Consider the following 72089-nt stretch of genomic DNA (forward strand, 5'->3'; position numbering starts at 1 on the left):
TAATTTTTTATTAGACACCCACCGAATATCTATCTGTATGTAACCGTAAATGATATAAAAGACAAAATAGTTATAAATGTATCTCATCCTCACTGCAAACGAGATATATATATATATATGAAAACAATGATAATTATGAATAATGTGAACAATGAATTAAAAAAGAAAGGTAAAATTGAAATTAAAAATCAGATTTTTAATTAATTATTTAATTTTAAATTTTAAAATTTGAAAAATTAGGATTAACAATTAAATACATTCACGTTATGTATGATTATTTTTAATCTCACCATAATCTTCCAAGTTCTGTGCACACCGCTGCAATCTTACTCCCCACCGCTGCACCCCGCAGCCGTACGACGCCGTCACTGTCTCCCGCCGACACTGCTAAAGCTTTACCTCGTGCCGCTATCCCGCTGTAGCAAAGACAGATTCCATAATAGCCTTACCCGTGCATTCTCTATAGTACTAGTCCATGCATGTATATGTATCTATCTTCTTTAATTAATTCATACCCAACTAACTCATTCTCCATATATGTGTTACTGTAAATCTCTTCAAACACGCACGCATGGCTTGGCTTAGTTCCTCGAATTGTTCGCGCAAATGATACTTGTTCATACCCTGGGTCGAGATATGCGATCCGGGTTGGACGAAGATTAGAACGACCGACCTCTTGAAAGGTTGGTCCATTACCGACCTCTTCACAAAGAGTTCGGCCAAATCACCATAAGAAGCCCAAGCAGGCCCAAACGAAGGGATACAGCCCAATCTAAAGGCAGCCAAAGCCTAGAAAGATAAAGGCGGTTCCCCTTAAAGATAAGATGACTTCACTCAAAGATAAGATAAGATAACTAACTTATCTCAAAGGGAGGTCACCCCACACTACTATAAATACAGTGGAGCACTCAGGTATAACTCATACTCTGATTCTACACAAAAACCTGCTTAAAGCCCATGCTAACTTAAGCATCGGAGTCTCTTGCAGGTACCACCACCCTCCGGTGATCGAGGATCAGCAGCTCTACCAAGTCAAACAAGTCGGACATGACAGCTCCGGCCACCACAGCAGATCTCATCCGGAATTGACCTTCAGTTTCAGGTAACCCTCGGAACATTAGCACCGTTGCCGGGGAACCTGGAATTCATCCCATCATCATGCGGACAACGATCACAACTCCGGTTTAGAAGAAAGAACCCCGCTTAAAAATACGGAGGCCACATCAAAAGATGCACCTCAAAACAAGGGGGATAAACAACCATCAAACGTAGAAATCTTGGAAGCTATCTGAGAACAACATGATCGACTCAAACAGCTCGAACAGGAGGCTGAACATCAGCGGGAGGCTGAAAGAGACCTCCGAAGAGAAGCTAGACGTCGCCGAGAGCTAGAGGACAAGCTCGCAAAACTCGAAACAGATCTGAAGACCAAAACTGCTCATTCCAACCATGAAGATAACTCCCGCAAAGATCAAGACCCATTCACCAAAGAGATCATGAAAGCTAAAGTTCCAAAGGACTTCAAAGCTCCTGATATGACCCCATATGATGGCACATCAGATCCGAGCCATCATCTCAGCAATTTCAGAAGCAGAATGTATCTCACTGATGCCTCAGACGCCGTTCGATGCAAAGCCTTCCCGACTACCCTGACAAAGACCGCAATAAAGTGGTTCGACAGTTTACCTCTTAGATCCATCACAAGTTTTGACAACTTAGCCAAAAAATTCCATGCCAGATTCTCCATCCAGAAGGACAAAGCCAAACACGCCCCGAGCCTACTTGGAATCAAGCAAGGAGATCGAGAAAGTATTTGCAACTACATGGAAAGATTCAACAAAGCATGTATGGACAGACAAAGTCTGCCCACAGAAGCAGCCATTATGGGTCTCATCAATGGTCTGAGAGAAGGACCTTTTAGTCACTCCATATCAAAAAAGCATCCAACATCTCTAAACGAGGTACAAGAGTGGGCAGAAAAATATATTAACATGGAGGAGAATTTTCGATTAGGAGAAACCTCAAAACTTGGATTCTCCTACCCCTCTAGGGATAAGCATAAAGAGTCCAAGAAAAAAGAGGATCAACCCAGTGAGAAGCCTAGAAAATACCATAATTATACCCTTCTTCGGGTGTCTCTTATAGATGTTTACTGAGAAATATGCAACACTGAGAAGATCCTGCCACCCCGCCCAATCAAAAGCAAAAAAGGAGGAAGAAGTCGGACAGAGTACTGCGAATTTCACCGAATCTATGGACATTCCACCAACGAATGCTACGACCTAAAAAATGTCATAGAAAAGCTAGCCCGGGATGGAAGACTAGACAGGTTCTTGGTCAACAAAACTGACGAACCGAGGAAGAGAAGACGGGACGAAGAGATCGGACGGGTTGAACGACCACCCCACACTCCTGAGAGACATGTTCATATGATAAATGGAGGATTCGCAGGAGGAAGGATCTCTAAATCATCTCGCAAAAGACACCTTAAAGAGGTATATCATATCGGGGAAGGAGAGAGGTCATCCGACCTCCCCACAATTACCTTTACCCAAGAAGACGCAACAGGCGTCATCCCGGGACATTATGATCCCATGGTCATTACTATCATATTGGCCAACGCTAATCTTCATAGAACACTGGTAGACCAAGGAAGCTCTGTAGATATCTTGTTTAAATCCACCTTTGACAAACTCGGCTTGCAAGAAAAAGAGCTCAGAGCATATCCGAACAGCTTGTTCGGACTGGGAGACACTCCAATCCAACCACTTGGATATATCTCACTACACACAACCTTTGGAAAGGGAACCCAGTCAAGGACACTCAACATAGACTACATCGTAGTCGACGTGAGCTCAGCTTACAACGCCCTAATAGGTCGGACAATGCTGAACCAGCTCACCGCAGTAGTTTCGATCCCACATCTGTGCATGAAGTTTCCAACTCCGGAAGGGATCGCCACCATAAAAGGAGACCAAAAAATTACACGACGCTGTTACAATGAAAGTCTGAACCTTAAAGGCAACCCCAAAGGAGAGGAAGTCAACACTATTGAACTTGGGAGAGTTCGAGCTCGCGAAGAACTTTGTCCACAACCCGAAGGCGAGATTGAAGAAGTCCAAATCGGGGATGCCCGGGATAAAACGACAAATGTTGGGGCAACCTTAAAGGGTGACCTAAAGGAATCCCTAATACAGTTCCTGAAGGATAACGCCGACCTCTTTGCATGGAAGGCCGCAGATATGCCAGGTATAGATCCCAAACTAATGTGTCACAAACTGGCGGTATATCCAAGATCTCGGCTAGTACAGCAAAGGCGAAGGAAGCTCGGACCAGAAAAGTCCCAAGCTGTGAAAGAACAGGTACAAGCCTTACTGGAGGCAGGATTCATAAGAGAGGTCAAATACCCACTATGGCTAGCCAACGTCGTCTTGGTAAAGAAGTCAAACGGGAAGTGGCGGATGTGTACTGACTACACCGATCTCAATAAAGTCTGTCCAAAAGATCCCTACCCACTTCCAAGTATAGACACTTTAGTGGATGCCTCTTCCGGATACAAGTACCTTTCCTTCATGGATGCTTATTCAGGATACAATCAAATCCCGATGTATCCACCCGACCAAGAAAAGACCTCGTTCCTAACCCCAAAAGCCAATTACTGCTATATCGTCATGCCATTCGGGCTCAAAAATGCAGGAGCTACCTACCAAAGATTGATGAACAAAGTCTTTGCAGACCACATTGGGAAATTAATGGAGGTTTACATAGATGATATGCTGGTAAAAACACAAAGTGAGGAATCCTTGTTGCCCAACCTAACCAAAGTGTTCGACACCATCAGAAACTATGGAATGCGACTTAATCCCGCAAAATGCACCTTTGCGGTAGAAGCTAGCAAATTCTTGGGCTTCATGCTTACGTAAAGAGGAATCGAGGCAAACCCAGATAAATGTCAGGCTATACTCGACATGAATAGCCTGACCTGCGTCAAAGAAGTACAAAAACTCAACGGAAGACTTGCAGCCCTGTCCAGGTTTCTAGCCGGCTCAGCCATCAGATCTCTTCCCTTTTACGCCACATTAAGGAAAGGAAAGAGGTTTGAGGGAACAATAGAGTGTGAGCAAGCCTTCCAAGATTTCAAAAAATTCTTAGGGCAACCACCAGTTCTTACCCGACCACGGAAAGGAAAAGTACTCATATTATACCTCGCAGTGGAAAATCGGGCAATCGCCTCAGCACTTGTCAGAGAAAACAAGGGTGAGCAGCAACCCATCTACTTCATCAGCAAAGCTTTATAAGGGGCCGAACTGATCAAAGATAGAATAATTTACCTACGCACTCATACTCACTTCTCGACGACTTCGCCCGTACTTTCAAGCGCACACTATCAAGGTTCGGACTAACCAGCCCATAAAAGGCATCCTACAGAAGACAGACTTAGCGGAAAGAATCTTGTAATGGGAGATCGAGTTGTCCGAATTCGATCTTCAATATGAAATCCGGACAGCCATCAAATCACAATACCTGGCGGACTTCATTGCTGAGTACACTAATACCCCGGGAACTCCCACAAGATGGAATCTTTACGTGGACGACTCTTCAAACAAAACCGGGAGTGGCACAGGTGTGATAATAGAAAGTGATCAGGGAACCCAAATCAAACTCTCACTAAAGTTCGAATTCCCTGCTTCAAATAATCAAGCTGAATATGAGGCATTGCTGGCTGGTTTGAGGTTGGCTAAGGAGGTAGGAGTTCAAAAGCTCACCATCTTCAGTGATTCACAAATAGTTACCTCACAAATAGAAGGGAGCTACCAAGCTAAGGATCCTACCATGAAGAAATATCTCCACAAAACTAGAGAACAGCTCGGACAGATCGGAGAATATGAGGTCCAACATATACTTCGAGAACAGAATGCTCGGACGGATGCACTCTCAAAACTAGCCAGCACCAAACTAGGGGAAATAACAAAAGCCTCATCCAGAAAACATTGTAAAGCCCATCAATCGCAGAGGAAGAAAAGGTCCTAACCATATCTGGTCAGGATCAAGGGTGGATGACCATCATTATCAACTACCTCAAGACAGAGACACTCCCCACAGATAAGAAGGAGGCAAAGAGGTTGATACGAGAAGCACAGTACTACACTATGGTGGGCGACATCTTATATAGGAGAGGGATCTCAACACCCCTCTTAAAAAGCGTACCGACTTCCAATACAAGGGAAGTCTTGGAAGAAATACACAGTGGCATGTGTGGCAACCATTTGGGGGCACGAGCTCTTTCCAAAAAGGTATTCCGAGCTGGATTCTTCTGGCTAACCTTACACAAAGAAGCGACAGAGTTCATCAAGACATGCCCACCATGTCAGAAGCATGCTAACTTCCAAATCGCTCCACCAGAAGAGCTCATAAGTGTAACGTCACCTTGGCCGTTTGCAAAATGGGGGCTAGACCTCTTCGGACCCTTTCCCCAAGGATCGGGACAAGTCAAGTTCCTCATTGTAGGGGTAGACTATTTCACAAAATGGATTGAGGTAGAGCCCCTAGCCAACGCCACCGCTCAAAGAAGTCAGAAATTTTTATACAGGAACATTATTACAAGGTTTGGGGTCCCTTACTCCATCACCACAGATAATGGCACTCAATTTACTGATACAGGTTTCAGAAACTTGGTAGCTGTCTTGAAAATAAAGTACCAATTCACATCCGTAGAACACCCACAAGCTAACGGACAGGCAGAAACTACCAACAAAGTCATACTAGCCGGGTTAAAACGGAGATTACAGGGTGCAAAGGGAGCTTGGGCCGAAGAGCTCCCACAAGTCCTATGGGCATATCGAACATATCCGCACTCCACCATAGGAGAATCACCCTTCCGACTTGCTTACGGAATGGATGCAATGATCCCATTGGAGATAGAGGAAGGATCCCCCAGAATGATCCTCTACAACGAAGAGACCAACTCCCAAAATCAAAGGGAAGAGCTCGACCTACTTCCAGAAGTCCGAGAAAGAGATCGGATTAGAGAGGAAGTGTTAAAGAGTCAAATGACTTCAAGGTATAATCAGAGGGTAATTCGGCGAAGCTTCGCCAATGACGATCTCATCCTAATCCGAAATGACATCGGAGCAGGTCAATCAGGAGAAGGGAAGCTAGCAGCTAACTGGAAAGGACCTTACCGAGTTGTAGAGGTACTGGGAAAAGGCTACTACAAGGTGTCCGACCTCGAGGGACGAGAGTTACCAAGGTCATGGCATGTTTGTAACCTAGGAAGGTACTATAATTAAAAAGTAATAAAGATCTTAGGTCAAAGTGCACTCTTTTTCCTGAAAAGGCTTTTTAATGAGGCGCCTAGCCAAGATCTACAAAATTGCCCAATTTAGAAGAGTAAGCACTCATATGTATACATTCTTGTCTATATGCCTATTTTCTACTTGAATAAAATTTTTCAGATTCCCTAAAAAGTTTTCTACCAAGACGCATTAATCTGAGCGCAAAAATTTATCACCCGATTACGACAAGGTCGGCAAGGTGAAAACCAAATTTATCGCCCGATTACAACAAGGTCGGCAAGGTGAAAGCGATAAAAACAGATTAATGCAAGAAGTTATAAAAAGTAATCCATAAAAAGCGGCCTGACGAGGTCTGACTAAAAATGGAATACTAAAAATAACTTAGCTCGGACCGACAAGAGAAGTCGGACCAACGAAAAGCGTACGCTAAAAGGGACATAGCTTTGCCCAAAAAGCCACGGCTCCACGACAAGGCTATCAAAACTGTTCAGACTAACTAAAAAGGTTCTACCAGAACACTAAAAAGTTGTCGGACAAGTTAGCCCCAAGGGTCATCTCGCTCGAACAGATGACAGACAAAACAGAATCTGATCAAAAAGAGGTCAGACAGCAGAGTACCAACACTCTATAAAGATCTACAAAGCTGCACAGTATATCAGAGAAATATACCCATCAAAATAAAAATATCTAAAGACTCAAAAGGCCACCTAAGAGGCAGCCTCAAGAGTTTAAAAGTGTTTTGTTCTCAAAATAAAGTTGCATAGAAGCAATTGAAAGTCAAGAAAAGTCTACCATATCAAAAGTTACAAAAAATAGAGTTTAAAAAACCCACAAGTCAGGCTATACAAATAAACAAGAAATCATAAGGGGTCCAAAGTCTCCCCAGTAGTAGCATCCGTGGCTGAAGGAGGAGGAATGATCTTCATGGGGGTGGCGTCCACAATCCCATCCTCCCGATTAAGAATTTGACAATCAGGATCAGGTTCGGGATGGTCGACCTCAGCAGAAGGAGTTGAAGAAGTCGTGGCTACAGAAGCTTTGGCTGGCGGTGCAGGAGGAGGCCCGTCATCTTTATCATCAGGGGCAGGCACTATCTTGCCATCCTCTACCACATTGTCCAAGCTGAAAAGAGTCAGGTCGAGTTCAGGAGCTAGAACTTGGACCTGTGCCTTTAAATTGTTATAAGCACCTGTCACAGCATCTACCAGATGACCCTGGAGATCGGTGTAATCCGCATGGGCAGAAACAAGTCTCTCCTTCAACTCCAACAGCTCGGCATAAGTACGGGTATAACTTTCCTTGTGTTTCTTCGCCATCTTCTCCGCCAAGTTTGCAGCCGCCTCAGCCCTGGTAGCTCAGGACTTTTCCTTCTCTAAATCCAGCTCCAACTTAATTACCCTGGCATCAAGCTCATCCTCCACCCCCTTTATTCTATCGAAATCCAATTTAGCGTCCTCCAGAAAAGCCTTAGTCGCATGGACTAGGGAACCCTGAATAGTACGGAATAGGGCTGCACCCATATGGGTCATCTGAATACTGTTACTGGTGATGAAATTCAAGTGATGAAGGATGGACACATCATCCATGGGAAGTCGACCATAAGGAGCAATTTGATTATCAACAAACCCCACGGCATCAAAATCAGGGGCATCCAAGTCATAAGGGTCCACAGTCTTCTGTTTTTTAGGAGGAGGACCAGCAATAAGAGAAGAGGCAGCACCAGAGGTTGACTGGAGAGGAGCAGAAGGAACTACACGAACCTGAGGAGTCGGGATGATTTTCCTCGGTCCAGAAGTGTCCAAGGTTGGATTCCTCGGAGGAACTTGAGTAGATCCTTCTTTAGAAGACTTCGCCAAGATATTTTGAGCAGCAGTCGCCTTCTTAGGCCGACGATAGGCCTTCATGGAATCTGTAGACTTCACCATTTCTGAAAAAGGAAAACAGCAAAATCAAGTCACAAGTAAAAAAGGGATAGATTGGCAAACAAACAAACAAATAAAGAAAAGCTAAAAAAGAAGTCGGCAACTACCCAATTCAGCCTGAAGAAGGGAAGGATCTCTTAGAAACTTCTTCGTGTTGAGATGGGGAGGCTCTCCCCAATTTTCCTCCAACACATGCACAAAGGCCTGCTCGACCTCATCCAGACTTTCCCAAGAATACCTAGCTACTACCACATTCTTTTGCCAGCACAAACGGAAGGTAGGTTCATTATTTTCATCCAAAAAGAAGGGTCGAGCTCCCTCAACAGCTCGAACCTTGAAATAGTAATTCTTAAAATCCCTAAAAGACTCATCATACATGGAGAACACTTTCTTTCCTTGGGTAGCCTGGAAAGAAATCCAGGAAGCTTTCTTCTTAGCTACCCCAGGCTTCGTCAACACAAAAAGATAAAGAAAGAGAGTTTGGGTAGGTCGGAGATCCAGTTCCTGACACAACAATTGAAAGATTTTTATGAAACCCCATGAATTTGGATGGAGCTGAGAAGGAGCTACATTGCAGGATCACAATAGCTCGGTCTCGAAAGGGGTAAAAGGAATGGTAATATTCAATTGACTGAAGAAGTAGTCATAAGCATAGAAAAAAGGACGTTCCCCTTGAGTCAATGGAGGAAAACTAACCCTCTCCTCAGGGTCAGGTGACACCAACTCATAATTTTTCTCCTGGTCCCGATTACTACAAATCCTATGGTGCCTCCTAAGTCGCACACAGTACTCAGGGTCAGCTACAATAACACACATCAAAACGATGGACTCCAGCCAGTCAGACATGCCATCCGGAATCTTAGTAGACATCTCAACAATATTTTTGCGGGAAGACATGGGTCAACTATTCCTACAGTAAGAAAAAGAAAAAATGGGGTTACTACCAAGCAACTCGGGCAAATAAGGAAACAACTTGGACAATAACATATGAACATCAAGAGTCAGATACGGTAGTAAAAGGGAAACTCCAGGACTCACACTAAAGTCCAGGAGCACCCTTTTGAGGCAGTAACAAGGTAAGAACCCGAAAAGAAAAAAATCGACAGTCTATCCCCTAACATCTCTCAACAAGAAAACACAATCCTTCTCTGGCAACGACACTCCACACAAAACAGCAAGAAAGTCATCATCACCAACAAAAAAAAAATTAAAGTTACAACCTTTCCTACTGACAGATTATTATCAAAGCTACAAAAAGTTTCTCAAAGCTATAACCTCAATCTACCAACAAATCCGCAAAAGTCAAGACTTTGATCAGGGGGATACAACCACGAAAAGAAACAGAAATTGTGACAAACAATAAAATCCTAAGGAAGCGAAAATCACCAGGCGTACGTCACAGCAAAAGAATGCAGGGATCACCACAAAGATGCAAGCTTTTTTTAGAAAATCGTGAAAATAAAATGTCGAAAAGAAAGACACAATCTTTTTTCGAAGGGGTCAAGATTTTCAGAGACAAAATCAGTAAAAATCACCTGCAACAGTGGAGACATACAAGAAGGCGACTAACGAAAAAGGGAAAGAAAGTACCAACCTGTAGAGGAAGAAAAAGCAAGCGCGAGGGAAGGATCAGGAAGAACCAGCAACGAATCCACACCAAACAATCGCTTTCGAAGCAAGAAAAAGGGGAAGCACGAAGACGCGAAAATAGAGGGAGTAGAGGAACAAAGCACTACAGCGAGCAAAAGCAAGGAGAAAGAGGAGAAACTGAAAGACGAGGCTTAAAAAATCAAAATAAAATGAAAAAGAGGGAAAGAAGGAAACGGCAAAAAAGGAGTTAATGAGCATTTAACCCTCGCACATTCCCAAGGAAGCGCAACGCGTGCCGTAATTAACAAGGAAAAAAGAAAAACGCTTCGCATTCAAAGGAGTACAATAGGAATTATACAAAGATCGACTAAAAGGCAAAATGCTCGAGCTCGACTTCTCCAAAAGGGTTGAAGTCTGAAGACACGACCCTAAAAGTAAAGGTCGAGCTCAAGCAAGGGCACTGTTCATACCCTTGGTCGAGCTATGCGATCCGAGTTAGACGAAGATCAGAATGACCGACCTCTTGAAAGGTTGGTCCATTACCGACCTCTTGAAAAGGTTGGTCCATTACCGACCTCTTCACAAAGAGCTCGACCAAATCGCCATAAGAAGCCTAAGCAGGCCCAAACGAAGGGACACAGCCCAATCTAAAGGCAGCCAAAGCCTAGAAAGATAAAGGTGGTTCCCCTTAAAGATAAGATGACTTCACTCAAAGATAAGATAAGATAAATAACTTATCTCAAAGGGAGGTCACCCACACTACTATAAATACACTGGAGCACCCAAGTATAACTCATACTCTGATTCTACACAAAAACCTGCTTAAAACCCATGCTAACTTAAGTATCGGAGTGTCTTGCAGGTACCACCATTCTCTGTGATCGAGGATCAGCAGCTCCACCAAGTCAAACAAGTCGGACACGACAGCTCCGACCACCACAGCAGATCTCATCCAAGATCGACCTTCAGTTTCAGGTAACCCTCAGAACAGTGCTAAAATTATTTTATAAATTACTCATCGAATTATTAATTATTATTGTCATCAAGTTTCTTATAATTAAAAAATAAAAAATAAAAATGGAGAAGAGCATTTCATTTTCCTGCAATGTCCATCGAGGAGGTCACTAACTCCCCCTCTCTTCCACCTGCTTTAGTTATTCATTCATCTTCTTCTCTTTCTATTGCAATGGCAAATTTAAGATGATTATTTTAATAAATATAGGAATGATTATTTTAATTTTTATGTGAATGATTATTTTGATTATATTAGATTTAGTTATGTATAATTAAAATATATTGGATGCTCAATTTATTAGGTATGCGGATGATTATTTTTATCCCCTTTATTTTTTTTAATATATTTTATAATATAAGGATAAAATTGTCTTTTTATCACTTTTTTTCCTTCTTATTTTTCTTCCATCCAAACACATCTAAGAAAAATAAAAATCCACTTAATTTCTTTTTTTTTCTTTTCTTTCTTTTCTATTTCCTTCCTCTCTATTTCTTTCCTTCCAACCAAATATAGCCTAAAGTGGATGGTTATTTTTACCAAAGGTGAGCGACGCCGATGATGACATGTGGTAAGCCAAACAGCGACAGTAAAGTGGGATGATTATTGGACTAAATCTGCAGTCCATTGTCCACATTGTTTAGATTCTCTATTGTTTCTCTAGTGGATCGGAATTGTTTTAAATACTCTAATATTTTTTAGATCCCATATTAACAAAATTAATAATATCTAAAATTCTAAGTTTAAGATTGTATATAAATGTAATCAAGGAGTGTATTATAATTTCAAATGTCATGAGGATCCGATTTAGCAGATCTTCATTTTCGTTTGTGTGACAAGTAATTCCCAGGATATCCATCTTAGTAGATTTCTTTTGCCGTCCATAAGAATTATCAATCCTAGTTTAATTTATAAAATCGATTTTTAATAAGTTTCTCGATTTTTTTTTAAAACTTCTTAATAATATTAAATAACCATTAACCAGTAAGTCTTTTAGTTAGTTGAAGGATTCATTAAAACAAGATTTGATTATTTGAGATGCAAAATAGGAGCGGGAAGAGCTAGGGGAGGCAAATACCAAAGATAAAGCACTCATAATTATACAATTAATTGGATTAGATTGGGAACTACTATCTATAAGATTTAAGTGGCTCTGGTGAAGTCACCAAAAAAAAAAAAGTGGCTCTGGTGATGAGATGACAAATCTTAAGGGATACGGATTTAAATTGTCAAACCAATTTAAATTTATTATTTAATTTTTTTTTCACTTAATTTAAAACATTTTTTACTTTACAAATAAAATTAGTTTTATTCTTAACAATATTTTAAAGTGTAATAAAACTAATTCTTAGACTTTTTTCTTTTTTTTTTTCTTTTTTTGTAAACGATGTAATTTGTTCAATATATGCTCATATTTTGGAGCCGAAACACGTTAGTTTGAATGTTTTCTTTTTTTTTTTGTCCCCAGTATTTCCCAATTCGACAGATTAAGGATTAATTCGTCACAGATCTGAGTTCTATTTAAGGGTTTGTTGCTGACCAATGAGATGCTGCATGCACAAGGCGGGATTCGAACCCCTATACTTACTTAAGCAGATAAGTGAACTGACCACTCGACCAACATAAGTTAGTTAGTTTGAATGTTTTCTCTTGAGATCGGTGTATTGTGTTTCTTAGGTGCATGAATCAAGCCTTGGTGACTTTTGAGCTGGATTGGGAACCCATAATCACATTCTGAGGTGTATACACATTGAATACACGTACACTTCTCAGATTTTATACATTTTTAGTTTGTAATAAATTACTTAGAGAAATATTGTCCATTACTTTAAAATTGCGCAAACCGTTAAAATAAATTAATAATTTTTTAAAATTATATTTATTATTTATTAATTCAAAATTAACAAATATTTGTTACTAACAACATACATTTCAAGTCAATATATGCAACATCATGGAAGTAGTCTCGATCTAATTGGATAGTTGTGATTGAATGAAAACTGAGAGGTCTGATTGAGAGTTAAGAAGAAGCGTGTGATGTATCTTTTTTTAAATCAAGAATTAACGTCTATATAAAATTTATAATCAAAATAAAAATCTCACAAATTCTAGTATCACCATCTGAAGAAGTTGAAATCGTGTAGCTCCCAGTGCAATAAGTAGAAAATTAAATGACATAAATTTGGGGATGATCATGACGACGACATACTTAAGTTGACATTTTGATGAGTCGTCTAAGTAAAAGTAACTTGTAATCTATTTAAAATTTATGTTAGGTTAAATTTATCCATTACAAATTTTATTTTATGTATATGTCATATTAAGTTGTCGTTGATATTTAGTTCTATCTTATTTTGGTGTGAGATACATGGCATGAGATAGTGGTAATACAGTGGGGGGCATCCCACGAAAAATATCGGTGTGCCACTATAAAAGTTTAATCTGAAGTTTGAGCTTGTTTGGTTTGTGTTTTTATATTTTAATTTTATTTTTTTTATTTAGAATTTTGTGATAAAAAAATAAAAAATAAAAATGAAACATAGATTTTATTATTTTAATAATTTTTTGGGTAAAGTATTAAATTGGTCTTTTATGTTTGGACATAATTCTATTTTGCGTCCTTAAGGTTTAAAGTGTCCTATTTGAATTCAAAAAAAAATTTCATTTACCTTCAATGTATTTCCATTGTAAAGTCAAAGTTAAATAATTAACGGAATGTCTTATATGACAGCAGTACAAAAACAAGATTGATAATATAGAAAATAAATACAAGTTCCAATGGCACAAGATTAACCATAAATGCATCAATATATTTATTTATTATTCTTCTTAGTTTTATAGAAAATATTTTATTTAAATGGTAAGAAAAATAATAAATAAATGTATTGATATACGGTTAATTTTGTGCCTCTAAAATTTGTACTTATTTTTTAGATTATTGACTCTATTTTTATACTACTGTCATATAAGATATTTTACTAATTATTTAACTTTAATTTTATGGTGAGATTATATTAAAATTAAATAAATTTTTTTAAATTTAAATAAGATATTTTAAACTTTAAAAATCAAAATAAAATTAAAATATATACGAATCCTAAATGTTGTGTGGCAAAAATCTTTTTATAATGTATTATACCTTCAATTTCCACTAATAACGTAAGCAGAAGTCTACTTTAAGGCAGTTTTTCAGACGTTCTCCTTTTATATTTTTACACTTCTTTTAATTTGATTACATTTTTTTTTATTTTTAAATTAAAAATATTTTTAAATAATAAACCTTAATTTTAATTATTTTTTTTAATAAATATTGTGAAAATTTAGAGCCATCATAATCACCATAATAATGACTATCGCCATTACCTGTTCACTGTTAGAGTAGCACACGTGGGTTTGAAGTTTGAATAAAGGAGTAGGAGTATATAGAAATATAAATATAAATTAAAGTTATTAAAAGATATATATTAATTAATTAATATATATAAATTAGAATAAACAATAATTAGATTCTTAATTTTTTATCTCGTAGACAAATAAATTATCGACCAATTAAAAATACAAAAAGGTTCTTCATTTTTAAAACGCAAGACATTTAATTAAGTCGTTTCAAATAATGAATTTATCTTTATATATTTTAAACAAAAAAATTTAAATATCTCGTATTTTAAAAGATAAATTTTTTTATATTTTAAAATAGTAAAAAAATTATATATCTTAAAATTTAAAAATTAAAAATTTATTTATTTTTTTTCTCTAAAAATTAAAGCAATTAGAAGTTAGGTCTGCGCTGCCTCTTTCGGTCTTTCATTCCCCTCGTAATAAGTTTTGAAAACCAAAATGCCTCCAAACACCATATTATTGTCATTATTCAAACTTATTTTGAAGCGTCAAATGCATGATCACGTGCAATATTATTATTATTATTATTATTATTATTATTATTATTATTATTAACAAATATAAATTTAATAAAAAATATTAACTATTTTACACTTAATAATTAAAAGATGTTGAATTTTAGAAAAAAATATCATTTATTATTATTATTATTCTCTATATATATATATAAATGATATTTTAAAAAAATAAAAGTTGTATACCAAACTCTTTCTATTGGCCTTATATACAGTCTATGATGTTGTTGTTCAATTCTAGTTTGATTTGCATTGGTGATAACCCAATTAAATTCCATGATTCCAAACACCCCATCAAATCCATTCCTCATTAATTTCAAAACATCAACATCAACTTTCACCAAACTGGGATAGAACTTACGTAAGAGTATAGAAAATTATTCGAAGCACCAAACTTATTATAATGAGATCGATTATTTTCGTTGCATTTGCTTCGCACACTCTTTATTGGTCATAAAATTATCCGTTTTAAAAATTTAAACTAATAAAAAAAATAACATATAAAAATAATTATATCTTTAACACTATCCACACGTTTTATATATGCTATCATTCAACAGGGTGAAATTTGTGTGATGGAGCCAGCTTCACATTCACAACTTTTTTTATCTTTTCTTGGACCCAAAGTATCATTTTTCATCTTTTATTTTTAATTTCTTTTTCTAATATGAATACGCAGCCACTTTTAAAATCTAGCAGAACTTTTTTTTGTTTTGTTTTTTTAATTGTTATTTATCAATGTCTTAATTAAAATTTCATTTTTTTATTGGTGTATCTAATATTAGTATCAGTACGTATTAGTAGGGTATTTCAAATTTTTACTAGGATATAGCCATGAATATTTTCTATGGAAGTATAAGGATATCATCATATATAGTTCTTTTTTTTTTTTAAATATCAAGATATGAGTAGTATAAGAAATATGAAAAAAATCTTCTAAGTAAGGAGAATTATAAACTGATAAAATAAAATATTAATTATCATTGAAATTTTAATTTTTATCATGTATAAATTTTATTATCTTAATTTAATGATAATTAGACTCTCATTATTTTATAAACTTCTTTATTTTGGAGTTGTTTGATACAAGAAAATATATATATATATATATATATATATATATATATTGAATTTAATTAATTTTCACACTAACAATATAAACGAGTTATATATATATATATATATATATATATATATATATATATATATATATATATAAAATCATATATTGTCACATAAAAGTAATTAATCTTTCAAACACACTACTTAAAAATTAATCTAATAATTACATAAATTTAATTGAATAACTATGTAAAAATTTTGCACTATCAATACACTAAAATTAATATTGTAAAATATATATAACATATAATATTTACAGGAAAATAATAAAATTATATAAATTGAGTAAATTTTTTTCTTATAAAAAGATACAAGTAATTAAATCTATCAATATCTTAATTAGGGGATAAAAGTGGGTCAAACCATCTAACGGAGGCTTGCGGCTCGATTCGTTTTAGGCTCAACTCAATTTGTTTTATTAAATACGATAGGTTTAAATTTTTTGTAAAACCTATTAGTTAAAAAAGTTAGACTATAGGCTTTTAAAAGCCTATGAAACTCGTTCACTGCAAGAAAAATGCTGAGTATCGTCGGATTTACTATTGGATTTAGTGTCGCAGAATAACGATAGATTTATCGTCGAATTTACCAGTGGTAACCACGTCAAATTCATAAGGTTTTTTTAATTACAGGAGGATTCTGTTTTCTGACGGTAAATCCGCCGGTAATTTTTGGAGGAAAAATAAATTAAATTGGCGCATCCTTTACCATAAAGTATAATCTGACAGTAGCTCAATTTAGTGAAACGATGCGTTTTGGTAACCACAATGGTTTACTGTCAAAATTTTCTGACGGTAAATCCGACGGTAAAAGTAGTGTAAATTCAAATCACGAACCCCTTCTCCCCCTCCATTTGAACCTTCACCACCATCGCCACCATCTCTCTCTCTCTCTCTCTCTCTCTCTCTCTCTCTCTCTCTCGCATTCCAGCCGCCACCATCACCAAGACCTCCATCGCCATCAACCCCACTGCCGGCGCCACCTTCTTTTCCTTCTTCCCCTCCCTCTCAGCGTCGCCACGGTCCTTTCCTCCTTCTCTTTTTGCCCTTCTTAGCCCATAGCCTGCATCTCCTTGCTCTGGCGGCTCACGACTGCCACCTCTAGTGCCGGCAACAACACGGTGTCGTCGCCTTCCTCCCTCCTTCTTCGTTATTTTCTGCACCCTGCATTCAAGGTTCTTTGTTTGAACATTTTTTCTTCAAATCATGTTAGTTAGTTTTAGTTCATTAGATTGGTTTAATTAGTTTAGTTAGTTTAATTTTTTTGGTTTAGTGGATTTAGATGGTTAGAATAGTTTAGTTTAGATTTATAGGTTCTGAATTATTGCTGAAAGTGTCTGGAACTATTCTGAATTTGCTGATTGAATTAATGAAAAAATTCCTGCTAAGTTTATTTGGTTAATTGTTTGATTGTGCTCATTCACTGTGTTAATTGCTGTTTGTTGTTTTGCTATTTTGAATTAATTAGACTGCTGTCTAATGAATTTATGATCAACACTGCTGACTTTTTTTTTTGGTGTCATTGATGTTTAATTTTATGAATTGGTGTTGCACATATTACTTGTTAATGCTAAGTTATGTTGTTTATGATTTTGGATACTAAATGTTTATAAATATACCTCAAAAAGCTTTTTATTAAAAATTTTGGTCAATCTCTTGAAATCATTATTTGTTCTCCTCTTGTTTTGACTATTTGCATTAATGGAATTTGATTTGTTTTTCCGTTGACCGACGGTTTTGAATTTTGAATGTTTGAGGTTTTTTTACCTAATATTGCAAGTTTGATATACTTTACCCTATGGAATTTGATTTGTTTAATTTTAGTTTAATTTAGTTTCGATTTGATTAGAGTTTCAATTTTAATTTTTAATCAGTTTCAAAGTTAGTTCAGTTTAGTCTTCTAATCTTAGTAAATTTAAGTTGATTAAGTTAGGTTAGATTCAATACACAATAGGTTTTGAATTGTTGAAGTGTTTGGAATTGTCTAATTGTATTAATTGCTACGTTGATGACTATTTTGTTGAGAAATTGTTGCTGATAATATTTAATAATTTGATATTTGCAGACATGTCGAGTGGTAGAGGTGCTGCGGATTAGGCTGCTGGTCATGGTCATAGCCGTGGTAGGGATAAAGGGAGGGTTTCTTCCGGTACCATGAGACTTCTGGCTCCTCTCCCTCTATTTCGACCATTCCGATGATGCCACAGGTTGCGGGTTTAGCGGACTAGCCATTAATCATGGTCCCTAACCCCAACTACGTGCCTCCGTCTACAGCGACGACGATGCCTCTTACCGCTCAGCAGCTCGCATGCATGTCGACGCTACCTCTAGCAACGGATGCCGCAGACCCGGAGTCCAGCCATGGCAATGAGCCAGCAGCTGATGCCCCACCACCACCTCCTATCGTACAGTTAAAGATTTGGCCTGATGGCAACACGAGGTAAGTATCAAGTTGAATCTCATGTATTTCTTATTTATGGTTATCGCTGAAAGTTCCTGAAAATTGATTCTAGTTTAGCATATTTAGATTTGAATGATGGTTAGTGTTTTTAAGTTTCAATGATTATGGTTAACTTTGTTGCTGAAAGTTCCTGATAATTGATTCCTATTTAGTAGATTTAGGTTGATTTAGTTTCCTATTTAGTGTTTTTTGTTTCAATGATTATGGTTATTGCTGAAAGTTCTTGAAAATTGGTTCCTATTTAGTCGATTTAGATTGATTTGGTTGGCTAGCTTGTGTTTTTAAGTTTTAATAATTATGCTTAACTTTATTGTTGAAAGTTCTTGAAAATTGATTCCTGTCTAGTGGATTTAGGTTGATTTGGTTAACTGGTTACTATTTTTAAGTTTTAATGATTATGTTTAACTTTGTTGCTGAAAGTTCCTGCTAATTGATTCCTGTCTAGTGGATTTAGGTTGATTCTTGTTTGTGGGTTGTTAGATTTGCGCCGAACAACAACGCGTGTACTCAGGAGATGACCAATGTCATCAAGCTGATGTACGACCATCCCTGACCCAGCTACCCGGAGATCCCCGTTGAAACCAGAGAGCGGTGGTTTCAGAAATAGGCGGTAATTAATATTTTTTATGCTAAAACTTTTTTAGCTAGTTTATATATTCTATCGCTTAATTAATTTTAAAGTTTCTTTGTTGCAACTGCACTTTAGATGGGACGCTGAGCCCGATCTTACCATCAGGAAGATATTCAACCATAGAATGGATTGGTGGCTCCAGCAGATGCTGGATGATGTTCGTCGGGGGTGGGACCACCAGACGCAGTGGCTCCTACCGGACATAAAGAAGGCTCTGTTTATTTATTGGGAGACTGATGAGGGATTCTGACATCGACATCTCACCAACAGAGCTAACAGGGCCTCGACCAGTTCGTCCAAGTATATTGTCAGCTCAGCGACCTTCATGAAGACGAAGGCCAGGCTGGTATGTAAAGTAACTTTAATTTTGTTAATAACTTAGTTATATTCTTTTGCATATTAACACTAGGAATCTTAATCATATTGTTTTAATTCAACATGTGTAGTCAAAGTTCTTGGATCGCGAGGCAACGTGGCGGAGACGTTCAAGTACACCCATACGTTAAAGGAGAACAAAGAGACATTTGCTGATCAACGGTCTCAAGACCATTATGTGAGCAAACATACATCTGATTATCTTCTACTATAAAATTATTAGAGATTAATTGTATATCTCTCAGCGTACTAATCACAATAACTTGTGCTAATTACACAGGAGTCCTGCACACAGAGACTAGAAGCAGCGACTCAACAATCTCAGCAAGGTGGGGAGGACACCACCGATGGCTAAGCTGCAGTCGTCGATCCTAATGCGGTTTTGGCGCGAGACTGCCTCAGCACCGTACAAGAACCACGTATATGGGATAGGGTCATTCTTTGCCAACAGCCTCTGCACATCCACGTTGAGGCCGTTGTCAGACTCTACCACCAGTCGAGCTCGAGGAAGGCATGAATTTGAGGTTGCAGGTGCAGGAGCTCCAACGCAGCTTTCAGCAGCAGGCTCAGGAGCTTAATGATTATTGGGAGAGGTATAAGGAGATTCTTAAATGCGTGATGTCTACAAATGAACTCAGGCTGGAGTGAAGGGAGTCGTTGGAGCGGGTGCAGCGTATGGAGGTGTACTAGGCCTAGATGCACCCCGCTAGAATCGACCTTGTTGGTGGCCGCACCATTGCTGGTGGCATACAGATATCATCACCTTCTGCGCCATCGACTCAGAGCCACGGGACCGACGACGACGACCTAGATCTGTAGTTATTAGTGTTTCGTTTTAGTGTTTCATTGTATTTATTTGATGTACTTGGCTTTTAATTTATTTGAACATTGTATTATTTATTTTAAATAAAATATTTTTATTATTTATGACTGAAACACTAATTGTGTGAATAAAATTTAAATTTAAAATTAAAATTGACAATTTATTTCAAATTAAAAAAAATTAAAAAATTGGCATTACCGTCGGAATTACTGTAGGAATAATCCAACGGTAACCAATTGATTTTCCTAGCCGATAATCCATTGCAACATCCGATAGTAAATATCGTCAAACGAAAAAATTTCAACGATAAATATTTATCGGTGAAGTTTATAATGTCTGATTGTTTTCGTTTTTCGGACGATACTCAGTATTTTCTTATAGTGGTTGGGATGGCTTGCCAAAGTATTTTTTTATAAAAATAAATTATTCTTAGTTTGAATTTTCAATTTTTCACTTGTAATAAACTGAAAAAAAAGAATGATTTTGTTTCTTTTTCTGTTTAAATAAAAAATTTATGTTTATAGATTATTATAAGTATAATTATGATATATGATTAGTGATTTATAATTGAATTATAATTTATAAATTATAAATTTTTAAATGCATTTAATGCATACTAATTTAGATTCTTTAAGTTTATTATTTTGAGTAGTTACAATTCACGTAATAAATTTTTTAAATAAACTCGTTAGTTTGTAGGGATTTTAAATTCAAACTTTAAAAAAAATTAATGAAAAGCAACAAACCTAGGTTTAAACCATATGTTCTTTCCATACCCATGAGTCATCAGGCTTAAGCTGAAGCTCAAATCGACTGAGTCCAATTCCACATGTTTTTTGTGAGAAAAGGAGGGGTTAAAATCCCAAACAAGAATTAAAATCCTCTAACTCTAAAGCTGCCATTTATATCAGTAGCTAAGGCCTGAAGCGTGTCGAGAGGAGGCCTGTCAAAGAGATGAATACCCAGAAGGAGATCCTATCCTTTCTTAGCAAAAGAGTCAGCCACAACATTGGCCTCTCTCAATGTATGATTCCAAACAACATGTTGTAATATGCTTGCCAAGATATTAATGTCTTCTAACAAAGGTCTCACAGGGTGTGAAGCTGGACAGTCTTCCTTGATGAAATTGATTGCTGACCAGGAGTCGGACTCTATAATAATATGTTGGAAATTTTGAGCAATAGCAATCTGAAGACCTTTGACAATGCCCCACAATTCTGCATGTGTAATAGAACAGCTACCCAAATTACAAGAGAACCCCAACATGTACCTACCCAAATGGTTTCTGAAAATACCTCCACAAGCTGCATTATTATTCTCACGGAAGAAGGATCCATCAACGTTGAGCTTAATACAACGTTCCGGCGGGAATATTGGTGTAGAATTTATAACCCACAAACTAACCGGCAAGTGCACCGGGTTGTACAAGTAATACCTCAGGTGAGTGAGGGTTGATCCCACGAGGATTGATGGATTAAGCAACAATGGTTGAGTGATTGGGTTAGTCAGACAAACAGAAAATGGTGTTTGGGTCTCAACTGCATTAACAGTAAATCAGAGAATCAGAAAAGCAAGCAGTAAACAAGTAGTGAATAATATATGGAAAAATAGTTAATGTTTCAGAGTTATCTATTTTCTGGATTGACTTTTCTTACTAACTATTTTAATCATGCAAGATTTAATTCATGGAAAACTATATGTGATTAATCCCTAATTCCTTAGACCTTTTCAGTCTCCTCTAACTCTCATCAACCGCCAATTCCTTAGTCACTTAATTTCAATTAGAGGGTGAAGTTCAATTCTAGTTATATGCCACAAAAACCCTAATTACCCAAATATAAGAGGATTATATGTCACGTATCCCGTTAAGTCCAGATAATTATAAGTTTAAGAGAAATTGTTTTCAAGCTGTTGTTCAAGTAAAGAGTTTTTCTAAGTTATACAAGAACTCAATTAGAACAAGAGTCATACTTCCGTTCCACCCAAATTCATAAGATAAAGAACGAAAACAATTCTTGAATATAAATCAGTACATAAATTAAAATAGAAAAATAATAGTATCAATCCATACAATAGACAGAGCTCCTAACCTTAACAGTGGAGGTTTAGTTGCTCATGGTTCAGAGAGAAAAACTAGGATTCAGGTAAACTATAAAGTGCGGAATGAGGTAGAAGAGAAGAGAAGAACCCGAATGGCTGATTCTTTTCCCTTTTATATCTAATCCTAATAAATATAAAATATATTTTCTAAACTAAATAATATCTTTTCCTAATTAAAAATAAAATAAAAGTTTACATTAAAATTTAATAATTAAATTCCGCAGCCTTTGGACGTGAATGGGGACCACTTGGATTATTAAGGTCCACGTTGAACTTGAGAATTCTCAAGTTCAGCGTGGGTGAGAGCAATATGCGTCCTTCGGAGCTTGAATCCACGCTGAACTTGAATTAACCCAAGTTCAGCGTGGGATGATACGTGATTCTTCCTCTGTGCGTTGGACTCCACGCTGAACTTGAGAAAGCTCAAGTTCAGCGTGGAAGAGGCAGAGTTAAATAAAAGAAAATGGTATACTATTATATATTGTTGGAAAGCTCTGGAAGTTAGCTTTTCAATGCCACTAGAATTATATCAATTGGACCTCTATAGCTCAAGTTATTTCTGTTTGAGTGCAAGGAGGTCAGGGTTGATAGCATCAAAACTCCGTCAAATCCATCCAAATGCTACCTAAAATAAACAGAAATTACAAACAACTCAAAGTAGCATTCATAGTGGCTAAAGGTAATTAAATCTTGATTAAACTCAACAATTTGAATGCAAATTCACTAGGAAAAGATAGAGAAGATGCTCACGCATCAAGTATCCAACTAATCAATTGATTATTGTCCTTCCTAGTCCTTTGCATAGAGGACCGAAACTTCATGGTGCCCATGATTTTCTCACTTCGCGCTCTAATTGCTCTAGCCACGACCGTCGGCCTCACTCGATTCCTTTAAAAAATAAGGGAGTTACGATAGAACCAAAGGGATGAAACGGTTACTCCAAATTTACAAGCGGAGTCACTTCTCGCTAATAGGTTCTGAGCCAACCAATCCTTGATACTCAGGTTGAAAAAGTCGGCTACAACCTCATGTGGATTCAAGAGGCTCCACACGCACTTGGCATAGGAGCAATCTCTGAGGACGTGTAAGGTGCATTCTTCCTGGCGGTTACACCTGGGGCAGTTGGCTTCCGTTGCTAGATACCTTCTCATTCTTTCCATATTTGTTAGAATTGTGTAATTAGCAACCAGCCACATGAAGGAACAAATTCTTTCCGGGCCGCCCCACTTCCAGATTAATTTGAAGATTTTGTCCGGGTCATTGTGCTCATCATTGAGAGAGCTATATGATTTAAGGCTAAAAGTTCCATCTGAAGTTGGAGCCCAAGCAACAAAATCATGACCTTTCCAAGGGAAAGGAGGAGACAAAGCTCGAATTTTTCCCACAATAGAGTCAGGGAGCCATTCCTTTAGTTTATCCTTGTCCCAATCACTTGAAACTGAAAGAAAATCAGTTAGAAACACACTTAAATCAGTTTCCGTTAACACCTGATCAGAATGTTGGGTTAATATTCCAAGGTTTGGCACCCAATTATGCTTCCAGAACTTTATGCTAGAGCCATCTCCAATACACCAAATATGGTTCTTTTCAACCCCTTTCCAAGCCAAGCATATCCCTTTCCAAGGTTAATATTCCAAGGTTTGGTACCCAATTATGCTTCCAGAACTTTATGCTAGAGCCATCTCCAATACGCCAAATATGGTTCTTTTCAACCCCTTTCCAAGCCAAGCATATCCCTTTCCAAAGATTCTAGGACTTGTTTTTCCTTTCGACCCTTGGGAGCAAGTCACTACCACAATTATATTTGGCCCTGATCACCCTTGCCCAAAGCGTGTCCTTCTTCTCCACAAGACCCCAGTCATTCTTCATCATAAAAGCTTGATTCACATCACGGGTATGACAAATACCTAGCCCTCCCGAGGCTTTCAGTTTGCTAAGATCCTTCCAATTGATGAGATGGATTTTTCTAGAGTGCTCTGTCTCTCCCCAAAGAAAATCCCTGCATTTACGATCAACTAAGTTACTAGTAGAAACTGGTATAAGAGCAGTTTGCATAGTATAACTAGGAAGGGAAGATAGAACAGATCTCACTAGGGTAGCTCTTCCTGCTAGAGACAAGGATGATGCTTTCCAACTATTTAATCTCAAGTTCATCTTGTTAATAATGTCACTATATGTAATTTTTGAAACCTTAGAGTGTATGAGAGGAACACCAAGATACTTTCCCAAATCATCGGTTCTGGAAAACTGAAGGGTGCTGCTTATCTTACTCCTAACATGATTTTCCACATTCCTAGAGAAGAACACGCGCATCTTATCATTGCTGACCCTTTGACCGGAGCTATTGCAAAAAGCTTCAAGAACCCTATTAATAACCTCCTCTTGGTCCATAGTTAATTTCACAAAGAGAATCAAATCATCAGCGAAGCAGAGATGAGAGAGATCAGGACTTTCTCTGTTTAGCTTGATGGGCTTCCAAAAGACGTATTCCACTACAACACTAATGAGTTGCGAGAGCCTTTCCATGCAAAGGACAAAGATGTACGACGAGATGGGATCACCTTGCCGAATACCTCTTGAAGGAGAGAACTCGTCCAAGGCTTCCCCATTCCAGAGGACCCTCATCCTGGCAGAAGAAATGCAACTGTAAATCATAGAAATGAACTGAGAAGGCAACCCAATATCACCAAGAGTATCTTCAATGAAATCCCATTTAAGTCTGTCATAAGCCTTCTCCAAATCAATTTTAATTGCCATCCATCCTTTTTGACCTTTTTTATTCCTCATAGAATGGATAACTTCTTGGATAATGATAATATTGTCAGAACTCTGCCTCCCCAGGACGAAACTACATTGGGTAGGCCTCACTAATTTTTCCATAACCCTTCAAAGCCTTCGGGCCAGAATCTTGGTAATCACCTTGTAAGAGACATTATATAAACTGATGGGTCGCATTTGCTTAAGATTGGTGACAGGCTCCACCTTAGGAATTAGAGTAATAAGGGTTTCATTCAGCTCTCCAATGTCCTGGGAGTGAGCAAAAATATTCTCAATCATCCTGCATAAATCCGGTCCTACCAGGTCCTATTTATTCTGATAAAAGCCTGCCTGAATACCATATCTCCTAGGTACTTTGAAACTACCCATGCTAAAAAGGGATTCCTTAACCTCCTTATAGGAAACATTGCAACCAATCATCATCCTATCTTCATTGCTAAGTACTGGAAAAGCACCATTTAGAACAAAGGGAATATTAGGGAGGTCATCACAATAAAGCTTGCTGTAGAAATCTGTAGCCATCGCTTCAAGTTTAGGATTATCATGTATCCAATTACCCGCTTTATCTTGCAAGGCAACAATCTTGTTTCTCCTTCTTCTGGTCATAGTAGTGCCATGAAAATATTTCGTGTTTCTGTCGCCAAACTTAATCCATTTGCATTTAGATTTTTGAAACCATAACATCTCTTTATGAGAAAGGAGCTCTTCATACTCTTTCCAAAGAATACCCTGGAGATTTTCCAAATGAGGATTATGGCTCACACTCATAGTATTCATGATACCTTGTAATCTCTTTAGAATTCTATTTTTGCTTCTAAAAATGTTCCCAAAAACAGTAAAATTCCAAATTCAAAGGGAATCTTGAAAGTTACCAATCCCTTAGGACCAGTTGCTATTTATTCTCCAATTATTTGTGACCATATTATTAAAATTAGGATGAGATATCCATGAGGCTAAGAATTTGAATGGTCTCCGTCCTCTATTGGGAGCATATTCAGTAGAGAGTTGCAGGTATAGTGGAGCATGATCCAATTTTAACATTGGCAAGTGCTTCATCCTCGCATCAGGAAATCGAATTTTCCAATCCATGTTGCTCAGACCACGATCAAGTCTTTCAACCAAGTTTCCTTTCTTATAGGTAAAGGGGTATCCTGAATAACCCAAGTCTAGGAGTCTGCAATTAGACACACATTCCTGAAAATCCACATACGCACCATTATAGTGAGTAGCTGATCCCCCTTATCTTTCAAAATCATGCAGCAAAGCCTTAAAATCTCCAACCAGATACCAAGGGAGTCTGTTATGGTAGTTCAACTCCCTAAGGATCCTCCAAAGCTCTCTTCTATGAACTCTTTGGGGACTCCCATAAATCGCAATAAACACCCACGGCTGTAGGTCTTTCTCTGGCAGTCTCATATGCATAAACTGCTAATGATTCCATAAAACATCCACTTTTCATTCATCAAAATTTCATAGGCACCAGATTCCTCCAGAGTGCCCTCAGGCTTCCTCAACAAAACAGCTGTCAAAAGGCAACTTATTTCTAATATTAACTCCTCTATCCCCACTCATATGGGTTTTAAGAAGAACCAGAAAATTAACATGATACTGGTGTTTAATATCTCTAATTAAAGCAGCAAAGGAACTACTACCAAAACCACGACAATTCCAAATAAAAAAAATTCATAATAACATACAAGAAGAAGGGAAAGATGTCACCAGAGACAGATGCAGGTCAAACAGAAAGGTTTTCCCCTTTGTTCAGGCTCAATAGGAGTTCCTCCAAAATATCTTCATTGCTGCCTAACAAACCTGGATCTTTAATTATTGGGTCCGGTGGTTTGTCCTGTAGGTTCTTCTCCTGGCTGTGTGATATCCTCGTCGCCATATTAATGTCCATGTCTGGTTGATTCTGGACCGTAATGATAGAGGAGGGCGATGCCAAGTTCTTCATCATGCCACCTCTCATTCTCTTTTCCACTTTGAAAGCTTCCCATTGTTCTTTTTGCACGATGCGCATTTTATCAAGGATCACACGCTCTATGGCTTCTTTCTTAATTTCTTTGAGTTATCTTTCTCAATAATAGCTGGATCAGAGGGCATAAGGATGTGGCTCTCAACACGCTTGGCTTTAGCTTTGTCCTTGTTCATTCTTGCTGGCCCAATTAGCACACTTTTATTATTATTGGCCTTCTTATTTGATTGGAAATTTTTACCAGCCCCTGGTCTAAGCACTTTATGAAGGGATTGGGTTGGCCTTTCATGTTTCTTATGGGCTTTTGGTGTTATTAACTTGCTAGACCTGTCTTGCTCCACCACAACGAGCCCACTTTGCATAGATTCCTCCCCACAATACTCTTCATGAACATTCTCCTCATGACTAGGTTCCGTAATACCCTCATCCAAGATATTAAATCTTGATCGATTGAAGGTTTTAGCTTCCAAATTAGAAGGAGAATCTTTCTTATAATTAGCACCCCTTGATCCTGTTGATTTTTTCCTCACTTGCCATTTTACTAGCATCCATGGTCCAAATTTCGGGGGATCCTGATTCACTTATGTTTTTTTTGAATTGATTCTTGGGTCCCTTGCCCGGTAATGTTGGCGTGATTAACTCCTTCCCCTCCAGCAAATCCTGGGCTACCCTCCTCACCGTTTATGATTGTGTTTTCCGGTGCCACCTTACCGTCATGAGTTTCACTACACTGATCTGATCGATGACCATACTTTCCATAAGTGAAACAAATAATATGCAGGCCCTCGTATTCAACATTCAAAATTTTTTCGAGAACCGAAATTCTTGGAACAAGTTTTTTAGATAGGTCTAATTCAACACAAATTCTGGCAAAGCGTTCCCGGGAATGAACTGAAGTTACACGATCAATCTTAAGCATTGTGTCGAGGGTCGATCCTATTCTCGAGAGAAACCGGTGATTCTATAGTTCAATCGGAAGGTTTGGAATGCGGATCCAAGCTGCAATCTTCTTCACTATATTTTTCGATGCGAGAAAGAACGGTCTCCATGTCTGAACAATTAGGTAGTGACTCGTAATCATCCAAGATCCTTCCATGAGAGCATGGTTATAGTCTTCTTCATTTGTAAAATGAACCAAAAAATAGTCACGATCCATATCAATAACGTTAATCTTACCTTTCTTTACCCAATCTCTGTTGAGTCTCTGTTCCATGAATCCCAAATGCACTCTTTTGCCGAGAACTTTCACAATGAGAGCCGCATGCCATGGCTTGCACCATTCTTCGAATTCATCTTTACTAATTGGAATGGTTGGGAAAGTATCAAAAGGTTTGTCCTCCTTGCATTCCACTTCTTTATACCAACGATCCTCCGGATCTGACGCATCTTCGTCTATGAACTCAAGCACCTCTTCATTAGGATCTACCGACGAGTCGGGGATCGAGAGAAGAGAGTCTTAATAAGGTTAAGTGTCCTAAAATGCATTTATTAACATGAAATTTTATTTTCATGTTTGTTATATGCCTCTATGAGGTTAAGTTTTAAGGTTCAACGGTTTATTTATGACATGCCATTAAAATTTTAATATAGTCAAAAAGTTAGAATTTAATTATTATTGTTACTATAAAAAATATTTAACAATAAAATAGATAAAAGAGAAAAAATAAATCTAAGAAAAATTTATGCTTCAAATTCAAAAGAGATTATTGCCGGAATATGCGCATTAATTATAATTATTTATGTGTTTTTACCTGCTATAAGTTTAAATTTTTAGAATAAGTAAAAGTATTTTTAATAGAATAATTTTAGAATATTACTTTTGATATTTTCAAAAAATAAATTGATCTAGAATTGAAATTTGCGTTAGAGTTTAATTGATGAAATGAAATCAGTATCACCTTAGAGATATTGTATTATCTTAATAAAAAACTAATAAAATTTTGTCATTTGTATAATTATGTTAATGAAATAATTAAAAATAATATAAAATTTTAATTAAATTAAGATTTAGTATTAGAAGAATAAATTTTATTTTTAATTTCAAATCACTATTTATAATATATAGTTTTACATATATTTATGTGTCATCTTATAAGATGTAAAATAAAATTAAAATTAGATCTAATATTAAAAATATTCTAATTTCATAATAAATTTATTAAATTATTTAATAATTTTTAAATATTAATTTCAGATGAAAATAATTACATGTGAATTTTTACCTTATACGAATTTTATTAGATCCAATAGCGGCTTAATTAGTGTAGTGTAACAATCCAATGCCAACAATGCAATACTAACAAGACTTTGTTTGTGTCAAAAATTGAACTGCGCTAACTCGAGATATCAACTGTTTGCTTACTTATTTTCATTGTCAGGGGTTGCTTATTAATAGGGCTGATGATAAGTATAAATCCCAACAAAACTAATAAATAATTAATTAATAAATTAATTATTATTTTAAAAATTAAAAAATTAAATTTTTTTAGTTTAAAAAAATAAAAATAATTAAAAGATAAATTTTAATATTAATTTTAAAAATTTTTATTTAAAATTAAACAACGCACTAAATCAATTAGATCGAATCCAAACCAAATCGAAAGTTCAGCATATATAACCAATTTTTCCATTCATTCACAAAATTCACGATGGGGGAGGGGAGAAGCATCAACCCTAATCCCCAAAATCAATACAAAGTTCAATTGTCTATATCTTTTAATTTGGAACTTTAATTGACGAGTCATTAGCAGTCACGCATTCGTTTCGATATTCTCTACAAAAATCATCGAACAATTTGGTAAAGAATTTAAAATTTCGTGCCCAATTCTTACCCTTTCAATTTCGTGATTTGGATGTTATTTGTTGAGAAAATTTGTGTTTTTGGTGATGTTAAGTGTAAATTAACTTTGGAAAATTATTGGGCTTTTTCCCAATCGTTCATGGGTAAGGTAAGAAGTCTCTAACTCTTGTAAAATTATTGAATTAATAAATTTTGGTGTTGATTATAGTGATATAATGTGAAAATAGATTGAATCATGTTGATTGGAAGTCTAAATTGATGGTTGAGTTGTTGATTTGAACCTTGGAGGCCGAGAATCCGACTTTGGTGTGGTCTTGGTGAAGTGAAAGCTTGAAGAACAATGAAATTTGAGATGTTTTGAGCTTTTAGGGAGAAATCGGTCAAAGTATGATTTTGGTTTCTCATAGATAATGTGTAATGTAACGTGAAAATTTAGGCTAGTTGACCGTAAGATAAGTTGATCTATGTGAACCTGTTGAGGTTAAATGCTTTTGGGTGATGAGGTTGAGTCTATGAGGAGGATATGTTGATTGCTAAGGGTTGTGATGATTGGTGATGACAATAAATTGTGATGTTGATATTTTATATATATGTAAGCATATTTTGGCCGGCCTTAGTTTCGCAGGACGAGTTCGGAGTTTGTTATCTGTATTTTAGAATTCTGATCTATATGTATATGTTTTAAACCTTCCTTTTGATCTTGCTTATTCATCAATGTGTATCTTTCATGAGTGATGCGATTTCTGTTTCGTTTTTTATTAACTTCTCTTTCAAGACTTCTAGTTACAACTTCCTTCAATTATATTATATAAGTATTTTTATTTTTAGAGGTTGTAGCACCTCTGATTTACGTCCTAAGTGTAAAGCTCTGTATAGTAAGATGTTACAATGAGACGGGTAAAATAAGATTTATACTTTATTCTAATTCTATTTATTGGTTTACATTTTTTTTTAAATTCAATTTTATTTTATTCACATGTTAAAAATCTTTTGATTTTAATTCCTATTCACACTCTAAATTTCCACACTTAATCTGATTACTCCAGAATAACAAATTAATTTTTTTAATTAAATATAATATTTAATTATTCCAAAATTTATAAACATACTAAAATACAAAATTAAATTCATATTAAAATTAAAGGATAAGTACTGTTTTAGTCCCTAACGTTGAGGGTCAAAATTGAAACCGTCCCTACTGTTATTTTGGATTTAAAATCATCCTTAAAGTCGTATTTGAATTTAAAATCGTCCCGTGCAAAGTAAACTTTTTATAAATGACGAAGTTACCCCTCTGAGCTTTTGTGTTTCGCGCGAAACACTTCACCTCTTCATATGCTTGTAAACCCTGACGTAAACCCTAACATTAATCACAACGTTTCACTTCACCAATGTAGTTGCAGCGTGCCCTAAGTAAGAATCAGAAGCGACGGAAGCTGTTCTTGGAGTGAAGATCGCAGGCGATTTCGGTTTACTTGAAGGCAGGGTCGTGCACAGTCTGTCAGGTATGTTTTGCTGTTTATTGAGAATAGGGATAAACATCACTGTGTGGTTCCATTTTTAATTTTTTCTTCTATTTCTGCGATATGGCACTGGGTATAGGTTGTTGGAGAAGACAATGGTTTATTTTAAACTGAAAGTCTACCATGGAGGATGGTTTACCTATCAGAATGGGCCGTTACAGTATGTAGGAGGAGAAACAACAGTGATAGAAGAGACCGATGGTGATAGGTGGTCCGTATTTGAAGCCTATGCAGAGTTAAAGCAGTTTGGTTATGTGGAGGAGAATATCTCTTCGTTGTGGTTCAAGGATCCTACACATGAAGATTTGGAGAAAAATTTGAAGTTGTTTAAGTCTGATGCAGATTCGATTGCCATGTGTCAAATAGCTGAGTTGAGAGATTATGTGGAGTTTGTATGTTGTGCACAAGGTCGAGGAGGAAGACGTGTTTCCTGCTTCTGGCTACATTGATGTTGGGGGAAAATTAGGATGGTTGATGAAAGTGAGGGACAATAGCTGGTTGTGTATGGTGGAGAACATGCTGGTTTAAACCAATCTGAACCAGGTGCTGATATCTCTGGGGTAGAGAATAGGGAGAGCGATGATGATGTTAATCAGGAAGCTGATATGGGTAATTCAGTGACAGTGACAGTGTTTATTCAGAGTATAAACCATATGAAGAAGAGGACGACACTGAAGATGATTTATACTTTACCAACAGTGAAGATGAGCTTGATCCTGCTGTTAGTGGGTTTCAGGATGTTAACGTCGTGAATGAAAAAAGTAGGACAGTGAAAAAGAAGGGTGTCGTAACTAACAACTTTGAAGATGAGGATGGAGCAAGGAGTGATGAATTATACTTGAGGTGCTACGAGGCAGTAATACACCCATTGAACGGACCTGACCTATGGGAGAGAACAGCACATCCTGATGTTATGCCGCCCCCATACAAAAGGCCTAGTCACAGGCCAGTGAAAAAAAGAAAACCAGCTACTGGAGATGAAGAACATAGCAGCCACACTCACATGTCAAGGAAGGGGGAGAAACAAAGGTGCTCTATATGTGGTTCAGTTGGACATAATAAAAGTAGATGCCCTAAACCTATTGAGGATGAGGTATGTTGAGTAATTTTTGACTTTGCTTGTCTAAGATTTTTCCATAAGCATTATGTTCATCTGTATTGACTGCAACTGTTTCATAGGCCCAAACCTCAAAGAAGCTAAGCAAAGGCAAGCAGAAGAAGGGAAGCAACAACTCACAGCCTCCAGCTGTTAGGGGGGAAGAAGATTGCATCTACACAGCCCACTCCTAAACCCACTGTCAAGCAGAAAGCTGCTCCAGCAACACAGCCACTAACTTCAGCCCAGTCCAACTCTGCAACATAGCCAAAAAGGCCTAGAGGCAGGCCCAAGGGAATCACTAAGCCCAAATCTTCAGCCCAACATGATTCATAACCCAAGAGGATTGCCAGCCCAAAAATATCAACACCTTCTACATCCTCATCATAGCCAACCACCACAACTCTTCCAGCAACTCAGCCAACCCACTAGACACTTCTCTGTCAACCTTTCTGGAGGACCTCACATTTCTCCAAGGAAGCTTAAGTTAATGGCAAAGTTGCCTCCAAGAAAATGGGAATTGCTTTAGGGAAATGACAAAATTTATCATCAAATTGTCATAGTTCTATTGTATGCATGTTGGTATATTTTGGTTTAAGTTTGTGTTAAGGTTCTAGTTAAACAGTGTGGACTTGTTAGCCACTTTTTGTTGCTTATATTTTGCTTGTGTGCTACTGACTGTTGTACTGAATTATTGGCTTGTTCGCAGCCAATCCTTTTGTTTTTGGTTTATATTGAGTTAAGTTCCTTTTAAGGTTCTGGTCATGAGAAATAGTATGCTTATTATCTATTTAGACATCTACCATTTTATTGACACTGTTATGCTATTGTTCACTAATGAAACTCATGTATTTGCTAAGCAAAAATTTCACTCCCATTTCATTATCCAACCATGCTTACAAAATAGTCATACATACATGTTGAAATAGATTCAACACAACAGATTCAGGAACCTCCCTAATAGATAAACCCTATCCCAATTTACCTACAACAACAATAGCAGAATACACCTACACATGTTTCACACCAGGTTCAATGGAATTACACACTGTTGTGTTGCTTTAGACCAATTCTGCAACAGCAAACATACAAACCCAACCCACCCAAGACACCCTAGAACAACAGCAACCTTCAGCTTCCACTCTGCCGCTTTGGTTCTTGATTTCAGCATCGAAACCTTCTTCCTTATTCTAGCAATTTCTATGTGTTCCACCTCTGTCTCTGGATCTGCCCAACGAAAGAAATTACAGCCTTGTTGCACCTGCACATACCCACCGTGATCACTCTCCATTCCATCACCTAAACGACCCAATTCAAAGGAAAAACAAAAAAACGTACCTCAAAGTACACACAACCCCAAAATCTGTGACCTGGGTTCTCCTTGGTTCCCGACATTCGCAACACCGGCTTCTCACTATGGGAACAAAGTAGCAGCCTTCCATGTGACAAAGATCTGCTTCGAGACGAGGTTGAGCTTTGTGCAGCCATGACGTTCTCCCTCCAGCAGATCCTCGACAGTGAACTCTGCAATAGTGGCTTCCACGTTGCTTTACCCTTTCTTCCTTTCAATTCAATGTATAAATACAAAGCTTTTCCTTTTTTTCAATTACATATAATTGTTTTCTCTGGTCATAACTGCCTCATAACGACAAAAGGGCATTTACGTCCGAAAAAATTATAAAGGACGATTTTAAATTCAAATACGACTTTAAGGAAGATTTTAAATCCAAAAGAACAGCAGGGACGGTTTCGATTCTGACCCTCAACGTTAGGGACCAAAACAGTACTTATTCCTAAAATTAAAAATAATAAAATCATGATAAAATTCATATTAAAATTATAAAAATAAGAGGATATGAGTTCAATCTTCATTAATTTCTTTATATATGTATAATAATTTTTAATTACATATTATAATATATTAAAAATGCAGATTAATCGAGTTGAGTTAGGTCTAAATTCACACCCTACTCAACTCACAGCTCAATCCGCTTCACGTTCAACCTGATCCAATATGAATAAGCTTGTTAACTCTACCCAAACAAATTAGGTCAAATTAGATACCCGCAGATAGAATTAGTATTGCCATTGCTATTAATTAAAAATACATATTAATTTTATCTTAATTTTGTTTTTTTTTTGTTTTTTTTTGTTTTTGTATTCTAAAGATAAAACACTTTATTGTGCCTAAGTCGTTATAACGAAATAAATCAGTTTAATTTTAGCACATGGTCGAGTTCTCCTTACTCAAACCTGATAATTAACTAAAAATAATTGATACTTATTAGTATCGATTAGGGTTTCACAGATTAGGTATGAGAATTTGTTGAGATTTTAGAGTGGGCATAATTCTTTGGATGACATTCTTTTTAACCCCAAAAATCGAATTTGATTCACCTTATTGAACTGAAAGAAGCACTTATTTGATTCATCTTTGAGTATATATTAATTAGTCCATGAGAGTCCAGCATGGTCACTGTTAGATACCGGATGAGGTGAAAGAATTGTAGAGAGAAAGATGATGGTTGAAGAATAGAGAAAGAAATGCAATTAGAGTGTAGAGTATAAAAGTGCATTAGATGTTACCGAGAGTGTATATAAATAGCAAGGCCTCACCTCACTTTGTAACTAACTTATAGAACTTCAATAACAGATTCTATTTTCTACTCTTTACCCTTTTTGTTTCTCTTGCCTAGCACAAGGGTTTTTATGCTCCACTACATTCTTTGAACTGTTCTCACATGGTATCATGAGTTTGGTTCTGATCATGGTTTTAGCAATCAATTTTATAAATTTCAAAAACTTTCTCCAATTCTTGACAAATTAGATGAATCTAATTTTATCACATAGCAGCAACATGCATTGTTCTTGATCAAAGGATAAAATTTAGAAAATCACATTCAAGAAGGGGGAACTTCATCTCAATTTGATTCTAAAGCGGCCAAAATTACTGAAACAACTTCTGAAAAATATTCAGAATGGATGCAACAAGATTTTAATGTGTTCTTGGATCTTAGCTTCGGTGAATGCATCTTTCAAGAATCACATTGCTCACTATTGTATTGCTCTTGAGATTTGACAAACTCTACAACTACATTTTGCTGAGATCACCAAATCAAACATCAAACAATTGAGGAATCAACTGAAGAATGTGAAGAAGAAGAATCTTTTAATCATTGAATCTTCAATCAAATCAACCTCCTCCACCTTCTGCTGCTTTCCATCAACAACAATCCTTCCTTGCAACTCCCTTTACAGTTTTAGATGCTTCCTAGTATGCAGACTCAAGAGCTAGTCATCATCTGACTCATGATAGCTCCAGCTTGATTACTGCATCAAACTATACTGGTCCAAATCAACTCTATCTTGCAAATGGTTTAGATATTGGTATAAATCAAGTTGGTAACTCTTTTCTATCTAATTTTTCTAATAATAAATTTTTGTATCAAAGAATCTATTGCATATATCAAAAACTGTTAAAAATTTGATAAGTGTCTCACAATTATGTTTAGATAAAAAAATTTATTTTGAATTTCAGTTATTTCACTGTTCTATCAAATTCCAGAAATCCAAGAAAGTTCTCCTTCAAGGAATGATTAAGAATGATCTATATGCTTTTGATAGTATTAAAATTCGTAGGCCTTTACATAACGAGTCTAAATTTCATTCTTCTTTAGCTATATGTAAAACAATTCTTGATCTATAGCATAAGGCTTGGACACCCTTCATCTATTATAGTTCAAAGTGTACTTATTCATTGTAATATTTTCTTCAATATAAATAAAAATAACAATGATTTATTTGTATGTGAAGCTTGGTATATGGAAAAAAATGCATATTTTACCTTTCTATAATTCTAAAACTGTTTATGAATTTCCTCTTCATTTAGTATATATGGATGTTTAGGGCCTTGCTCCAACTCAATAAAAATAAGGTTTTGGGTATTATATGATGAGTTTGGTTAATGCTCCTACTACGTATTGCTATTTGTATTTGTTAACCTTCAAGTCACAAGTTTTTAAAATCTTTAAGCAATACAAGTGGCTTATGGAAAAACAAACCGGTCATATTTTATGAAATCCATTTAAACTGATAAGTGATAATGCTAGAGCATTTTTATCATCTAACTTTAGAACCTTCTTGTAGTCTCGTGGCATATCTCATAGAATATCTTGCCCTTATACACATCAGCAACAAGGAGTGATTGAAAGGAAGCATAGGTGCATTATTGAGATAGGTCTTACACTCTTTGCTACTGCAATATTAACAAACTTTTAATTAAATTGTTAAAATTGAAATCACCTTTTGAAATGTTACATGATTATAAACCTGATTACTCTATGTTAAAGATATTTGGATGTATTTGTTATCCTCACATTAGACCCTTTAATAAACACAAAATAGTAGACTATAAATCTAAATTATGCTTATTCTTAGGCTATGCTCCATAGTCAAGAAGTTTTAAATATCAAAATAAATAAGGAAAGATCATAGTTGCTAGAAATATTGTCTTTGATAAAAAACTGTTTTCATATTCTGCTATGTTTGATAATTGCACTAGTTCTACTAACTCTTCTGTTTCATGCAATATAGAATTAGATACTCTCTCTTTTATACCTCATATTGCAGAAAACTCTGATTCTACTACTACTAACACCTCACTAGACTTAAATCAACCCATCTCTACCACTAATAATCAAAATTCTCCTCTTTCCACCACTACTAACACTTCTTTTAATCACAATTTATCTGCTTCACAAACCATACCAGTCTATGCTACTTCTATATCCTTAGCTCGCTTTATCCACCATTTCCAAATCTAGCATTGAAATCAATTACCAGCAACATTTCATACTCAATCACTCAGAACATTCATCCTATGCATACTAGATCCAAAACTAGGAGACTCAAACCAAGAATCTTAGCCACTACCTTTTCTAAAATAGATTTAATTAACAACGTTCCAAGGAATATTCCTCAAGCTATTAACTGTTTTACACTGGTATAGGACTATGTAGAATGAGTATAATGCAAAATTAAACATGGCATTTAGTTCATTCTCCACCTAATACAACTATTGTAAGATGTAAGTGGTTCTTTGCTGTGAAACGAGCTCCTAATAATACTAATAAAAAGTATAAAATTTGTATAGTAGCAAAGGGACGCCACCAAGTTGAGGACGTAAAAAGTGGTTCTTTGCTATGAAACGAGCTCCTTATGTCGTCTCTCACCGCCGCCACCATCGTCGCCTTTCTCTTGTCTTTTTTCCACCGTGTTTCCTCTCTTCACCTTTATATTTTTTTCTTCACTACTTCGGTGGGAACATGGGAGAAGAACTTAGTGTAAAAGAGGAGAGAAAAGGGATAGGGAAGTCAATGGTTATCAGCACAAAGGAGAGAGGGATTACGGGAGAAAAATAAATCAGTTTTTAAAATTTGATTTCTCATTTAAATTTGATTTCCTACTTCATTAGGGGGTAAGGCGCGAAAGTTAAGTTAGCTCATCAACTAGTTTGAATTTGGTTTGTTAATAGCTTAAGTGTGTGTTTGAATTTAGGTTGGACAAATTAAAATTTGAATGAAAGTGATTTTGTAAAATTAATTTTGAGTAGAAGTGAGTTTGTATCAACATGATTTATGTTTGGCAATTTTTATTAAAATTGATTTTGATAGAATAAATATTATTTGGATAATATTAGTTAAAATCATTTCTAGATAAATAATTAATTAATTACTAAAAAAATATAATATTAAATTATAATATATTTTTTAAGTATATTTATTTTTTTTGTATTTTTTATATAGTATTTTTTTATAGTACTCTATTTTAATATATTATAATTTTTTATTATTATAATAAAAATTAATATTTATTTATGAAATTAAAAATAACATATAAAAATTAATAATTTTTTAAATATTTTTTTATAATAAAATTAATATTTATTTATTAAATTAAAAAAATATATAAAATAACATATTTTAGTATTCTCTTTAAGTACTCTTAATAATATTATTTTTATTAATATTTTAAGTTTTAATTTTTTAAAAGTTATATTTTTATTATTATTTATAATTAATTTTATATTTAATTTATCATTTCTAATAGAAACAATAATGTATATTATAAAAAATTAAAATAGTAAATAATGTACAAAAATTAGAATAATTGTTTTAATATTTTCAATATTTATTTTAAAAAATTATGGAAAAACCAATAATAACTAACAACAAACCTAAATGTAAGTTGAGTAAATGCAGAAATTAAAATTTCTTACTTCTAGTAAATCAGCTTTTGGGATGTAGAATCACGTTGGCGTTCAGAGAAGAAAAATTACCAAACATTAAAGAACAAAGTTTAAAGCATTGAAATGCACTTTTATCCTCTCCAACGTGTTTCACAAATACACCCTAATAAGTTAAAGTGATGAGCTGGTGAGTCAAGTTTGAACCTGAAATTGAGCTCATAAATTAAATAAATCGAGTTTGAGTTTAAATAAACTCAACTCATTAATTTATAAGGTGACTCGATTATATATATATATATATATATATATATTAATGATCTTAATTCAAGTAAATCGGATATTATCTAGAAAATTTAGATTGAATACAGATCAAATTAATGATCTTAATATATATGCATACTTTTAATTTTAATTATTTAAAATTTTATATTTATTTTTTATATATAATTTTGAGGGCAATTTACCCAAATAAATAAATTAGGTGAAAGCTTTACTCAAATACACAAAACAGAAATCCCTTACGTACATGTGCATTTTCACACTTCTATGTAAACCGTGGGAAGCTACCACGGTTTCTGATTTTAACATAAACCGTGGCAAGCTACCACGGATTATGGTGTTTGTGATTTGTGTGTAAACCGTGGTAAGCTCCAACGGTTTACGAAGAGAGAAAGCTCAGCATAAACCGTAGCAAGCTCCCACGGTTTATGAAGGAGGAATTTTTATCATAAACCATTTATTTTTAGATGTTTGATTGCATCAATGTGGTATCATTTAGACTGCGCATGATAATTGTGACAGAATTCAGCGGCGTTCCCGCACACCCATCAGTTTTAATTGTGTGTTAAGGAGATAAATAAAACAGAGGAAGAATAAGAAATAACCGTTCGCCAATTGTTAAGAGAGGTTGATGAGGATAAATAAAACAAAGAAAAAGTAGGAGATAACCGTTTGCCAATTCTCTTCTCATTTTTTGTGTGTTTTATTTATCGTGCATTAACTTCACTTCATGCTTCCCATATTTTAATTTGTATGAGTTAGTACACCGTATTTGAAATGTTTTATTTTTAAGAATTTGGTCCAATTTAAATTAATAATATTTTTATTATTTTTAAAAAATATATTTTTATATTTATAAATATATATATCCTGTTTATACTGTAAACAAGATACGTGCAAATTATCTCGTTTAAACGAGATATGAAAGACTAACATATTTTTGTAATAATTTTTAAAATTATTTATTTTAGTAATTATTGAATATATTTAATTTATTTAAATAAAAAACCCTTAAAGAAGAGAGTAAAATTTTTCTTTCGTAAGCAATGAATTCAATAATGAACTTTTTAAAATAAATATAAATAAGAATTAAGAATTATGTTAAAAAATTTAAGCATTTTTTAAAAAGAATTTTTAAATCAATGAAATTTTAAAAATTAAAAATTATTAAAAATTTTTTTTACAGTTTATTTTATATTATTTTGTTGACAGCAAATAAAGAAAAATAAAAGAACATAATAGTTAATAGAAAAATGATTGACTAAAAATCTTTATTATACTTTATATATATTATAATGTCATTACTTATATATGTATGTATGAGTAGTTAAAGTGGTGATATGAATGTATGAGTAGTTAAAGTGGTAATATGATAAAATTTATTTTTTCTACTATTTTTTTTATCAAAGTTATATAATTTTATTATTAAAAATTGGTTCAATTTGGACTAGGCAAAAATTATAGATTTAGATTATATTTTTTCTACTATTTAAATGTAATGTAAATTAAAATAGCATAATCATCCAAATGGACACTCATGTATAAAATAAAACTAGTTTAATTTATTTCTTAAATTTATGATACCACATTGATGCAATTATCATGCGCAGTCTAAATGATACCACATTGATGCAATCAAACATATAAAAATAAGGGCAAGTTACTTAAATAAATAGAATAGAGAAAACGTTTACCCAAATGTGCAAAATTGGTTCTTGTTACCTGCATGTGCAAAAAGCCATTTCTATGTAATCCGTGGCAACCCACCACGGTTTCAAAACGTGCATGTGGCAGGTCCAGCGGATTATAGCCAAAAGATAAGGAGAGATGGCGTGCATAAACCGTGGAGAGTCACCACGGTTTATGAAAAAATTTGTTTGCACATAAAACCTTGTGGGTCACCACGGTTTATGTGTATTATTGACTAATATATACTATAAAATTTTTACATGTATTATCAATTATTTTTTCATTATGTTTATCCCTATTTTCATTTTACACTATATTTAAATATTTATTATACTATAAAAAATATTAATGAACATAATAAAATAATTACTTATTAATATTTTTTAGAGTACTCATTAATATTCTTATAATATAATAAATATTTTTTATTTTAAATTTAACAAATACTAATGTATCAATATACACTTATATGTGAATTTATTAAATCTATATAAAAGATTTAATCAATAAGCATGTTAATGAATATTAATATACCAATATTAACAAGTAATTATTTTATTGTACTCATTAATATGTTATAGTGTAATGAATCTTTATTTTATAAATGAAAAAATAAAGATGAATATAATGAGAGAGGTCACCTTAAGGTTAAACGAACTTTTGAGTAGTTTTTATAAGTTCGCCTAAGATTTTGAAAACTTCATAAAAACTCAAAATAAAAAATAAAAACACAGATTCCAAACATTAATGTTAGTGTAATTTATTTTTAAAAATATTTTTTTATTTTATAATAGAAAAAAATCTAAAAATTTCATGGTGTTTATTATTGGAGTCTAATTTTTTTCTAATTTATTTTACATAACAAATTTTAAATATTTTAAATTTATTAAATTTCATCATTTTAAATTAAATATTAATTTTTTATTTTTTAGTAAATAGACATCAATTTTTTAAGCACTATAAAAATCATTTTCTTAGTATTATCTGATTTTTTTTTCTATTGTACTCTTTCTATTATAAAAAGTTGTTATTGATAAGACATAATTTAAGATTCTGCTCATAAATTTATTGTGCTAATAAATTCATTTTCTATTGGACATAAAATTAACAAGGTTTTCTAGCCATTATTTACCACACATAAACCGTGGTGACCCACAAGGTTTTATGTGCAAACAAGTTTCTTCATAAACCGTGGTGACTCTCCACGGTTTATGCAGGACATCTCTCCTTAGTAAACCGTGGTGACCTACCACGGTTTACACTCTATATCTTTTGGCCATAATCCGCTGGGACCTGCCACGGTTTATGCACGTTTTGAAACCGTGGTGGGTTGCCACGGATTACATAGAAATGGCTTTTTGTACATGCAGGTAACAAGAACCAGTTTTGCACATTTAGGTAAACGTTTTCTCTATTCTATTTATTTAAGTAAATTGTCCAAATTTTGATGTAGGATATAAATAAAAAATTTATAATTTATTAATAGATAAGCAACATATAAAATTGATCTTTTTAAATATTTTTTAAAATATATAAGTTATAATTTATTGATATAGAATTATAGATTATGTTCTTATTATTTGAGCTAGCTTGTGAGCTTTTGGTGAGGCCAGCTTGAGCTTAAGAAATAGGCACGATTGTTAATGAATCGAACCGTGAGTCAAGCTCAATTTTTGAGTCGAGCTTGAACTTGATCCAGCGCGGCTCAACTCGACTCACTTCCAGCTCTATTTGTCAGATAACAAATAAGTTTCCATGTGTGGGCTATTTTTTGTGGATATGGAAGTAAAAGTAATGATATACTTTAATATTGTAATTTTTTATATTTTTTAAAATTGTGAAAAGTACACAAATTAGAGAGTTTGATTTCTGTACCTCAAATTTTTTAATTTTTTAATACAAATCGAACGATCCGATTTCAGTACCTCTCACAGATCAGACGGTCCGATTTATCTATCTCTACAAATCGGACGGTCCAATTTCTACCCCTCTAACAAATCAGACGGTCCAATTTCTACTTCACTAATTAAACAGTTCCACATTTAAAAATAACACTTTAATAATATATATATATTAAAAAAACACCATTACCACTTCAATATGAAAGACAAAGTTTCCTATGTGCAAACCGAACACAGCAAATAAAGATTTTTAATTTTGATATGGAGGGATTGATAAGTATAGCAGCAATATAGGGGTTTATGGTGTTTCACGGAGATGTGACGGCTGGGTAAAAGAAATCGGACGGACCGATTTGGTGGACAAAAATCGGACGAACCGATTTTAGGACGCGGCAGGTGCACTAATCGGACCCACCGATTTGGGTTCCCTGTCCACGCGTCACGCATGCAGCCTTCCTTAGTTGGCCCGTGACTCCCTCATCCAAAAGACCATTATTTCCCCCTTCCCAGCAGTATACCTTTCACTCTCGTATCCCTCTCTTCAAATTAACACACACTCAACCCCACCACTTTCTTCCTTTATCACTATTGTTGGACCACAATAAACCTTCAAAAAAAATTAAAGAAAATGCCAAGAAGACTAAAAATTAAAGAAGTAAATCAACCAGAGCTTCATATTATTAATTATCTTGGGCATCTAAATTATGTAAGTTTTTATTTTTTAATAATCTGATTTAATAATAATAATAATAATAATAATAATAATAATAGTGATAATATTAAATTTTATTAGCAATATATATTATAATGGCACTAAGTAGAGATTAATCATGTATGTGTGTATGATTTTATTGTTAGGTGGTTAAAAATAGAAATCAAAATAGGAATTAATCATGTATGTATGTATGTATGATATGGTGCTCTACGGAAAAATTGAGTTTTTTTTAATGGTTATTGGTTAAAATAAAATAATAAAAGAATGAATGAATGTAATGAAGAAGGAGAAGGGATGAGATCTGTACATATTAGATTAGAGTAGATTGGATTGATATATTGTTGTTGTTATTATTAGGGTTAAGTATGATTTTGGTCCCCAACGTAGGGGCTGAAAATTTATTTCGTCCCTCGCCTTTTTTTTCGCTCTAAAATGGTCCCCAAAGTTTTAGTTTTTTTTTAAAATCGTCCTTTTTACCAATTATATTTTTTTATTACCAAATTACCCTTTATTAAAAAAATTATAAAATAAAATAAATATAAAATAAATAAATAAAAAAAGAAAAAAAAGAAGAAAGGGGGGATACAGAAGCGGGGTGGGTGGGGAGAAAGGGGGGGAGGGTGGAGGGGGGAGAGAAAGGGGACCCATGCCGCCGCACCGCCGCCTCCGCCCGCCGCTTCTTCTTCTTCTTCTTCCCGTCGCCGCACCGCCGCCCGACACCCACCGCCATCCGCCACTTCTTCTTCTTCTTCTTCTTTTTCTTCCCGCCGCCGCACCGCACCGCGCCGCCACCACCACCACCTTCTTCTTCTTCCTCTTCTTCCACCGCACCATCGCCCCTGCCGCACCACCACCATCTTCTTCTTCTTCTTCTTCCGCCTCACCACCGCACCACCAATTCTTCTTCTTCTTCTTTCTTCTTCTTCTGTGAACTTGATTTGTTTGTGAAATTTTTGGATTTTTTTTAAATTTGTTGTGAAATATTGTTGTTGTTGAAATTTGTTATGGAATATTGTTGTGGATTTCTGATGATGATGATAACCATGATGATAATGTGGTGGTGGTGGGTTCTGGTGGTAGTGGTGGTTTTGTTCTGGTGGTTTAGGTGCTGTTCTTCTGATGATAATGATGATGATGATGACCATGATGATAATGTGGTGGTGGTGGTGGGTTCTGGTGGTGGTGGTGGGAGAAAACACAGCGCTGCCGAGACGGGGGGAGGGGGGAGAAAGAGAAGCGGGAGGGGGGTGTTGTTTTGGGAAGAGGGGAAAGGGGGAAGGGGAAAGGTCGCCGTCGCAGCAGCTCCACGCCGCCGCCGCTCCACGCCGCTGCTCCTCCTCTGCCTGCATTTGCGATTCTACTTCTGTTTCTGGTTGAGGAAGAAGAGGGGAGGTAGGGAGGGAGGGGTATTTTTGTCCGAAGGACCATTTTACAATAAACTGAAACCTTGGGGACCATTTTGGAGCGAAAAAAAGGTGAGGGACGAAATAAATTTTCAGCCCTTACGTTGGGGACCAAAATCATACTTATCCCTTATTATTATTATTAGCAGTAGTAATTGAGTTTAATAAATTATTATGATTAATAATAAAAATTTAATAAATTATTTTATTTATGATTATTAATAATTAAATTTTAATTCAGTAAAATTTAGACAATAAATTAGTAATAACTAAACTTAGATTAGGAAATTATTATTATGATTCCGTGTTATGAATAATAATAATAATAATAATAATAATAATAATAATAATAATAATAATAATAATAATAATAATAATAAAATTAGTATGCTGTTTTATGAATAATAATAACAATAATAAAATTAGTATGCTATTTTACGAATAAATAGTTTATCAGTCGTGAAATTATTCTGGTTAGTTAGTTAAGGTTAAATAATTTTTGTTATAAGGTAATGAATATGATTGAAGAATTTTTGTATAACAGATTTACTGTGTATGTTTGAAATGCAATTATGCTGGAATTAGTTATAATGGACATGTAAGGATAATTGTATTTTTGAGAATATAGTTATATTATACTGGTACTTATAGCGAAAATGTGATATTGTAGGGTTCAAGGATGTTGATGCGTGATCATTTAAAGCCGCTGGATCCATATAACCAAATTGTTGAGTCACACTTACGCGAGACTGGATTTTATTATGTTTCACAAATTGGAATTATCCAATGGCAGTCAGCAATGATTAATGCTTTGATTGAGAGATGGCGGCCTGAGACTCACACGTTTTATTTTTCGGTTGGTGAGTGTGTCGTGACCTTAGAGGATGTGGCGATAATTCTCGGTCTGCTGACAAATGGTCTTCCGGTTACAGGACCGACCATGAGTAGTTTTGAGGCATTGAAAGCCGAGTGCTTGCACCAGTTTGGAGTTGCACCGAGGAAGACGGACTGTAGAGGAAACTTTATAAAATTAACATGGTTTAGGGGTTTGAAAGATCGTATAGTGTTGAATGATGATGTGCACATTCAGCCTCGGCTCTTTTCCTAGTGAACAACTCATTCAGTCTGTAAAATATAGCCTTAACAAGCGCAGTCACCGGAAGATTGCGTGCACCCTTTAAGACGGAATTGATGCACTCCACAAGATTGGTGGTCATATGACCCCATTGGTATCCACCATCAAATGCCAAAGCATACTGCTCACGTGGGATCCGATCAAGCCAGTTGGTGTAAGCCTCACCCCGTTCCTTTAATCGTTCATAGCGCATTTGGTACTCCCTGATCATCCTCGAGTATCCTATGAAAAACATTCAGTACAATGAACATCATTCTATTTGATCGTACTTACAATAAAGCCAAAGTTCATTGTATTAAACTTACCAATGTTGATGATGAGCTTCTGCAAGTAAGATGCCTTGAACTTCCTCAAGAAGTTGGACTCAATATGCCGGATACAAAACATATGAAATGCTCTAGGAGGAGACCAAACTCCATTACTTCTCTCAATAGCTGACCTAATAGAATCGTGTCGATCAGAGATAAGTCCCACACCATCACGTGTCACCACATGTTGACGCAAGTTACTCAGAAAAAAGTACCATGCATCAGAAGTCTCTCCTTCTACTATGGCAAATGCAATAGGCACGATGTTGTTATTACCATCTTGTGAGACTGCAACTAATAAACAACCCTTGTATTTTCCATACAAATGAGTCTCGTCCACTTGCACCACTGGCTTGCAGTGTCTGAAGGCCCTTATACAAGGGTAATAACTCCAGAAGACTCTATGCAGTACACGTATATCAGGAACCAAATCATCCCCCTGGTAAGCAGGTATTGTTTCAAAGTGAACCACTGCTGATGGCTCCTTGTGACACATGGCCTCAAACCATATGGGCAAAGCTTCATATGTTGCTTTCCAACCTTTGAAAATTGATTCCACCGCCTGCTGCTTTGCTAACCAAGCCTTGCGATAACTGATGGTGTAGTTAAACTTTGACTGGACTTCAGCAATGACTGATTTCACCTTTATAGACGGGTCAACCTCTACCAACGGCTTAATTGCTTCTGCAACTGTCTTGGAATCCAGTTTCGAATGGTCTTGAGAAATAGTAGACCTAGTACAAGTGTGACTTCCATTGTACCTCCTTATCTCCCAACAGTACTTCTTCTGCATTTTGGTAACCCTGATCAACCAGTCACAACCATTGCCATATTCTCTATATTTGGCATAGAATGTCGTCGGTTCCGACTCATATACCCGATAGTCTACACCTCTTCGGATGGTATAATCTTTCATTGCCTTGATTACTGCCTCCCTTGAACTGAATTCCATCCCCACTGTGAACTCACCATCCGCCACAACAGGAAGCGCTGCATACATCAAAAGAAATAAATCCTATATTATGTACTCAGTAATTAATCATTTATTACAACTCAATTAATAAACACACTTTATCATGTAAGATCATAATAGTCTTTTTTTTTTCGCTATTCTATCTACGTAAAGAACAACTAAATATAATCCATAACAAAGAACTATTAATTAATAAAAAAAATCAAATACTATAGTCACAAATGACTATCCACATATCACATATATTACTCATCTGACTTATTCATCAGCTACTACAGAGTTTCACATAGCTGTCTAGCTTTACGCACCTACATTTTTATATTGCAGAAACTTCGGTGCGTGCATAGCCTCCAAATCCAACGACCGCATGAAAGAAGGCTCCTGAAACGTATGCGGGTTTGCTAGTGCATTTGCAACTTCCGCCACATCCGCGTTCATGGCGCCGCCAGCTTCATCTTCGTCTTCACCTGGACCAACGATCTCATAGTTACTTTCAAATTCATCCTCGCTTTCACTATTATAATCTTTCAATTCAATGTTACAGTCCGCTTCAAATTGCTCAAACTCAACATACAACTCGATGTACGACATTCGGTGGCGATTTTCCATATACATTGAAAACATTTCATGCATACTCGCTTCATCTGTCACGTACTTGGTCTGAAATTGAACCCACCAAACACAGATAAAGGATACCTGTACAAAATACACGATACTCTCCTAGATCTTTGAGAATCTATCTTCTCACAAATCACACTTTTCAATTCCTCAAATGACAATATGAACGGAATAACAACATCTAATGAATTTTCACACACAAATTGAACTCCTTCATATTTTTGCAACAAAATCTGCCCATAATAATAAATTTTCAACACAACTCTATCATCCATATCAGTATATGTACTTGTCTATTCTTACACTCACTGAAATCTATTCTACAAGAATGAAGGAGAAGAATGAGAAAAGAGGAAGAACATCAGCTGAGACCGGCGATGAAGAAATGAGGCTTCTGTGATTATTTTTTTTTTCATTTTATGTATGCAGTTACAGGCAAATCGGACGGACCGACCGCGTGCCACACAAATCGCTCGGTCCGATTGGTGCACTGTTGGATTAAAAAAAATTTTTGGCCACCCGAAATCGATGGATCCGATTACTGCACTCTCCATTTTATGAAATTGGGCTCCCACAAATCGGTGGGTCCGATTTGTGTTCCTTTCTCTCTCTGCTTGAAATCGGACCCACCGATTTCTTTCCCCCAAAATTCCTAAAAGTAACGCAGTCATAACAGTATAATTTGCCCCTAATGATCATAACGCAGCATAACTCACACCACTAAATCATATAAAAAAAAAAATCAGCCCAGCAAATAACCAAAAATTAAAAAAAGAGAGCTGTATTTTTTGGTTCATTTCAATATTTCTGCTGTGTTATTAGGTTGCCACTTATGATCATCCAATGGAGTCTAACACTTGTCGAACAAATTCCACATGTCAAGCAATAAACCACCGACTACATTCTTTTTATGTATCAATAGATAACAACAAAAACACAAGTTTACTTTAGTCTATATAGCAATAACAACACCCGCCATTGAGCGAGTATTTTCGATAGAGTTGATTATTTTCTTTTCAAATATTATTTGTTCTTTAAAAAAATATACTTAGTTGCATTGGTTTCTTTATTTATATTTTTATGATGGCTATAAATTAGTTACAAAGTTGTTAATCATATACATCATACTACATATGCATTAAAAATCAATTATTAAATCTAATACTGATAAAAAATATATATTAAAATATAATTAAAAAAAGTTTAACACATTAATATTTATACATAGAAATTAATTTGATAAACGTAATATTTTTCACACATAATATCATGATTTGTTAAACACTTAAACCATTCTCCAAAATTTGTTGAAAAAAAGACACCAAATTTTCAGGTGCAACAACCACTTCAGTTTGCTTCATTCACAATTCTGGCAGCTCTTTTGTCTTCATCAAATATCCACTGCGATGCATGCCCCTTCCCTTCGCGTCCAAGCATTGATGGTTAATTTAATTTGTCATTTGGTCTGTACATCTCTACCTTAGCTTCACACACACACAGCTTTTTACCTTCCTCTATTTCAAGCCAACTACACTTACAATCACCACCATACTCAACCACCACAAACATGAGGCCTAAACCAAATCAAACCCTCAACATCAAGTTCCTCATTGTAGCGGTGTTGGTTTCATTCTTCATCCTCTTCGTGCTCAGATCAAACTTCTCTACTTCCACTCCAAATTTGTCTCCAACATCTTCCCAAGCTGCTTCTCTTTCCATTCCCAAATCTTCGACCATACACGATGACGGTGCAAAACGCTCATTAGACTCCTCAACAGAAGATTGTTCCCTATCATCGTGCACCAAGCTTTCGCCTTCGATATCCAAAGCTCTCATCCACTACGCAACCTCAACAATAACCCCGCAACAGACTCTGAAGGAGATTTCAGTGTCAGCAAGAATCTTAGAGAAGCATTCGCCATGCAATTTTCTCGTGTTCGGATTAGGCCATGACAGCCTCATGTGGAGCACACTAAACCACGGCGGCAGGACGGTTTTCCTGGAGGAGGACGAGGCGTGGATCGAACAAATAAGGCGGCGGTTCCCCACGCTGGAGTCCTACCATGTCGGCTACGATAGCAAGGTGAATGAGGCGGATAACCTGATGGAGGTAGGGAAAGGGCCGGAGTGCACGGCGGTCGGAGATCCAAGAATCTCTATCTGCCCGCTGGCTCTAAAGGGACTGCCTTCTTTTGTCTACGATACGAAATGGGATTTGATTATGGTGGATGCGCCTACAGGGTACTACGATGAAGCCCCGGGGCGGATGACGGCCATATACACGGCGGGAATGATGGCTAGAAACAAAGATAGCGGTGAGACACATGTTTTTGTGCATGATGTTAATAGGAATGTGGAAGACAAATTCTCCAAAGCGTTTCTTTGTGAAAAATATATGAAGCAACAAGAAGGGAGGCTTAGACACTTCCAAATTCCTAGTTACAGGGATGATTTTGGGAGGCCATTTTGCCCTTAGTTTGCTTTATATATATCATATCTCGTGTGTTCCCCCCTTTTCCTTCCTTTTACTTTTTATTTTTAATTTTTTATCTTTTATAATCAAAGATGATTTTGCTCTCCTTTACTCATTTTTGGTTGGATAAGATAGTTCGCCCTTTTATTTCTAATAGTTTTTCTTATTACAACAATATTTTGGCCTTTAGATCACTGTACGATAATTTCTAGGCAATCTTCTCATAAATAAAGAATTAATTATTCTCTATAATAAGTTTTGATGATTATTGGAGGAATTGAAAATTGAGTTATAATAATTAATAAGGTTAAGTACGATTTTGATTTTTAAGGTATAGATTGAAAATTTTTTTCGTCTTCAATTTTTTTTGCATACAAAATCGTTCGTCAGGTTTAACTTAATTTTAAAATCGTTTATTTTTACCAAAATTTTAACTTTTATTACCAAATTACCCCTAACTAAAAGAATTAAAAAATAAGGGGAAGGGAATCATGTTAGGGGTTTTTCTGGGAAGAAGAAGGGGAAGGGAAGGTGGGGAGAAGGGAATCATGCAAGGGGGAAGGCTATCCGCCGCTCGCCTCTGCTCTTTGCCGCTCGCCACTGCTCCTTGCCGTTGTTCTTCGTCGTTCGCATCCTCGCCGCTACTCTTTGCCGTTGCTCCTTGTCGTTTGTGTCCTCGCCACTACTCCTCGCTGTTGCTCCTTGTCGTTCGCGTCCTCACCGCTGGATCTCACCGCCAGATCCTGCCACTGCTCTTCTTCCTCGCTAGCTCGCTGCTGCTCTTCGTCGTTGCTCGTCGTCATTCGCATCCTCACCGTTGGATCTCGCCACCAAATCTCGTCACTGCTCCTCTTCCTCGCTAGCTCGCCACTATTCCTCCCATGTCGCCATTGCTCTTCGCCACTGGGTTTCAATTCTGCTTCTGATTAAGTTGATTATTCTGCTTCTGTTTCTAATTTCGTTAATTAAGTTGATTATTCTTCTTCTGTTTCTTTTGTTAATTACATTGTTAGATTTGTTGATTTTGTTAATTACACTGTTGTTGTTGACTCTGATTCTATTCTGATTGATTCCATTGTTCCTCTATTTTTATTTTACTTCTGATTCTATTCCATTCTTCTGTTTCTCTGTTTTGATTTTTTTTTATATGCGTTAGTTAAAAGTTTTTGCTGCTGTTGAAATTATGTTGCTGTTGTGTTCTTTTCCTTCTTTGTTTTAATGCTGCTGTGATGGAGAAGACTGTGTATTGCTGTGATGGAGAAGAAGAACCGAGTATTTTGGTGAAGAAGGAGAAGGGTATTTTGGTTTGAATAACGATTTTAAAATTAAGTTAAACCTTAGGGACGATTTTGTAGGAAAAAAAGATTAGGGACGAAAATTTTTTTTGGCCTATACCTTAGTGACCAAAGTCGTACTTAACTCTAATTAATACTAACCATTCTTTAGAAAACCAATTATTCAAGCATGGTAAAATTATTGTTACCAATTATAAGTTTTAAAGAATATCAATTTTACAATTTTTTTTCCAATTTTTTGAACCACCCAAGTTTTGAATATGATCTAGCCAAACAAGAAAAAAAAATTGAAAAGAAAGGTTAAAAAAATTGGAAAGAAAAACCAAAATGAAAGAAGAAAAAGTTCATGAAAACTCCGTGTGTAACGTTGTTTGTTGCATTATGTGTGCAACGTCGTTTTGAATAGAAATATTAACCATGAAGAAACCCAAGTTAGTTATTCTCTCAATAGACAAACCAAGAGCCATAACAAATAAAAATTCTATGGTTAAAATTATTAAAGACATGGTGAGAGTAGTTAGAGATTGTGCAAGTTCAGAGAATGCAGAAAAGAGAAAGACAGAGATGTGGCTTGAATCAGAAAAATGGCAAAACTCAATTAACTATGAGGTATGTCAAGCCTTATATACAACCACAGATACAATGAGTTAAGCTCAACTAATTTGTTAGGTTCATGTAGTATACACATGCATAGCAGTTGATAAAATTTTACTCTAACCACCTTGTGATAAATATCTCCACTAGCTAACTAATTCAGCTATTTAGCAACTAAATGGTTAGTTTGTTAGTCTCTCAACTCACATGTCAGGTAACATCTTCCCTCAAGTTAAGAGTACAAATGTCCAGTAGTCCTAATTTACCGTAGAGAGTGGAGAAAGTGTTTAGTGCAAGTGGCTTTGTCAATAGGTCTGTTATTTGTTCGTGAGTCGAGACAGAAAGTAAGTGGATGAGTTTTCCATCACCTTGTCTCTTACCACATGGCAATCAATCTCAATATGCTTTGTTCGTTCGTGAAAAACTGAATTGTGAGCGATGTGAATGGCGGCTTGGCTATCACAGTATAGACTTATAGGTTTCTCCAGCTCAAAACCCAAGTTTCTTAGGACTTTCTTAAGCCAAACTACTTATCTAGTGGCCGAGGCCAATGCTCGATATTCTACTTAAACAGAAGATGATGCTACAGTCGTTTGTTTCTTGCTTTTCCATGAAACAATCAAACTCCCAATATAAAAGCAGTAGTCAGATATGTATCTTCGTGAATCAGAGCACGCCGCCCAATTAGAGTCACTAAATCCTGACACTAGCATACCAGACTTGGACAGGAAGAACAACTCAGTTGCAGGCTCCATCTTGATGTGTCTCCGAACTCTATATGCTGCCTTGAGGTGCAAAGTAGTTAGTTTCTCAAGAAATTGGCTGAGCTTGCCAATTGTGAAACTGATTTCTGGCCTTGTGTAAGCCAAATAAAGAAGTTTGCCAATTAGCTTCCTATTTGCGCTGTTGTCCGGTTGTAATCCCCCCCACCTTTGGTCAACTTAGCGCCATAATCCATTGGGGTTGAAGCTGGTTTGCACGGCTCCATTCAAGAATCTCGTAATAAATCCAAAGCATACTTCTGTTGGTATAAAACAACGCCTTCCCTACTTCGAGCAACCTCCATCCCTAGGAAGAACTTTAAATCACTAATGTCCTTGATGCGAAACTTCTCATGCAATAGTGTCTTAATAGAATTGATTTCACTCATGTCATTCCCTACCAACACCACATCATTTACGTAAACCAGCAGGGCAATGAAGCCACTACTCTTGTGTTTGGTAAACAAGTTGTGATCAGACTTCGATCGGCTGTACCCACTTTTTAATAGAACAGATTTCAACATATTGTTCTACTATCGACTCGCATGTTTCAGGTCGTAGAGGGACTTCTGCAGTGTGAAAAACGTGATTGGGAGGGGCATTCAACCCGAGGTGGGGGGGAGGAATGCACATATAGACCTTTTCCTCCAACTCACCATGAAGGAAGGCTGTGTTGATGTCAATCTGCTTAAGAAACCAACCTTTGGAAGCAGCCAATGCAAGCACAATGCGAAGTGTGCTGAGCTTTAAAACATGACTAAATGTATTGAGGTAGTCGATACCGGGTACTTATTGGGTGAAGCCTTTCGCGACTAGTTGCGTCTTATGTCTTTCAATGCTCCCATCGGGGTTGTGTTTGAGCTTAAACACCCATTTGCAGCCTATGGCTTTCTTCCCAGGAGGAAGAGCTTGGATTTTCCAAGTCTGTAGTTGTTGTAGTGCATCAAGTTCATTTTTGATGGCATTGCTCCAAGTAGGGGGTGTTCATGGCCCAGCCCGACCCGGCCCGAAGACTCAGCCCGGCCCCGAACTTTTTAGGGGCTAATTTGGTGTGATTTCACCGAGTCTAGGGCCGGATAAGGGTCTAAAAAATAAACCCGGTCATTTTTTCGGGTCGGGTCCGGGCCATAGCTCGGGTCACCCGAACTCGACCCGGTGGCCCGGTCATCATACACAATTAATATTTTGTATTATTAGTGATGGATGATGGCTATTCTTATGTGGAATTTAAGTATTGTAAACATTAATATTTCGTGTTATTAGTCATTATAAGGCTATAAGTTAATGTTTTATGTTTAAAATGCATAAGACTTTAGACTAATGCATAATATTGTGTTATTTGTATTGATTTAAATATTTGGTATTATTAGACAATATTAGTATTGATTATGGTTATGCTTTAATTTTAGGGAAGGATTGGTTCTTGTTATATTTTTCCAAGTGAATTTTACCATGTCCAATAATGGTTGGAGTCTTGGAAATTTGGATATTTTCACATGCTAGCTTACAAGAAAGTAATGTTAACGGTTCAGTTTTTACCCGGGATAATCGTGGCCCAAAAGTGTGTAGATTTCATCGGGTCTAGGGCCGGGTTTGGGTCTAACAAATAGGCCCGATATATGTTTTGGGTCAGGTTTGGGTCACATCAAATCCGGTTTCACCTGGCCCATGAACACCCTTACCTCCAAGTAGCATGAGCTACGACATCCTCATAAGACCTCGATTCTTTGTCAGTGGAGATGGCCAGGGAAAAGGTTCTATGTGATGCTGAAAGTGTATTATAACATAAGAAGTGTGTGAGGGAATATTTGCTTGGTGGGGCTGTGGAGACACTCATATTAAAATCTTTGAGATATGAAGGTTTCCTATGCTCTCTTGTAGACCTTCTTAAAGGAACAAGATGTTGAGAGACAGGGGTATGAAAATTATCTATGGATGTATGCTTAGTTGTTTCTCCGTTTAAATCATTATTAATGCATGGATCAATGATGTGTGTGGTGCTTTGTGTTGGTGAAGTGGGTGCGGGAATCTGTTGTTCAGGAAGATATTCGTGTGTGTGTGTGTAGATACTAGACTTGTGGTACAGTGTATGAATACGTATCATATGTGAAATGGTCAGGCATGGGATGAATCCGTGATGATGTAGGATGTGAATGTGTGTCAACTGTTTTGGTGAAAGAAAATTTTTTTTCATAGAACTTTACATTTCTAGACACAAAAATTTCATTTGAGTGAAGATCTAATAGAACAATACCTTGAATGCCTTCCCTAAATCCCAAGAAAGTGCACTTCCTTGCTGATGAGCAAATAATTTATACGCTTTTTGGCATTGTTTTTAGTATATTTTTAGTATACTTTAGTTAGTTTTTGTTATGTTTTTATTAGTTTTTAAATAAAAATCACATTTCTGGACTTTACTATGAGTTTGTGTGTTTTTCTATGATTTCAGGTATTTTCTGGCTGAAATTGAGGGACCTGAGCAAAAATCTAATTTAGAGGCTGAAAAAGGACTGCAGATACTGTTGGATTCTGACCTCCCTGCACTCGAAGTGGATTTTCTGGAGCTACAGAAGCTCAATTGGAGCGCTCTCAATTGCGTTGGAAAGTAGACATCCTGAGCTTTCCAGCATTATATAATAGTCCATACTTTGTGCAAGATTTGATGGCCCAAACTGGCGTTGCAAGTCAGCATAGAAATTCTAGCGTCAAAACGCCAAAACTGGCATAAAAGCTGGAGTTAAATGCCCAAACTGGCACAAAAACTGGTGTTTAACTCCAAGAAAAGTCTCTACACATGAAAACTTCAATGCTCAGCCCAAGCACACACCAAGTGGGCTCGGAAGAAGATTTCTGCATTAATTACCTATTTCTGTAAATCCTAGGCTACTAGTTCTCTATAAATAGGACATTTTGTTATTGTATTTTCATCTTGGTTCTTCTGGTTCCCCCTCTGGGGCCGAAGCCAATGAACACCTCTATTAATTTTGTATTTTCAACGGTGGAGTTTTTACACACCATAGATTAAGGTAGGGAGCTCTGCTGTTCTTCATGAATTAATATAATTACTACTGTTCTTCTATTCAATTCACGCATGCTTCTTCTCTAAGATATTCATTCGTTCTTCAACTTTATGAATGTGATGATCCGTGACACTCATCATCATTCTCACCTATGAACATATGCCTGACAACCACCTCTGTTCTACTAGCAATGGCTTGAATGCGTATCTCTTGGGTTTCTAATCTAAGATTGGAACCTTCGTGGTATAGGCTAGAATTATTGGCGGTCATTCTTGAGATCCGGAAAGTATAAACCTTGTCTGTGGTATTCCGAGTAGGATTTGGGAAGGGATGACTGTGACGAGCTTCAAACTCACGATTGTTGGGCGTGTGACAGACGCAAAAGGATCAATAGATCCTATTCCAACATGATCGAGAACCGACAGATGATTAGCCGTGCGGTGACAGCGCATTTGGAATATTTTCACTGAGAGGACGGGAAGTAGCCATTGACAACGGTGATGCCCAACATAAAGCTTGCCATGGAAGGGAGTATGAATGATTGGATGAAGGCAATAGGAAAGCAGAGGTTCAAGGGGAACAAAGCATCTTCATACGCTTATCTGAAATTCCTACTAGTAAATTACATAAGTATCTCTATCTTTATCTTATTTTATGTTTTATTCATATTTTAATTATCAATCCTCCATAACCATTTAAATCTACCTGACTGAGATTTACAAGATGACCATAGCTTACTTCAAGCCGACAGTCTCCGTGGGATCGACCCTTACTCGCGTAAGGTTTATTACTTGGACGACCCAGTGCACTTGCTGATTAGTTGTACGGAGTTGTGATAAAGAGTTGAGATTACAATTGTGCGTACCAAGTTGTTGGCGCCATTGATGATCACAATTTCGTGCACCAAGTTTTTGGCGCCGTTGTCGGGGATTGTTCGAGTTTGAATAACTGACGGTTCATCTTGTTGTTTAGATTAGGTACTTTTCTTTTTATTTTTCAGAATTTTTAAGAATAAATTCTAGAGTTTCATGGTGATGTTCTTATCATCACAAAAGTTGATTGATTCTCATCAATTTAGCTGCTGAATGTAATGTCCTGCTGAAGCTTGGCTAGCCATGTCTAATCTTTTTAGACTGAAGCATTAGACTAACATTGCATGATTTCTGGAATTCTTATTAAAAGTTTTGAATCTCTTTATTCTCTTTTCCATATGATTTTCGAAAAATCACAAAAAAATTTATAAAATCATAAAAATAAAAAATATTTTATGTATCTTAGTGTCAATTTTTAAGTTTGGTGTCTTGCATGCATTGTTTATTTGATCTTAGTTGCATTTTTTATTGTTTCTCATCATTAAAAATTCAAAAATATGTTCAAAATTGTGTCTTTTCAAGTCAATAATACAGAGAATTGAAGATTCAGAACATTCAGCAGAGGAATTAAACAGAAAAAGCTGGGCGTTCAAAACGCCCAATGAAGAAGGAAAACTGGCGTTTAAACGCCAGCCAGGGTACTTGGCTGGGCGTTTAACGCCCAAAAAGGTAGCATTTTGGGCGTTAAACGCCAGAATGGATACCATTCTGGGCGTTTAATGCCAGGAGGACACTAGAGGGAAGATTTTGTTTTTAATCCAATTTTTTTTTTCAAATCTTCATAATTTTTCAAAATCAAATCTTTTTCAAATCATATCTTTTCAATCATATCTTTTCCAAATAAATTTCTTTCCATTTTTTTTTACTATTTTCGAAAATACTTGCTAACAATTAATGATTTGATTCAAAAATTTCAAGTATGTTACTTTCTTGTTAAGAAAGGTTTAAAATCTGAATCATATCTTTTAAATTTCTTGTTAGCCAAGTCATTAATTTTAAAATCAAATCTTTTTAAATTATTTTTCAATCATAGTCTTTCAATCATATCTTTTTAAAACCATATCTTTTCAATCATATCTTCTTAATCACATCTTTTTCAAAATTAAGTTTCAATCATATCTTTTTGACTTCTAATTTCAAAATCTTTTTCAAAATTTCTTTTAATTTCAAAATCTTTTACTTTAATTTCGAAAATTCTTCCCCTCTTTTCACACCCTTCTATTTAAGGACTAACACTCCTCCTCAATGAGCAATTCGAACTCTATCCCGCTTGATAAGTTCGAATTCTCTCTTCTCTACCTCCTCCTTCTATTCTTCTTTTCCCCTGACATCTCAAGGAATCTCTATACTGTGACATATAGGATTCCATATTTTCTTCTTCTCTCTTTTCATATGAGCAGGAGTAAGGACAAAGACATTCTTGTTGAGGCTGATCCTGAACCTGAAAGGACCTTGAAGAGAAAGCTAAGAGAAGCTAAAGTACAACTCTCTATAGAGGACCTAACAGAGCTTTTCAAACAAGAAGAAGACATGGCAGCCGAAAACAACAACAATGCCAACAATACAAGGAAGGTGCTTGGTGACTTTACTGCACCTACTCCTGACTTCTATGGGAGAAGCATCTCAATCCCTGCCATTGGAGCAAACAAATTTGAGCTTAAGCCTCAATTAGTTTCTCTAATGCAATAGAATTGCAAGTTTTATGGACTTCCATTGGAAGATCCTCATCAGTTCTTAGCTGAATTCTTGTAAATCTGTGACACTGTCAAGACCAATGGGGTTGATCCCGAGGTCTACAAGCTTATGCTTTTTCCCTTTGCTGTAAGAGACAAAGCTAGAACATGGTTGGATTCACAACCTAAAGAAAGCCTGAACTCTTGGGAAAAGCTAGTTAATGCCTTCCTGGCAAAGTTCTTTCCACCTCAAAAATTGAGCAAGCTTAGAGTGAAAGTCCAAACCTTCAGACAGAAGGAAGGTGAATTCCTCTATGAAGCTTGGAAAAGATACAAGCAACTGATTAGAAGGTGTCCTTCTGACATCCTTTCAGAATGGATCATCATAGGTATCTTCTATGATGGTCTGTCTGAACTGTCCAAAATGTCATTGGACAGCTCTGCTGGAGGATCTCTTCATCTGAAGAAGACGCCTGCAGAAGCTCAGGAACTCATTGAAATGGTTGCAAATAACCAATTCATGTACACCTCTGAAAGGAATCCTGTGAATAATGGGACAAATCAGAAGAAAGGAGTTCTTGAGATTGATACTCTGAATGCCATACTGGCTCAGAACAAAATATTGACTCAACAAGTCAATATGATTTCTCAAAGTCTATTTGGAATGCAAGCAGCAACAGGCAGTACCAAAAAAGCTTCATCTGAAGAAGAAGCTTATGATCCTGAGAACCCAGCAATGGAAGAGGTGAATTACATGGGAGAACCCTACAGAAACACCTATAATCCTTCATGGAGAAATCATCCAAACTTCTCATGGAAGGATCAACAGAGGCCTCAACAAGGCTTCAACAACAATAATGGTGGAAGAAATAGGTTTAGCAATAGCAAGCCTTTTCCTTCATCTTCTCAACAATAGATAGAGAATTCTAAGAGCCATTCTGACTTGGCAACCATAGTCTCTGATCTAATTAAAACCACTCAAAGCTTCATGACTGAAACAAGGTCCTCCATTAGAAATCTGGAGGCACAAGTGGGTCAGCTGAGCAAGAAAGTTACTGAATTTCCTCCTAGTACTCTTCCAAGCAATACAGAAGAAAATCCAAAAGGAGAGTGCAAGGCCATTAACATGACCCACACGGCGAACTTGGAGAGGAGGAAGAGGCAGTGACCTCCACTAAGGAAGACCTCAATAGACGTCCACTGGCCTCCAAGGAGTTCCCTAATAAGGAACCATGGGAATCTGAGGCTCACACTGAGGCCATAGAGATTCCATTGAATCTACTTCTACCATTCATGAGCTCTGATGAGTATTCTTCCTCTGAAGAGGATAAAGATGTTACTAAAGAACAAGTTGCTAAGTACCTTGGAGCAATCATGAAGCTAAATGCCAAGTTATTTGGTAATGAGACTTGAGAAGATGAACCCCCATTTCTCATCAAAGAACTGGATGAATTGACTAAGCAGAGATTACCTCTGAAGAGGCAAGATCCTGGAAAGTTCTCAATACCTTGTACCATAGGCACCATGACCTTTGAAAAGGCTATGTGTGACCTAGGGTCAAGCATAAACCTCATGCCTCTCTTTGTAATGGAGAAACTAGGAATTTTTGAGGTACAAGCTGCAAGAATCTCATTAAAGATGGCAGACAATTCAAGGAAACAAGCTTATGGACTTGTAGAGGATGTATTGGTAAAGGTTGAAGACCATTACATCCCTGTTGATTTCATAATCTTAGAGACTGGGAAGTGTGTGGATGAAGCCATCATCCTTGGTAGACCCTTCCTAGCCACAGCAAAACTGTGATTAATGTAGACAGAGGAGAATTAGTCCTTCAAGTGAATGAGGACTCCCTTGTGTTTAAGGCTCAAGGATCTCCCTCTATAACCATGGAGAGGAAGCATGAAAAGCTTCTCTCAACGCAGAGTCAAACAAAATCCCCACATTCAAACTCTAAGTTTGGTGTTGGGAGGCCACAACCAAACTCTAAGTTTGGTGTTGAGAGACCATCATCATGCTCTGAGTATCTGTGAGGCTCCATGAGAGCCCACTGTCAAGCTACTGACATTAAAGAAGCGCTTGTTGGGAGGCAACCCAATTTTATTTATTCTCCATTGTTATTTTATGTTTTCTGTAGGTTGATGATCATGAGAAGTAACAAAAACAAGTGAAAAAGCAAAAATAGAATGAAAAATAGCACACCCTGGAGGAGAAACTTGCTGGCGTTTAAACGCTAGTGAGGGTAGCAGAATGGGCGTTTAATGCCAGAAATGGGCACCAGACTGGCGTTTAACGCCAGAAAAGGGCAAGAAGATGGCGTTAAACGCCAGAAATGGGCAGCAACCTGACGTTTAACGCCAGGATTGGCAAAAAAGGGCGTTTTGCACGCCACTTGGTGCAGGGATGAAAAATCCTTGACACCACAGGATCTGTGGACCCCACAGAATCCCCACCAACCTCAACTCACTCTCTCTCACTTCTTCACACCTTTTCATAATACTCTTTCCCAAATAACCTCCACCAATCACCTCCATTACTCCTCCAAAACCATCATACAATCCACCTACACCCACCCACTCAAATTCAAACCATCACTCCTTTCTTTTCCACATCATAATCACCTAAAACCCCCTTGGCCGAACAATTCACCCACCTCCATCTCCTCCATATCTTCTTCTTCTCCTCCTTTCTTTATTCTTTTGCTCGAGGACGAGCAAACCGTTTAAGTTTGGTGTGGAAAAGCTCAGCTTTTTTGTTTTTCCATAACCATTTATGGCACCTAAGGCCGGAGAAACCTCTAGAAAGAGGAAAGGAAAGGAAATTGCTTCCACCTCCGAGTCATGGGAGATGGAGAGATTCATCTCAAAGGTCCATCAAGACCACTTCTATGAAGATTGTGGCCAAGACTCCTCATTGAAGAGGACAAGCCCATCACTAAGAAAAGGATGGAGCAAACAAGAGAGCCCACTCATGGACCTCAACAAGAGCATGAGGAAAATCCTCATCATGAAATCCCTGAGATGCCTCAAGAGATGCATTTTCCTCCACAAAACTATTGGGAACAAATCAACACCTCCTTAGGAGATTTAAGTTCCAATATGGGACAACTAAGGGTGGAGCACCAAGAGCATTCCATCCTCCTCCATAAAATTAGAGAAGACCAAAGAACCATGAGAGAGGAGAAACAAAGGCAAGGAAGAGACATTGAGGAGCTCAAGCACTCCATAAGATCTTCAAGAGGAAGAACAAGCCGCCATCACTAAGATGGACCCATTCTTTAATTTCCTTGTTCTTTATTTTCTGTTTTTCGAATTTTTATGCTTTTATTACATGATCACTAGTGTCTAAGTGTCTATGCCTTAAAGTTATGAAAATGAGTCCATCACCTTTCTTAAATGAAAAATGTTTTTAATTGAAAAAGAAAAAGAAGTGCATGAATTTCAAATTTTAAAATAGTTTAGTTATTTTGATGTGGTGGCAATACTTTTGTCTTTCTGAATGAATACTTGAACAGTGCATATTTTTGAATTTGTTGATTCATGAATGTTAAAAATTGTTGGCTCTTGAAAGAATGATGGAAAAGGAGAAATGTTATTTGATAATCTGAAAAATCATAAAATTGATTCTTGAAGCAAGAAAAAGCAGTGAAAAGCTTACAGAAAAAAAGATATATGCGAAAAAAAAGAAGAGAAAGAAAAAGAAAAAGCAAGCAGAAAAAGCCATTAGCCCTTAAAACCAAAAGGCAAGGGTAAAATAAAAAGGATCCAAGGCTTTGAGCATCAATGGATAGGAGGGTCCACAGGAATAAAATCCTGGCCTAAGTGGTTAAACCAAGCTGTCCCTAACCATGTGCTTGTGGCGTGAAGGTGTCAAGTGAAAACTTGAGACTGAGCGGTTAAAGTCGTGGTCCAAAGCAAAAAAAAGAGTGTGCTTAAGAGCTCTGGACACCTCTAATTGGGGACTCTAGCAAAACTGAGTCACAATCTGAAAAGGTTCACCTAGTTATGTGTCTGTGGCATTTATGTATCCGGTGGTAATACTGGAAAACAAAGTGCTTAGGGTCACGGCCAAGACTCATAAAATAGCTGTGTTCAAGAATCAACATACTTAACTAGGAGAATCAATAACACTATCTAAATTCTGAGTTCCTATAGATGTCAATCATTCTGAACTTCAAAGGATAAAGTGAGATGCCAAAACTGTTCAGAAGCAAAAAGTTAAAAGCCCCGCTCATCTAATTAATACTGATCTTCATAGATGTTTTTGGAATTCATTATATATTCTCTTCTTTTTATCCTATTTGATTTTCAGTTGCTTGGGGACAAGCAACAATTTAAGTTTGGTGTTGTGATGAGCGGATAATTTATACGCTTTTTGGCATTATTTTTAGTATGTTTTTAGTATACTTTAGTTAGTTTTTGTTATGTTTTTATTAGTTTTTAAATAAAAATCACATTTGTAGACTTTACTATGAGTTTGTGTGTTTTTCTGTGATTTCAGGTATTTTCTGGCTGAAATTGAGGGACCTGAGCAAAAATCTGATTTAGAGGCTGAAAAAGGACTGCAGATGCTGTTGGATTCTGACCTCCCTGCACTCGAAGTGGCTTTTCTGTAGCTACAGAAGCCCAATTGGTGCGCTCTCAATTGCGTTGGAAAGTAGACATCCTGGGCTTTCCAGCAATATATAATAGTCCATACTTTACCCAAAATTTGATGGCCCAAACCGGCGTTGCAAGTCAGCATAGAAATTCTAGCGTCAAAACGCCAGAACTGGCATAAAAGCTGGAGTTAAACGCCCAAACTGGTATAAAAGCTGGCGTTTAACTCCAAGAAAAGTCTCTACACGTGAAAGCTTCAATGCTCAGCCCAAGCACACACCAAGTGGGCCCGGAAGAAGATTTCTGCATTAATTACCTATTTTTGTAAACCCTAGGCTACTAGTTCTCTATAAATAGGACCTTTTGTTATTGTATTTTCATCTTGGTTCTTCTGGTTCCCCCTCTGGGGCCGAAGCCAATGAACACCTCTATTACTTTTATATTTTCAATGGTGGAGTTTCTACACACCATAGATTAAGGTGGGGAGCTCTGCTGTTCTACATGAATTAATATAATTACTACTGTTCTTCTATTCAATTCACGCATGCTTCTTCTCTAAGATATTTATTCGTTCTTCAACTTGATGAATGTGATGATCCGTGACACTCATCATCATTATCACCTATGAACATGTGCCTGACAACCACCTCTGTTCTACTAGCAATGGCTTGAATGCGTATCTCTTGGATTTCTAATCTAAGATTGGAACCTTCGTGGTATAGGCTAGAATTATTGGCGGTCATTCTTGAGATTCGGAAAGTCTAAACCTTGTCTGTGGTATTCCGAGTAGGATCTGGGAAGGGATGACTGTGACGAGCTTCAAACTCGCGATTGTTGGGCGTGTGACAGACGCAAAAGGATCAATGGATCCTATTCCAACATGATCGAGAACCGACAGATGATTAGCCGTGCGGTGACAGTGCATTTGGAACATTTTCACTGAGAGGACGGGAAGTAGCCATTGACAACGGTGATGCCCAACATAAAGCTTGCCATGGAAGGGAGTATGAATGATTGGATGAAGGCAATAGGAAAGCAGAGGTTCAAGGGGAACAAAGCATCTTCATACGCTTATCTGAAATTCCTACCAGTAAATTACATAAGTATCTCTATCTTTATCTTATTTTATGTTTTATTCATCTTTTAATTATCAATCCTCCATAACCATTTGAATCTGCCTGACTGAGATTTACAAGATGACCATAGCTTGCTTCAAGCCGACAGTCTCCGTGGGATCGACCCTTACTCGCGTAAGGTTTATTACTTGGACGACCCAGTGCACTTGCTGGTTAGTTGTGCGGAGTTGTGATAAAGAGTTGAGATTACAATTGTGCGTACCAAGTTGTTGGCGCCATTGATGATCACAATTTCGTGCACCACTTGTCTTTGGGTCAAGTTTTTTTCTCTCTGCCGTAATGGTGTTAGCATATGCTAAACACCCAAAGACTCTCTAAAGGTGCACTTACTTGATTCTGGTTTAATTAAGTTTGATCATTAGGTTTTAATTTGTGGAGTTTTTGAGTATTTAAGGATTCAGAAAATCCTGAATCGAGAAACTGATTACTCCCGCACACTTTTGAACCCTAATTTTTGGTTTTGCATCATGAGCAACTAATCTCCTCTGTTAAAGTTAGGAGCTCTGCTGATTCTTATGGATTAATGTTATTGCTTTCCTATTTTTGATATATGCATTGATGTTTTCTTAAGAAACAAGTTTTCATTCTTCATCACAAGGATTTGAATATATTGGAAAATAGTTTGAAACTGAATTGAATTCTATATTCATTTTGGAAAAGTTGTTTGTTAGAATTAAGCTTGAAAACTTCTTCTCATGATTCTCTGGGTTTTAAACTTGGCTTGATAAGTGACATTAAATCAACTAGGGTTAGGGCTTAAGAATTATGTGGTTTCTGAATCAGTGAACGTGCTTAATCTCTTTTCTTCATTAATTGACTAAGAAATTAGTAATTAATTTAGGTTAAAGAGAAATTGAATCACCAAGAAATTGAGATTTGGTTAATTAAGGTTCACCGTGAGATACATCTTTGCATAATTAAGGTAGAAAGTTAAAAGCATTTATCTTGAAAGTCTTAACATCTTTGAAACCTTAAAGTTTTACTTATATCACTTTTTACACTCATTCACTGCTACCCTTATTTATATTGTTGTTTTAGTGTTTAATTCATCACAATTTAAGTTTTTTATTGTCTGACTAGAATAGTCAATTAACCACTGCTTGCTTAGTCCGTTAATCATGGTGGGAACAATAACCCACTCACCGTGGTATTACTTGATACAATTCGGTGCACTTGTCGAGTTGTGGTTTTGCAAAATTCCGCATCACAAGCCAAGAATGTTAGAATTTAATAAAAAAACCTACAGGCTTACAGCGAGATAAGTGGCTAGGAAGTGAATTTAAACAAGTCCTTTGTTTTCTTTAGTAATAATACCCTTCAAGGAGAGCAAACAATTTTATCTAATATTCTTCAGGTTCCTCGTATTAGCTCAAAGAACAAGTACTTGAGACTACTATCGATGGTGCACAAATAAAAAAAAGGAGACATTTGGCTATATACATGATAAAATGTCAAGGAAATTGCAACACTAGAAGCGTGACTTGCTCTCAACAAGCGGAAGAGAGGTGCTTATAAATTCAGTTAGATCTGCAATCCCAATTTACACTCTAGCATATTTCAAATTACCCAACACACTTATTAATGAAATACAGAGGAGCATGATACAGTTCTAGTGGGATCAGAAGCAAGGCGAGAGGAAAATGCAATGGATTAAATGGGATATATTATGCAGAATAAAAAATCAAGGCGGTCTAGGTTTCAAGGATTTGAAGGCTTTTAATTTAGCATTGCTGGAAAACCAGGGTTAGAGATTGATAACTAAAACAAATTCTCTAGTTTTCAAAGTGTTTAAAAGTAGATACTTTCGATTTTCCTCATTCCTAAAAGAAGATGTGGGTTTGAACCTGTCTTGGGCCTGGAGAAGTTTACCAGAAGGGCAAAAAGTGCTGGAAAAAGGAGTTTATTGGCAAATTGGGAGATAATCTATAGTGAGTATTTGGGGAGAAAACTGGATTAAGAACTACCCAGTTATCTTGAGACCTCAGCAACAGACTAATTTGCTATGGGTTAGTCAATTAATATCAGAAGAGGAAACCTGAGATACACAACTAATACAGAATAACTTTATCCCAGACGCCGCTCAAGCAATTTTGCAAACATCAATTCATCAAGATAGAGACAAGATTATATGGAGCAAAGAAAGAAATGGTACTTACTCAGTTAATACAGGTATGCTATTGGGTTCCAATTTTATCATCCCTTATTGAAGCTCTATCGGAATTATTTAGGAATAAAAGCCTATGGAAGGAAGTGTGGAATGTTAATAACCCAGCAAAAATTAAAGTTTTTCTATGGAATTCTATGCATGGAGGATTACCTATGAGGAAAAAAAATTCATACCAGAATCGAAGAAATTTTTGAAATTTGCCCTCAGTGCCATCAGTTTTCAGAAATGCTGACCCATTATTTGATAAAATGTTCTCATATTCGACGAGCCCGGCATCTATTGGAAACACCAATCCCACAGGTAGATGATGATGCGATGCTAGAAGACTGGAAGAAATGGTGGATGGCAGTGGTGAATAGTGCAAGACAAGTTGAAAATGGAAAGAAAAAATCAGTCTTACTCCCATGGTGTTATGGAAGATATGGAATGCAAGAAACATGAAGAATTTTGAAGATAAAGAGATCTTTATGCAAGAAATCGTTAATGTTGCATCCAGATTAAAGTTTTTCATTGTATTTTTTCATTGTGTTTTTTCTTTTCTATTTTTCTCTCTCAAAGTTGCTTGAAGTGCTTTTCTTTTGGGTTTTTCCTTTTTTATGTGATGTTCAGATTGAACCTTTAGAGTGATTGAGAATGTACTCATTTACCCCTCAATTATTTAATAAATTACTACTTTTGTTAAAAAAACTACTTCCTTATTTATGAGAGAATTTATTAAGAAACCGATTACATCCCAGATCCTAACCTGTTCCAAAAATCTCTAAACTGGCACCCAAACTAGCTTAGACTCTATACTCACCTAATCCCTCTAAACTACAAAAGCGAGGGAAAGTATGTTCTAGGTCTTCAAAACTCAAGTCAAGTTGAACGTCATTAAAAGGCAAAATATCGTCTACTACTTCTCTGCACGATCATACTTCATCATGGGTAGCTTACTGGTACTCCATCAGATAGCTACATATCAGGATCCTCGTACGGAGAATCTAAGTTAAAATTCATAGATAGACGGGGTGTAGACGTTGGCTAGTCTTATGTTATATGCATATAAACAGAGAACGAAGTTCGTCCTAGACTTAGAAGACTACCTAGAGCGGAATCCTCTTTGCAGAACGATCAGTCACGGGTCATGGGAAGAATACTCCTGCTTCCATCTGACGGGGGAGAGAAGGGATAAGAACTAGGAAGTTCTTAATAGATTCGGGCTAATTAGTAATGTTAATCGGCTCCGTTGTGCTTGTCAGTCAGTATTATATTTTACAGTAAACAAAAGAAAAAAAAGGAATATGGATAGATAGAGAAAACAAAAAAAATAGAGAAATACAAGAAATTAAAAAAACAAAGAAATACACAAGAAGCAGAATACAGTCATAGAAAATGCATAATAGAGAACGATGTACACGCAGGGATGATGCATATCTAGCCCTAATGCAGGTAATGAACTCATCTGTCGGTTTCTACCTGCTCCCGATGTAATCCGAAGCAACTGAAATGGGTATGGTTATTTCAGTAAGCATAAGTACGGTTCTCACTAATCGACATATGCAATCATATCCTCTGTAAGCAAACTTTGCTTTATAGGTGCGACATTCTAGCCGTGTATGAATTGATATCCTCTCCAAGTGATCCCAGGCTATCAGTTGCAGGTGCAGCCCTCAATGGCTGTGTATCACCGGAGAACATTCTGTGGTCGTATCACTATCTATCTGTCTGCCTCAATGTAGTAGATGACATACAATTGATGAACATACCATAATTGATTTACTCTTTATTCTCTTTCTCTTTGCCTCTTTGTTCTACTTTTGTTCCTCTTCTTAACATTTGCATGTATAGATTATGTCAATTTCGATATGAATAATCAGCCTACTCCAAGCATAGATTCATTAAGTCTATGTTGAATCAGTTTGATTTTTCATATAATACCTAAACACAAATTAAACACTAAAGTTGTCTTCCTAAAACTTTTAGAAAAAAATTGCCTTTTCGTTATTATTTTATTACTAAATAATTTTTAATAATATTTTATCATATATTTTTGAAAATTACAAGTTGACCCAAAAATTTTATGAAAAATATATTTTGGCCCATTAATTTTTATATTTATACTTTAACCCCCTAAAATTTTATGTTTATGCTTTTTCTTCTAAGACATAAAAATATTTGCACTTTGACCCCTAACAAGATCAAAGAGCTGTTCTTGAGTGTTCTTGAGCATATTCAAAGTGTTCTTTGTGCTCTTCGTAAATTCTTCAAATTCTTTCTTCAATTTTGACCCTTTTTCAATTTTTTCAGTAACTGATTTTTTTCTAAAATTCAAATTAAATTAGTAGCCACTAAAATTTCATGATTTTCACTTGATTTCAATACAAATTCATCCCCAATTTACGGCCTAGGGTTCGAATTTTCAGCAGCCCTTAAGAACAAAATTTATAGCTTGAATATCATCAAATTTTATCAAATTTTTATCAAAATTTTACCAAGAATCACTCATATAATCAATCAATTTCAAACATAACTAAACCATACAATAATCACACAACTCAAACACAATTAATCAAGATTAATTTCACCAAATCCTACCTTGATTTGCTGCCTCAAATTCGGTTGCTCCTTGAAGTGTTCTTAAAGCACTTTTTCCTCCTAAATCCAATCAAGAACAACTTTAAAACTCAAAACCATCAACTAACCGAAACTCCAGTAGAAGTTTAGAAAGGATATCCTCACCTTAAACCTACCAAAAATTGAAGTTTCTTGGCCCACAAATCACCTTAAGCAAGAGAGCTATGGAAGAACATCAAGAAAATACAAGTTTCAAGCATGGCTCTCAAAACTGAATTAAACAAAGGGATAAGCAGCCACCACACCTGAATTTGAACCATGAAAAATCACATGATTTTGAAGAGGAATAAGAGAGGATCATTTTAATCGGTTTGGAATTTTGATTTGAGTTTTGGTTTGGAAGAAATCAAGATTTGAAGTTCTATGTGTTTAAAGTTTTCTCTCTTTTCTTTCTCTCTTATTTTTGGCTATTGAAGGTGGAAATAAGCAGCTTGGAGTATCTTGGGTGGTGGAAAAAAATGTGCTTGATGATGATTGGCTAGTTAGGGAGGTGGTTGAAAAATATCTCAAGTGTATAATTACTAAAACTAGATGTATTAGAACACACACTTAACAACACATCTAGATATTAATATCTGAGCTACTAGTATAGATGACACTAGTAACAAGATTAATTAACATGAAAATAGAAGATATATGATGAGACATTAGCATTACTAAAGTCATCAGAGAGTACTGGTATTAACCTTCACTAGTAGACTGTGAGTCCGGTTAAATTTATCTCCTATTTTTAACAAAAACAGATCAATTAATATTAAAATATTATTCAACCAGCTCTAATATTAATATAATAATAATATTATATTATTATTTTTCTTCTCTCACGAATCGAGTTCGGCTCGTCAAATTGAGACTAATTACGAAAACTAGAATCTAAAACTCCTAATCAAAGTGGCTCAAAAACTAGGTTCTTCGCGACTTTGTCGTCGAGCTTATCTCAGAAAAAGTTCTTACTTAATGATGATATAAGGATGATGTAGGTTGAGGTGCTTGATGATACAATAGAGGAGCTTCCTTTATTAAACTTCCAAAAACTCCGCTTCTTCAGAAAAAGTCTCATGTATTCGAAAACTAGGTTGTTACAATAAACCTTAACCACCCCACCGGACCAAGTCCAGCCTACTACTGAACTCGCTTGTACATCCAAGTTGTAGGAGAGAATTCTTGCATGCAAAATTTGGTGAAGAGGAGAATAAACCTTCTCAAGGTATCACTCCCCAACCGACCATAGATCTAAAATTCGGAGATCCGAATAAAAAATGTGAATATAATCCATCTCATTACATAACTATTCCTCTTTTCTTCATTTGGAGAACCAAAAATTTTGGTCCAAATTCTCAATGCACTAATCAAAACCATCCTTCAAAATATTTCAAATTTTGCCAAACATAAGATCTGTTATCCGTAGAATGACTAAAAGCGTAAAAAAGAAAAAGATATTTAGTATATTTCTTGTAGTATTAGGCATTAAACTTACAATAATTTTTTTTTCTCGAACGAGTATTTAAACCAAACTAATTAAATCAGATCGAATCAATTTTGATAAAGTAATTGAGTTACAAGTACCTGTTTATATCGCTACTTTTTATCTTAAAATTTCAAAAGTTTTGTTTTAATACAAATATTTTACTAAAAAGTATATAATTCTTTGTCCTTCTCAAATAATTGTTCACTTTTGAAATTTTATTGTTCAGAAATAATTATATATTTAGAAAATTTATGCAACGTTACATTGGTTATCTTTTCTCAATTATATTTAGTAATACTAATATAGTGGAAGAGAGAATAAACTGAAAAATTATTAAGGATAATTTTGTAAAATAATTCTTAACTTCTTCAAACTTTTATAAAATTTTGAATAAAATTCCACCTGACCCTTAACAATTTCGTTAATTCTCATTCCATTCTTCATCGATTAGAAAATAACATTGTGACTCCTAACAATTAATTATGTCAGGTATTTTATTCCTTTTGTTAATATTTTTATTTAGAACTAACGGATTTTGCCTACGTATCACGTTAGCTGATGATGTGTCAAGAAACCATTCCAAGGGACAAAACGTCTTTTGCCGTGTCAGTAATACGCTGCAATAAAATAGGACAATTAACCCTAAAAAAAATTTTAGGAGACATTTAAACTCTTAACTAATTAAAACGTTGACACATAAATCCATAATGAACCATAAAATAAGACAAGTATCCCTCAATTTCTTTCTCCTCTTTCTCTTTTTCTTTTTCTTTTTCTTTTTCCCTTTCAATAATCATTTTCTTCTTGATTTCCAATACAAATTTTATGTCCCCATCTTTGCAATATCTTTCTATTAGTATTGTGAACATGATCTTGATAAATTTTAAACCTATCTCACTAATCTCATTCACAACTTTTCTAACTTTTTTCAAATTGCGGATCTTGCAAAGGCCATTTATCAACGCATTGTACATGATCAAATCCGGCCTAATGCCTTGTTTCATCATTATTTGAAAATTCTTTCAGGCTAGATCAATTTTTCATATTTGCATTGTCCATCAATCAAAATGGTAAAAGTAACATCATTCGAGATCAACCCTTTCTTGCACATGTCTCAAAGAAGAAGAAGCAGCAGCAACATCAAAGAACTAAGGCTACTACCAACCAAGGCCAACAACCTAGCAAGTACGATGACTTGTTGAAATTTAGGGATACTTATCCTATTTCATGGTTCATTCTAGGTTTATGTTTAAATTAATTAGGGGTTTAAGTGTCTCCTAAAAAAATTTTAGGGATTTAATTGTCCTATTTTATTGCAGTATATTGCTACATGACAGGAGACATTTTGTCCTTTGGAATTGTTCCTTGATACGTCATCAGCTAATGTGACACGTAGGTAAAATTCATTAACTCTAGACGAAAACATTAACGAAGGGGTAGAATGTTTGATGGAGTTAATCGTTAGAGGCCACAATGTCATTTTTCAATCGATGAGGAGTGGAATGAGAGATAGCGAAATAGTTAGAGATCGATGTAGGATTTTACTCTATACTTTTTTTATTATTTTATTTTTAATCTATATGAATATATATTTACAAAATAAAGATTATTTGAAAACATAGAGGTTACTAATTATAATTATCTTACAAATTTATTTTATATATTTTTAATTTTTTATAATATTATTAGACTATCTCAAATTGGTTAAGGATCTTACAATTTTTTAGTTGATTA

The 72089-nt window shown here is 35.9% G+C and overlaps 4 protein-coding genes across 4 annotated transcripts; 1 reads left to right on the forward strand and 3 right to left on the reverse strand.

The window, feature by feature from the left end:
- Positions 1-25131: 25131 nt before the first annotated feature.
- LOC148562821 (uncharacterized) lies at positions 25132-27043 on the reverse strand. Its single transcript, XM_088491013.1, has 4 exons — positions 26836-27043; positions 25942-26174; positions 25378-25752; positions 25132-25272 (listed from the first exon to the last, which is right to left on the reverse strand). Exons 1-4 carry the CDS (start codon positions 27041-27043, stop codon positions 25132-25134), a joined length of 957 nt encoding a protein of 318 aa, XP_088347139.1.
- Positions 27044-33438: 6395 nt separating this feature from the next.
- LOC148562822 (uncharacterized) lies at positions 33439-33905 on the reverse strand. Its single transcript, XM_088491014.1, has 2 exons — positions 33788-33905; positions 33439-33716 (listed from the first exon to the last, which is right to left on the reverse strand). Exons 1-2 carry the CDS (start codon positions 33903-33905, stop codon positions 33439-33441), a joined length of 396 nt encoding a protein of 131 aa, XP_088347140.1.
- An 11786-nt stretch (positions 33906-45691) lies between these two features.
- LOC107647401 (uncharacterized) lies at positions 45692-47676 on the reverse strand. The gene is made up of 3 exons (XM_016351476.1): positions 47376-47676; positions 46092-47084; positions 45692-46008 (listed from the first exon to the last, which is right to left on the reverse strand). Exons 1-3 carry the CDS (start codon positions 47674-47676, stop codon positions 45692-45694), a joined length of 1611 nt encoding a protein of 536 aa, XP_016206962.1.
- A 1439-nt stretch (positions 47677-49115) lies between these two features.
- LOC107648397 (glucuronoxylan 4-O-methyltransferase 1-like) lies at positions 49116-50312 on the forward strand. The gene has a single exon (XM_088489380.1). The coding sequence runs from the start codon at positions 49253-49255 to the stop codon at positions 50159-50161; it is 909 nt and encodes a 302-aa protein (XP_088345506.1). The 5' UTR covers positions 49116-49252; the 3' UTR covers positions 50162-50312.
- The last annotated feature ends 21777 nt before the right edge of the window (positions 50313-72089 follow it).

The sequence above is a fragment of the Arachis ipaensis genome, chromosome B6 (genome assembly GCF_059453495.1).
Source record: "Arachis ipaensis isolate K30076 ecotype BB chromosome B6, ASM5945349v1, whole genome shotgun sequence".
In the NCBI taxonomy this organism is placed as follows: domain Eukaryota; kingdom Viridiplantae; phylum Streptophyta; class Magnoliopsida; order Fabales; family Fabaceae; genus Arachis; species Arachis ipaensis.

Bases quoted from the DNA above. Each gene is read 5' to 3' on its own strand.
- LOC148562821 (XM_088491013.1), bottom strand. From the start codon at position 27,043: ATGCGCATCGTGCAAAAAGAACAATGGGAAGCTTTCAAAGTGGAAAAG. The intron at 26,175-26,835 runs GTTTGTTAGGCA...TGGGTTATTCAG, and splicing joins CCCAATAATTAAAGATCCAG to GATACCCCTTTACCTATAAG. The intron at 25,753-25,941 runs GTCACAAATAAT...GAAAATCTCCAG, and splicing joins ATCCTAATTTTAATAATATG to GGTATTCTTTGGAAAGAGTA.
- LOC148562822 (XM_088491014.1), bottom strand. From the start codon at position 33,905: ATGGCTGCACAAAGCTCAACCTCGTCTCGAAGCAGATCTTTGTCACAT. The intron at 33,717-33,787 runs GTCACAGATTTT...TGGGTCGTTTAG, and splicing joins GGGAACCAAGGAGAACCCAG to GTGATGGAATGGAGAGTGAT.
- LOC107647401 (XM_016351476.1), bottom strand. From the start codon at position 47,676: ATGGAAAATCGCCACCGAATGTCGTACATCGAGTTGTATGTTGAGTTT. The intron at 47,085-47,375 runs GTGCGTAAAGCT...TGATGTATGCAG, and splicing joins TCTGCAATATAAAAATGTAG to CGCTTCCTGTTGTGGCGGAT. The intron at 46,009-46,091 runs GTAAGTTTAATA...TGTTTTTCATAG, and splicing joins GAAGCTCATCATCAACATTG to GATACTCGAGGATGATCAGG.
- LOC107648397 (XM_088489380.1), top strand. From the start codon at position 49,253: ATGAGGCCTAAACCAAATCAAACCCTCAACATCAAGTTCCTCATTGTA.